Raw genomic sequence first — 72,089 nt, 5'->3', positions numbered from 1 at the left:
CTCTCTCCTTGTCTCTCTCTCTATCTAGCTTTCGCTCTCTCACTCTCACAGACACAATATGTGAGCGACCTCCTTGATTTGGTCTTATGTATCAAAATTGTAAATTGTATTTTTTACGTTGGATAAAAGTAGAGACTCAGAGCTGGAAAATGGTATATCATACACTGCAGTTGAGGAACAATGGGGAAGAAATTCAGCCTTGAAAGGTGATACACTTTTGAGAAACCCCACTTTTGAGAAAATGGTCCTTGAATATGCTGGTACAGCTACTATAATGCTCTTCTTTATCTCCGCCCATTCAGCATTGTTCACACCCTCTTAAGCCTTAGGCCCACCCATCTCCTTAAGGATTCACATGTGAGGCCATGTGGTAAACACACGCTATATCAAATGAAATCTACGTTTACTTATCACAAGCACAGCATACAGAAGGTGTAAACAGTACAGTGAAGTGGTTACTTACATAGAAGCAATATCAACAACAGAAAGTGTCCAGATAAAAAATACTTTATAAATATGTTATCATTATTGTCTAAATTGATGGGTCATGTGAAGAAAATGCTAAAAGCACCCCCCAGCCACATCTAGCTAAGTCAATGGGTCACTATTGTCGAGACATAGTCTAGACACTGTCACGTGTAAACATATTCATGAAATACAATAGATGGCCGCAATCCCCCCTCAGACACACCTGGCTAATTTGATGAGTCATGTAATAATCCGGCCGAAGTGGATTATTTTGTTTAGACATGTAGGTAGCTAGCTAAACAATGAACTGGCATAATCCCAATTCATACTACTACCAATACAAACATTGTCATAGATGTAGTATGAATCTGCAGGTAGCTAAAGCCAACAAACTAGGTTCAACGTTAGCTAGCTAACATTAGGCTATAACTAGCAATGCAAATGTTTATGTTTCGAACAATATTAGATAGAAAGCCAATAGTATGCAAGTATAAACACCATGGGACCACGCAGCCATCAAACCGCTGAGGAAGGAGACGCGTTCTGTCTCCTAGAGATGAACGTACATTGGTGCGAAAAGTGCAAATCAATCCCAGAACAACAGCAAAGGACCCTGTGAAGATGCTGGAGGAAACCTGTACAAAAGTATCTATATCCACAGTAAAACGAGTCCTATATCGACATAACCTGAAAGGCCACTCAGCAAGGAAGAAGCCACTGCTCCAAAACCGCCATAAAAAAGCCAGACTACAGTTTGCAACTGCACATGGGGACAGGATCATACTTTTTGGAGAAATGTTCTCTGGTCTGATGAAACAAAAATAGAACTGTTTGGCCATAATGACCATCGCTACATTTGGAGGAAAAAGGGGGAGGCTTGCAGGCTGAAGGACACCATCCCAAATGTGAAGCACGGGGGTGGCAGCATCATGTTGTGGGGGTGCTTTGCTGCAGGAGGGACTGGTGCACTTCACAAAATAGATGGCATCATGAGGAGGAAAATTATGTGGATAAATTGAAGCAAAATCTCAGCCAGGAAGTTAAAGCTTGGTCGCAAATGGGTCTTCTAAATGGACAATGACCCCAAGCATACTTCCAAAGTTGTGGCAAAATGGCTTAAGGACAACAAAGTCAAGGTATTGGAGTGGCCATCACAAAGCCATGACCTCAATCCTATAGAAAATGTGTGGGCAAAACTGAAAAAGCGTGTGCGAGCAAGAAGGCCTACAAACCTGACACCAGCTCTGTCAGGAGGAATGGGTCAAAATTCACCCAACTTATTGTGGGAAGCTTGTGGAAAGCTACCCAATATGTTTGACCCAAGTTAAAAATACTAATTGAGTGTACGTAAACGTCTGACCCACTGGGAATGTGATGAAAGAAATAAAAGCTGAAATAAATAATTCTCTCTACTATTATTCTGACATTCCACATTCTTAAAATAAAGTGGTGATCCAAACTGACCTTAGACAGGGAATTTTTACTAGGATTAAATGTCAGGAATTGTGAAAAACTGAGTTTAAATGTATTTGGCTAAGGTGTCTGTAAACCTCTGACTTCAACTGTATATGGATGAACACTTCACGACAGACTGGAACCTTTTAACTCTGTCTTGTTTGTAGCTGCATCTTTTTTTGGCTAGCGTTGTGTCAAATCACTCCGGTTCACACTGACCGTGGCTTCACTTTTTCCAACTGTACTGTCGATAATGCTTGCTAAATTCAGGTCATCAAGGTTGTTGAGAAAAGTAGCAAAACTTTTGTAGTTCTCATTGGCTAATGTTATACCTTTCAAAAATGTTGCAGTAGCAAAGGACTGTCAACACGTACTGAACAGCTCATATTATAGACAGAAACATGCTACATGGCAGACCAATTCAAACTCATCTCCCGGCATGTCCAGCCCATCCATTATCTCAGCCAATCACTCCTAGCGGGAAGTTTTCCTGACTTTTTCCATAGCTAAACCAACTAGGCTTGTGATTTAACAATTTATGGATGGAATGCAAGTTTGTTATTAAGGCACATGGAAGTTCACATGTTCCAGAAGGCGTTCTTGCCCAAAACAATTGTTCACATTCAAATACCGCTCCTGTGAAGTAGTGACGTGCGACATACGCCTAGTTTCCTGAAACGAGTCACGGTAGTGAGGTAAACAGGGCAGAAGACTGATCTCTGTGGAGCCTTTGAAGAAGAAGAGAAAAGTCCATTAATAAACACCTGATATACAGCTGCATGTGGAGAGAAAGGCTTGTTATCGCTGAACTCCACGTTTAGTGTCGAGACCTGAGCAACACACACACACACACACACACACACACACACACACACACACACACACACACACACACACACACACACACACACACACACACACACACACACACACACACACACACACACACACACACACACACACACACACTTCAGCCTATCTACAGTAAGATAAAAGGAATAATCCCACCAGGGTTTAAATTCCACTGTAAAACGAGCTAATTAAAATGATGACACACACACACACACACACTGCAGATTACAGGCGTCCACAGAGGCCCCGCTACTGTGATGGATCGGTCTACATGAGCCCCATAGAGAATTGGGGAGGAGGGAGGGAGCACAGTCCTCTCAGGGCAAACTAATCAAAATGTTTTTGATCACATTTTCAGTTAATTACCAGAGAACCCATGCATTTTATTGATGAGCAGTGTTGGGGTTGCGTTACTTTCAGAATCATATCTCTACTGGGCATGTGTTTCCATGATCTGATCTTAACCTGTTTCCTCATTTAGTTCTCGAGTGAGCGGAGAAAGGCTGTTTGGAGAAATGTCATGACAACTGCTGTCCATAGAAATGTATAAAGGGCGCACCTCTGATCTTTGACATTGACCGCTTCTGTGATAGCAAATCCCATAGAGGGCTTTCCCATCTAGTGGCACCTGTGCCCTCTATACATATCTATGGGTTCGCGTTAGGGGTTGAACGTTTAAATGTTAAAACATTCCAACGAAATTGGAATCCTTACTGATAAGAAAAATCCCTGACATATTTTTTGTTGTTGAGTTTTTCCCCCCCTCAAAATGTGAATCATAGTGCATCTGGCTCACCTGCTTTTTCTCTTTGTTGATGTATGTTCAGTCTGCTAAATACTATAGTTAGTCTGGGTGGCTATTGGATAACTATTTAACTATCTGTATGGACCCTTTTTGCACTAACTCTTTTGACTCTTTAGCTACTGATTAATATAGAACATTGCTAATGAAGCATCCCATATATAGCATAGCATTTGTAGTCTAGCACAGGAAAGTAGCGACACAGATGAAAGGAGAAACTCGTGATCAAACCTGAGTAAGTGGCCTATCTTTGGTAGAGCATGACAGTCAAACAAACGGGTGAGATTGAGATCTTTTTTCATGAAAGTAACTCAAAGTAATATACAGTGCATTTGGAAAGTATTCAGACCCCTTGATTTTTTTCAACATTTTGTTACGTTACAACCTTATTCTAAAATGGATCAAAATTTTTTTTATCCTCAGCAATCTACACACAATACCCCATAATGACAAAGCCAAAACAAACATTTCTAAAAAACTGTCACACCCTGATCTGTTTCACTTGTCCTTGTGATTGTCTCCACCTCCCTCCAGGAGTATTTATACCCACCTCCCCTGTGTATTTATACCTCTGTTTTCTGTCTGTCTGTGCCAGTTCGTCTTGTTTGTCAAGTCAACCAAATCAACTCAAAATCAAATCAAATGTATTTATATAGCCCTTCGTACATCAGCTGATATCTCAAAGTGCTGTACAGAAACCCAGCCTAAAACCCCAAACAGCAAGCAATGCAGGTGTAGAAGCACGGTGGCTAGGAAAAACTCCCTAGAAACGCCAAAACCTAGGAAGAAACCTAGAGAGGAACCAGGCTGTGTGGGGTGGCCAGTCCTCTTCTGGCTGTGCCGGGTGGAGATTATAACAGAACATGGCCAAGATGTTCAAATGTTCATACATGACCAGCATGGTCGAATAATAATAAGGCAGAACAGTTGAAACTGGAGCAGCAGCATGGTCAGGTGGACTGGGGACAGCAAGGAGTCATCATGTCAGGTAGTCCTGTGGCATGGTCCTAGGGCTCAGGTCCTCCGAGAGAGAGAAAGAAAGAGAGAATTAGAGAGAGCATATGTGGGGTGGCCAGTCCTCTTCTGGCTGTGCCGGGTGGAGATTATAACAGAACATGGCCAAGATGTTCAAATGTTCATAAATGACCAGCATGGTCGAATAATAATAAGGCAGAACAGTTGAAACTGGAGCAGCAGCACGGCCAGGTGGACTGGGGACAGCAAGGAGTCATCATGTCAGGTAGTCCAGCGTTTTTTCTCTCAGCTCCTTTTTTCCCCAGTCCCTTTTTTCCTCCTGGTTTTGACCCTTGCCTGTCCTGCCTCTGAGCCCGCCTGCCTGACCACTCAGCCTGCCCCTGACCTCGAACCTGCCTGCCGCCCTGTACCGTTTTGGACTCTGGCTATGAATGCTTGCCTGTCCCCGACTTGCCTTCTGTCTATCCCTTGGATTATAATAAATACCAGAGCTCAAACCATCTGCCTCCTGTGTCTGCATCTGGGTCTCACCTTGTGTTGTGGTAGTACGAACTGGCCTTGACTGACCCAGCAGACTTGGACCAGCTCCGTCACACTGTCTCTATGCAGGGAGCTAACATTAAGAGACAGGAGGAGCTACTTCAGAACCTGATGGAGGGGTTCTGATCTCTGGCAGAACGCCACGACCTGGGATTCAAGGCGATGACGGAACAATTCCGTGAATTAACTCGCAAGCAGCATGCCACATCTCAGACCTCCCAGTCACTCAGTAACTTCCCTACTAGTGGTGGGTTTGTTCAGCCTACCCCGACTCCCTGAGAACCCCGCTTACCTCCTCCAGAGCGATATGCTGGCAATCCTGGAACATGCCGGGTGTTTCTTTCCCAGTGCTCCCTAATTTTTGAGCTACAGCCATCTTTGTTCCATTCAGATCGATCAAAGATAGGGTATCTAATTACGCTAATGCCCGTAAGGGCGCTCACCTGCGCGACGGCCGTAAGGGAGCAACAATTCACCGTTTGCCATAACCTGGAAGATTTCATGGTGGAGGTGAGGAAGGTATTCGATTCTCTGGGGTCCGGGAGAGAGGCGGCCCGAAAACTACTGAAGGAACATCAGAACTCCTGAAGTGTGGCAGACAACGCGGTAGAGTTTCACACATTGGCCGCCGAGAGTGCCTGGAATCCGGAGGCTCTTTTCGATACCTTCCTTCACAGGCTGTCGGAGGAAATAAAAGAAGAGCTCGCAGAGTGGGAGTTACCATTGGACCTCGATTCCCTCATCGCCCTCATGATTAGGTTTGATTGGTGTCTATGAGAACGCCGGAGTGAGAGGAGGTCGGGTCTCGGGAACATTCATTCATCCGCTGCCGCCTGCTCACCTCCGAAGGTCAGTAAAGCGAGCAAACCAAGACCTGGAAACAACCTTAAGATGCCTTGTCTCTACCAACCCCACTACCTAGAGCCAACAACTGGTCTGGGTGGAGTATGCCCGGAACACTCATCCCTGTTCAGCCACGGGACTCTCCCCTTTCGAGTGCTCCATGGGATATCAGCCTCTGCTCTTCACGGAACAAGAGCAGGAAGTCAACATGCCCTCGACCCAGATGTTCGTCCCCCACTGTCGGAGTACCAGGAGAAGAGTCCAGGTGACGCTTCTCAGGAGCAACTCCAGGTATCATCGACATGGGGACCGCCGCCAGACTCCAGCTCCTCTCTATCATGTTGGGAAGAGGTTATTGCTATCCACACGGGACCTGCCCCTTCGGATGGAGTCCCGCAAACTTTCCCCTCGTTTCATTGGCCCTTTCCCCATCTCTAGAGTCCTTAGTTCCACTGCTGTTCATCTTTTGTTACCCCGTACCCTCCGTATTCACCCTACGTTCCATGTGGTCCACCCCTCCGACCCGAGTCATCAATGTCCACCCAGCGTACAGAGTGAGACGCCTCCTGAGTGTTCGACCGTGGGGCAGGAGTTTCCAATACCTGCTTGACTGGGAGGGTTATGGCCCGGAGTAGAGGTGCTGGGTCCCCGCTAGAGACATCCTGGACCCAGCCCTCATCGCCGACTTCCACCGCAGGGCACCCCGGTCAACCAGGTATGCACCCAGGTAGGATACCAGGTGGTGCCCCTAGAGGGGGGGAGGTACTGTCCCCGACCTGCCTTCTGTCTGTACCTTGGATTATAATAAATACCAGAGCTCAAACCATCTGCCTCCTGTGTCTGCATCTGGGTCTCTTGTGTTGTGATAAAATCATTTTTTCTTTGTCATTATGGGGTATTATGTGTAGTTTGATGAGGTTATTTAAAAATATATATATTTACAATTGAATACATTTTAGAATAAGGCTGTAACGTAACAAAATGTGGAAAAAGTAAAGGGGTCTGAATACTTTCCAAATTAACTGTAACTAGTAGTATATAACGTGTTGCTTTCCACACAAAGTAACTTTATCTCTCACCCCCATCTCTCTCGCTGTATCTCTCCCTCCTCTGTCCCTCCTCTGTTCCTCCCTCCCTCTCTCCATCACACACACTAGAAACCATATGTTTCAGACAGGAACATTCGTAATTAATCGCCCCCCTCTTTCTGTACTCACAGTTGATTGGACGCTGTGTCCCTTGGTGAGGCGATAGCCGACGCCCACGCTGCACCCGTCAATCTCCAGTGACGTCCCTTTGTCACATGCTCCGCCAGCCACCGCCCACCCGAGCCACACAGCCAATGAAAATACAGCTTAGGTGAGATGACAGGTAAGTCCCACACACACTTTCCCTCACACACATATAATGACACCACACCTACATACACACACACACACAGAACACATCCCACCCACTCTCACACAAATGCATCGCTATGGACCACTAACCAGTCGTCACCACCCACAGTCACCTGTCTAACATGCACACACGCGCACGCACACACACACTCACACATACACGCACACGCACACACTCAAGCTTCAGTCAGTTACTAGTCAGTTGATCTCCAAGAAACAGACATTTGAGGTTAGTTCTGTTCTTTAAAAGGCGGCCATTATGGTCTAATTAGAGGATAAATGCTGGAAATGTTGGCCTTTCTGCTCAGCTCTATTAGCCAGTAGAAAGAGTCTTCTACACCAAGAGAGGACTACGCACTCTGAGAAGAAGAAAGGTTTAGCTGGGGGAGTCTGGGAGAAAATAATATCTCTCTCTCTCTCTCTCTCTCTCTCTCTCTCTCTCTCTCTCTCTCTCTCTCTCTCTCTCTCTGTTATTCAGGAGGAAAACTATTGTCTTTCAGAGCGGTCTTATCTGAACTGTAACGGCAAGTCATTTAAAGAAAATTAACATTTTGACACTCCTCGGGGCAGGGAAAATGCAGGAAGCAGAGGATGAGGGGAGGAAAGGGAGAGGGGAGGGGAGAGGAGACGAGAGGAAACAGGGGGGAGGTGTTTATTTGCATGTAATTCAGTTTCAGTGAATGAATGGCTGCGTCTTGGTTCAGGGTTAAGTGTGGTTGTGTTAAACCATCCGGAGCCATCACATTGACCTTACCCCCAGCCTTCTAATGGGTGACATCACAATGGACTAAAGATGTTTGACAAACCTGCAGAATTCCACTACAGAACACTGACTAACTGTCAAATAAAACAGTGAAAGACCATAACGCCTGACTTTAGCTAGTTTGAGGACCATTGTCATTATGGTCTGCCCACCTGCTCTGCCCACCTGCCCCCGGTCGCTGAGAGTGTTGCCGTGGGTAACAGACAAGGGAGTGACGTGTGTGTGTGTGTGTGAGCGGTAGCGGGAGTATTTTTGGGGATGAGGCGGAGAGGAGTGTGAGAAGCTGTCAGGTAGCGATGGCTAGGCAGCTAGGCCGTTCCCGTTGGAACGAATTACATTCCGAGAGGAAGACAAGCATCTCAGTCCTTCTGCTTCTCTCTCTCTCTCTCTCGCGCTCTCTGCCAGAATGACACCACCTTTGTCTTTCTTTCTCTTTCTTACCTTCTACCCTATTCTACTAGGCAGCTCTCCTCCTTCCCTGTCTTTCACATTCCACCTCACCCTCCCTCCCTCCCTCCCTCCCTCCCTCCCTCCCTCCCTCCCTCCCTCCCTCCCTCCCTCCCTCCCTCCCTCCCTCCCTCCTTCCCTCCATACTGTCTCTCTCTCTCTCTCTCTCGCACGCTCTCGCTCTTGCTCCCTCTCTCTCTCCCTCTTTCTTTTTCTCTGCCTACCTCACTTTGTCCATTTCCCTCCCTCTTTCTTCCTCTCTCTCTCTGTCCCCTCTCTATTTACCTTGTTCCTTCTCTCTCCTTCTGTCTTTCTCTCCTTGTCTTTCTATCCTCTCTTCTTTCTATCCCTCCAGGACCAGGTGGATTAGCGGTGAAAGCTCATTACATGAAATGTAATTACCACCTGTGTCGATAAGAATCGATCGGCTTGGCCCCGCAGATCACTTCACATGAAGGCCCCTCAAGATAGGCCTCTGCAAAGACCACGGCTACCGTGGCACCAGCCCCGGCAACGCTTTATTTCCTGTCTGGTTGCCCTGAGCGATGGGAGATAGCATTGACACTGGTGTGTGAAGTGGAGTCAAACCTGTCGGAATGCTTTCAGTGTGGCCAGCAGAAATGAGATTCCTTATCAAATCAGCCGGATTAGGGAAAGTATCTGGGGAAAAAGTTTATCCGCAGGGTAGGAAGGAATGTGAGGGATAAGGTGTGTGTGGGGAGGGGGTTTGGGGGAGCCTGTGTGTGTGTGTGTGTGTGTGTGCATGCGCGGGCTCAGACAGCTGCTGTCTGTGGGGTTGAGTTTTTCTGTTGTCTGTTCTTTGTTGAACATGGCTTTGAAATGTCTTCCCTCTTCTCCTTCACTCCACTTTACCTGCTCTGATTGAGTAAATAATTGTGTTTTCTCCACTAGTTGTGTTGTACAGTCAGCAGGGTATGTTTGTATCCAGAGTGAGTGTCAGTGTCATTGCTTGCGGTAGTACTGTCTGGTGCACTGTGCATTGTGATGATAATGATGAACCTGTAAGGGACGGAATAACTCTGAATTTCATCACACACACTGACTCTCAGCATCCCCTCTGAAGTCTCCAGGAGTTTACTGTGTCGTGGGGGGGGGGCTGTAAAGAGAGGGAGAGAGCGATCGATAGAGCAGTGACAGAGTGTTGTAAACCATGAAAAGAGACAAAAGCCTCCTGGATCAGACTGGGGCTGTTAGCCTGGGAGGAACAGCCAGTACACACACACACATACACACACACACACACACCTATACAATGGCAACTCACTGTACATATGAAACATAAACCACGTAACAGATCAAATATATACTGTCCTCATATACAATAGATGATTCCCTTTGAAATATTACTAACCCCAGACACTCATGGCCTGCAGAGAATGTATCACTTACAGTAGGTTATTCTTTGATGTTTCATTTTTTTCAAATGCCCAGTGTTGATGTCTGATCACAAATTACTTCGGAAGTCCATCTGAGGATCTGAGTGTGTGTGTGTGTGTTGGGGGGGGGGTGTGTATGTGTGTGTGTCTCGTGTCATTCTTCATTCCATGGTTCTGATAGTTATTTGGGAGGACGTTCTGAATGTCACTCATTCTAAATGAACTCTCATCAAACTGACAGCTCCATCCGGTGACACACACACAAAAACACACACACACACACACACACATACAACGTTCGGCCCACTTCAGTACAGGAGTGACAAAAACACACACACTCTCTTCTGTAAACACACACAGGATCATAACAGCCAGCATGCTAATTCAGCTTATCAAACCATCAGACCCGCACTCATATCAAAGATAATCTAATAATATCATAAACAAATACCCCTAGACTCTGTTCAAGCACACGCAGAGTACTATTAATACTCACGCAAATAGCAGGCTATTTTCAGACTGTTGTTTTGCTCACAGGGATTTTTGCTACATCAGATGACTTCTGAGAAGTGTTAGAAATCATGGTTAATTTTATTGAACAGAGAGTTGAGAGAGACAGATTATTTTTTTGCCACTTTTTCTTTCCTCTCAACCACAGGAAACGCAAGGAGACAAGAGGGTAAAGTGAATACATTAGTAGGTTACACAAAGAAATGAGCAGACTTCTAGACACACACAAACAAGAAAGCGTGTTTGCGCCTGCGTACGTACAAACACACATGCACATACACCCCCCCCCACCCCCCTTAAACACTCACCCCCATTCTTCCCTCTCTCCTCTTGGTCCTCTTCTCAATCCTCTCCTGGTCCAGTCGTCTCATCCCGGCGCCCCTAAAACAACAACAACAGTGTGAATAGAGAACCTGTCTTCAGGAGTCTATAGAGAAATGGAATAATGTCTTTAGGAATAAGACCTGCGCTGGGATGAGGAGGAGAGAGGAGAAGAAAAGTGAGGAGAGGGGGGACCAGGGCTAAAGCCCTCCAATTAAGACAGCCTGCACCCGCGTCACCATGGCAACTGTCAGGTAGATTTCCTGGTGGCGTGTGGTGGCGGTGGAGACGGTTGGTTCGAGAGGCTGAAAGAGAGAGACCGAGCTCTTATTTCTCTGTATTGCGCTAGGTTTCTGTCTCGCTGTGTTCCTGTCTCTCACTGGCTTTCACTCTCTGCCTTGTTGTCACAAGCCCTGTCCCAATACCCATACTTGGGTTCTAAACGCTAGTCTTTTTGGGTATGTGAAAATAGAATGCTTGATATCATGGGAAATTGTTGTATGCTTTAAATGCCGGGAGGTCATACTCATTTCAGCTTTTCATCTAGTAGAATTCGCAAACTATTAAAGAAGAGAATCGTCCTTTCACGCCCATATATGCACAAAAACAGCTGACAACAAATGGCAGGGAACACGAGCAGTTGTTGATATTAATTGCATACCGCATATGTTTCTACAAAACAGTATGTTCTAAATAGTATGTAGTATGTTTAGTACACTGTACGCAGTTTAAGTAGGTAGTAGCTTTCGTTCCCTCTTTTCTCACTTTGTCTCCTCTCTCTTCACATCTCTATCTCCCTCCCTCTCTCTGCAGAGCTGAAATTCCTGGTGAGACAGGAGGACTGGCATTTAGAAAAAAATACATCTCCTGTGGCTGTCTCCACCAGGGTTAGACAAAATACATTTCAGTAATTAGATCTGTCTAACAGTTTTACTTTCTCCCTGTGTGTGTGTGTGTGCATGCCCGTGTGTGTGTGCGTACATTTGTTTATGTCTGTGTGTGTGTCAGGTATGGCTGTGTATGCATGCATTTGTGTGTGTGTGTGTGTGTGCACACCCGTGTGTGTGTGTTTGCGTGTATGCATGTGTGAGTGTGCATGTGTTTCACCATTCTAATCTATATTTAATGCTAGGAAGCAGGGCTTTAAAGAGCGCCACAGCTGGCCTGTTTGCTAATTAATGACATTTCCCCTTTAATCACCAATCACCAGTGGAAGCCTGATCTCTCCTCTCTCTAGTCTTTCTCTCTCCCCTTTGTCTAATGTTCTTTCTCTCTATTCATTCCCCTCTCTGTTTTCACATCCATTCTGTCAGACTTTTCTTTTTGTTATTTCATTATATCCTTCTTCTTTCACTTTCTCTCTATTTCTTTCTCTCTATCTCCTCTCTTTGTATTGTCCTCGTCACTCTCTCACTCCTCTCCCTCTCTATCTCTTCTCTTTGTATTGTCCTCGTCACTCTCTCACTCCTCTCCCTCTCTATCTCTTCTCTTTGTATTGTCCTCGTCACTCTCTCACTCCTCTCCCTCTCTATCTCTTCTCTTTGTATTGTCCTCGTCACTCTCTCACTCCTCTCCCTCTCTATCTCTTCTCTTTGTATTGTCCTCGTCACTCTCTCACTCCTCTCCCTCTCTATCTCTTCTCTTTGTATTGTCCTCGTCACTCTCTCACTCCTCTCCCTCTCTATCTCTTCTCTTTGTATTGTCCTCGTCACTCTCTCACTCCTCTCCCTCTCTATCTCTTCTCTTTGTATTGTCCTCGTCACTCTCTCACTCCTCTCCCTCTCTATCTCTTCTCTTTGTATTGTCCTCGTCACTCTCTCACTCCTCTCCCTCTCTCTCTCTTCTCTTTGTATTGTCCTCGTCACTCTCTCACTCCTCTCCCTCTCTCACTCCAATTCCCTCTCACTCTCTCACTCCTCTCCCTCCCTCTCTCACTCCTCTCCTCCCCTCTCTCACTCCTCTCCCTCTCTCACTCCTCTCCTCCCCCTCTCTCACTCCTCTCCCTCTCTATCTCTTCTCTTTGTATTGTCCTCGTCACTCTCTCACTCCTCTCCCTCTCTCACTCCAATTCCCTCTCACTCTCTCACTCCTCTCCCTCTCTCACTCCTCTCATCCCCCTCTCTCACTCCTCTCCTCCCCTCTCTCACTCCTCTCCCTCTCTCACTCCTCTCCTCCCCCTCTCTCACTCCTCTCCCTCTCTCACTCCTCTCCTCCCCCTCTCTCACTCCTCTCCCTCTCTCACTCCTCTCCTCCCCTCTCTCACTCCTCTCCCTCTCTCACTCCAATTCCCTCTCACTCTCTCACTCCTCTCCCTCTCTCACTCCTCTCCTCTCCTCCCCCTCTCTCACTCCTCTCCTCCCCTCTCTCACTCCTCTCCCTCTCTCACTCCTCTCCCTCTCTCACTCCTCTCCCTCTCTCACTCCTCTCCTCCCCCTCTCTCACTCCTCTCCCTCTCTCACTCCTCTCCTCCCCCTCTCTCACTCCTCTCCCTCTCTCACTCCTCTCCTCCCCCTCTCTCACTCCTCTCCCTCTCTCACTCCAATTCCCTCTCACTCTCTCTCCTCTTCCACTCATCCCCATTACTCTCTGTCTCTCTTTCACACCAGTCTTCATGATGCTCCATACCCTTTGGAATTGGCAGTCTCGCTCAGATCTCAGCTCTGCTGTGTTTCTCCCTGGGGAGAGAGAGAGCTGCGTCTCCATCTGCCTCTCAGACTCTTCCTCCTTCCATCCCTCCATCTCGCCATCCCTCCATCCCTCCATCCCTCCATCCCTCTATCCGCTCCTCTAATCCCCCCACAATCATGATCCGTCACCACATGTCAGATCCTGCTTCTTTTTTCGCTCTCCCTCTCTCTCTCTCTCCATTTCTCTCTCTCTCTATTCCCCTCTCCCTCACTCACTATATTTCTCTCACTCTCTATTGTCCCGTGCCGCCCTTAGTCACCCTCTCAATCTCTCCTACTCTATTTACCCGTCCCCCTCTCCATTTCCCATTTCTCTCCCCTTCCCCTCTCTCTCTCTTTTCCTTTATGAAAAGGATATTGCCAGAGGTCATTTCAGAAATGCAGCGGATCCTCTCCTCAAGCAATCTCCTCTTACAGTGTGTTCCTCATCCAGCCGTTCAGCTATTCTGCCCTGCAGCGTTGCACTTGTTCAAAGGGTGAATGTTCATGTCATGACTGCAATAGCAAGGGGGCGAGCCCTTTTTCCTACAGAGTAGCAGGTGCTTTTCGTTAATACCTGTAAGAGTTGACTTGAAGTCGAATAGTTTCTTAGAGAACAACTTGGCTTCAAAGAGAACAGCCTCTTCCACCACTTCCTACTCCTTACTGACAAAATACCCGTTGCTAAGATACCTATGAAAATGCGCGGCGCGTACCATGTCTGTAGACTATTTTAAGACGCTGACGATACAAAGGTTCACACCATTAAATATCATTGGACTGTGCAGTTCATATTGTACACCGGATGAATATTGTTTCCTGTAGAAGCGCTGCAACAAAGTGCCGTTAGGTTGGTAGTCGGTTTGGGAGATATAAACTGTAGTCTTGGGTTGAGAGGTGGGGAGATCAAATAATTAGCCACAAAGATGCAGCGACCTGGCTGAACAAGATCAAGAAAGGCAGCAGACCACTAAAGTTATTGCTATTATCAGTACTAGTTATAGTACATTAGTAGTAGCGGCAGCAGGAATAGCAGTAGTAGTTCTATCGGTTCTGAGCCAATGGAAAGACATGAAGCCTTTGCCTGCCGTGTTTCAGTGTTGTGTTGTGTACACAGAGCGGGGTGATGAATGTGCGGTAGTTCCCTGTGTCTAGCCTTGCCGTGCGTATTCACCCTGGATCAATACTTGTAATTGTGCGCTTGACTGGTGACGGATATCTGACAGATAGCATGTAGCTCACTGGGCCCGTAGCCTTCCACGTAACTAACGAACCCTGTGCCACTGACAACTTTATTCTCGCCGTCTGTCTGTCTGTCTGTGTGTCGGCCAGTCGGTCTGTCTGTGCGTCTGTCTACCTATTCCAATAAGAAAGATAAACAGACCAGCATATTGTTTTTAATAGCAAACCGTCACTATCCCCCCCTCACCTTCTGTCATTCCCTGTTCTATTGCATAGATAGCATTGTGTTGTTTATTTACCTAGCCAACTACTCCTTGGAGAGCAGTAATAGAGCACTTGAACAGAAGGATTGGATGTGCCATACTTCAACCTCCCCAACTAAATCAACCTCTCAAACCACTGAGCTCTTAGAGGACACACATATCTACACAAGCACACACACACATATGTCAACACAAGCACACACACACACACAGAGTGCAGTAGATTGTTATGTTTAGTTATTAACGTGTTTGAGCATTGGGATCACTGGGGCACATTTAGTATCCCTCTCACTATGTTGAGTGTTGAGGCTGTATTGTTCTGCCTGGTGTCTGACTCCTAACAGAGATGAAGATGTTCCTTAGCCTCCATAGAGGTGCTTTATGTGGTTAATAACCGTGATGGAATAGGGCTATGTTACTTTCCTCATTGACGGTTGGTTGAATGACTGTGCATGTGCAGCAGAGGTGATTTAGTGTAACAAGTAAACTTGTCTGAGGCCTGAAGAGTCCAGAGTGAAGCTGGCAGAGTGAATACCTAGACTTTAGCTTGGTGGGCTAACACAGGCTAGATCCGGTCCGTCACACACACACACAAATTCTGTTTTTAGTCCTAATTTCATTCATCTCTTTAAAAAGCACCATTGCCAGGTTATACGTATTTAATCTGTTGATTGTGCACAGACGGTGTAACGGTGGTTTTGGTCTCTAGTACTGCCTGTTCCTCTCCAGCTTTATTTACGCTCTCTGTCTCTGAATATAACCAATCAATATCCCTCGGCAACGAATGACATATCACCTCCCCCTCAAGCTTTTGTCCGTGACTAAATCCCTCCTCTCCACAATTCCATTCCAGGTAGATCGCCAGCCAGACAGACAGGGACCAGGGAACCATAACTACCCATCTGAACCCTGAGAAAATGGCCTCCTGCCTTGGATCAATGCCACTGCGTTTAAGTATCTGTAAATCAACTATATTGAGATTAAACCTGTCGGTGGAGGTTTATTCTATCCTGGTCCTTGATAGAGATCTAGTGGGTGGCTAAGACCCCTGTGAGCGCTAGTGTGAAGCGGTGTGTACAGAATGCACTGCTACATTTAAAAGCAGGAGGGAGACGAAAGAGAGAGGATGTTTGTAAAAAAGGAGCCAACAGGTCTGTGGAACTACAGGGATTAACGTGGTAAAGTGGATTAGGGAATGCTGTTCGGATATTCCTCCCTGGCTCCAGAGAAGGTCTTTAGAAAAGGAGAGAAACATCTGCTGGAGCTTAGCAAGGCGATGAAGGCTCCTGAAAAAGCCCGAAATCAAAACGGTGCCGGTGCGGGCGGACACACGTACACACACACCGGCGATTAGTTAGGAGCTCTTCTTCCTCTCATTATTACCCCTCACATACACATAACACGTAGCCTGTGTGTGTGTGTGTATACGTGCTATCAGTCTCTCTCTCTCTCTCTCTCTCTCTCTCTCTCTCTCTCTCTCTCTCTCTCTCTCTCTCTCTCTCTCTCTCTCTCTCTCTCTCTCTCTCTCTCTCTCTCTCTCTCTCTCTCTCTCTCTCTCTCTCTCTCTCTCTCTCTCTCTCTCTGTCTGTCTGTCTCTCTCTTCTGCTCTCTCACTCTCTCTCTGTCTGTCTGTCTGTCTCTTCCTCTCTCTCTCACTCTCTCTCTATGTCTCTTGTTCTTTTGTACCTTTCCTTTGCCATTTATTTACATCTTCATCAGTTCTCTGACATAACGAGGACATGTGTTTCAAATGAGATTAAATCAAATAAAACAAGTGTTCAGTCAGTGTGGTTTGCTTCTGGACAGATTTTGAAACAGCCGCACTGGGCCATTAACTATAAGTACGTCTTCCGAGAATGTCACTTTCGCTGAACAAATAGTCCAAGAGGAATAGTATTTGCATTTGTGTAAAGAGCTCAGATCAAATAGACAGACGGGAGTTGTTCGCTAATGTTACGTTCTAGGCACGTTGTATGAATGTATTTGAGAGTGGAAGTACGTGATGCATTGGGAACAGGATGGCCCAACCATATTTTATAAAGGTTATCGTGGGTCACGTTTCTTACATTAACATGCAGGGTCTCACCCTGACCTTTCACCTGTGTGTGTGTGTGTGTGTGTGTGTGTGTGTGTGTGTGTGTGTGTGTGTGTGTGTGTGTGTGTGTATGTATGTGTGTGTGTGTGTGTGTGTGTGTGTGTGTGTGTGTGTGTGTGTGTGTGTGTGTGCGTGCGTGCTTGCGTGCGTGCGAGTATGAAAATATATGCACTCACTACTGTAAGTCTGCTAAATGACTAAAATTTCAAGTGTAAATTGAATGAATGTGTGTGCGCACGCGTGTGTGTGTCTCACACTGGCCTTAACTCAAGTTAGGGCATTGTAGTAAATATTAATGGCTACAACACACAGAGCCCCATGGGAGAGCAATCTTAAAGGTTCAGGCTACAGTGCTTTAGGGAGCAATCGCTACGGATTCCCTGAGGCAAATTCAACACATTACACAACTCAGACATAAATGGGTTTTATGGCGTTCGTTATAGTCTCATGAACAGCAACGGTCATTCAATATCCACAGCACCACCATACAACATCATTACACTTTAAAAAGCATAAGTTTTAAGGAACAATTACTACTGCACCCACAAAATATGATGCTGTTCTGTTTGAATTTGTACATAAAGCATGTTTTTTCTAAGGCAATGTTCTGTGTTGCTGCCATAATAACCTTGCAGTATGTCTTCACTGCAGAGAGCAAATTGAATTCTCACTGCTGTACCTTATAGAACAATACATTATCATAGATTTCTTATGGATTTTTTTCATAGAGTTCTATGACAGTCTCAGTCAGGTACATGCACTGATAGGGGTCTACCTGTGCCTGAGCATCTGCCTCTTTCCCCTCCCATTCGTCAAGTGCCCTTTTGGCTGGCGGTATAATAAAAACATTTGTATACAGTTTTTGTAGTTGATGTTCGGAACCCACTGCTCGCGAGTGCCCAGTTGTGCATGTTTCCAGATGGTTACTTAAGACAACAATTAAAGTAGGACGGTTGGTCAGTTCAAATCTCATCACGGACAACTTTAGCATTTCAGCTAACTAGCAACTTTTCAACTACTTGTTACTTTTTAGTTACTTTGCAACTACTTAACATGTTAGCTAACCCTTCCCCTAACCCTTACCTTAACCCTTTAACCTAACTCCTAAACTTAATCCTAACCCCTAGCCTAGCTAACTTTATCCACCTAGCCATCTAGCTAGAATTCGAAACATATCATACGTTTTGAAAATTCAAAACATATTGTACATTTTGCAAATTCAAAACATAATTAACTTTTTTAAATTTGAGCACCTGCCCCCTGAAAGGCCCTGATCTCAGTCACGTCACACGTCTTCTCCATGGTTGTGTGTGTTACCAATGTGTTCATCGAATCAGAGGAGACAGACATGACAGGCTCTGATGAGGTCTGTACGTTACAGTAAGACAGGGCTCATGTTACACATTACTATGAGATGTGTTCCCTAGAGCAGTGGCAATGCCAGATGCTCCTCTCCTCTCTAACCATCACTTCCTTTCTGATTCTCTCTTCTCTATACTGTCCCTCCAGCCACACACACGCACGCACACACACAGTCCAGATGTCCATCTCTCCAGGGTCTTCCACTTTATTCAGACAGTTCTGGATGACAGCTTGTGTCTCCCCTCTAAAGCTGTGTGGCAAGGGGGAAAGTGTTGAATACACAACCCTGCAAACATGGCAATGTGTGTGTGTGTGCAGGTCCAGTCTGGCCTGGTCACTAAGCCTACCTTCCCTTTCTCTCTTCATCCCACACTTTCCCCCCCTTCCATGGCTTTGCCACTGTCTCTCCATCTCACATGAATACTGGGCTAGTGGTGTCTCTTTCTATCTCTCTCACATGAACACTGGGCTAGTGGTGTCTCTCTCTCTATCTCTCTCTCTCTCTCACACACACATGAACACTGGGCTAGTGGTGTCTCTCTCTTTCTATCTCTCTCACATGAACACTGGGCTAGTGGTGTCCCTCTCTCTATCTCTCTCACATGAACACTGGGCTAGTGGTCTCTATCTCTCTCTCTCTCTCACACACATGAACACTGGGCTAGTGGTGTCTCTCTCTCTCTCTCTCTTACACACATGAACACTGGGCTAGTGGTGTCTCTCTCTATCTCTCTCGCATGAACACTGGGCTAGTGGTGTCTCTCTCTATCTCTCTCACATGAACACTGGGCTAGTGGTGTCTCTCTCTATCTCTCTCACATGAACACTGGGTTAGTGGTGTCTCTCTCTATCTCTCTCACATGAACACTGGGCTAGTGGTGTCTCTCTCTATCTCTCTCACATGAACACTGGGCTAGTGGTGTCTCTCTCTATCTCTCTCTCACATGAACACTGGGCTAGTGGTGTCTCTCTCTCTATCTCTCTCTCACATGAACACTGGGCTAGTGGTGTCTCTCCATCTCTCTCTCACATGAAAACTGGGTTAGTGATGTCTCTCTCCATCTCTCTCTCTCACATGAAAACTGGGTTAGTGGTGTCTTGCTATCTCTCTCTCACATGAAAACTGGGTTAGTGGTGTCTCTCTCTCTCTCACATGAAAACTGGGCTAGTGGTGTCTCTCTCCATCTCTCTCTCACATGAAAACTGGGTTAGTGGTGTCTCTCTCTATCTCTCTCACGTGAAAACTGGGATTGTGGTGTCTATCTCTCTCACATGAAAACTGGGCTAGTGGTGTCTCTCTCTCTCTCTCTCTCACATGAAAACTGGGCTAGTGGTGTCTCTATCTCTCTCACATGAAAACTGGGCTAGTGGTGTCTCTCTATCTCTCACATGAAAACTGGGCTAGTGGTGTCTATCTCTCTATCATGTGAAAACTGGGATAGTGGTGTCTCTCTATCTCTCTCTCATGTGAAAACTGGGCTAGTGGTGTCTCTCTCTCTCTCTCTCTCTCTCACACACACATGAACACTGGGCTAGTGGTGTCTCTCTCTATCTTTCTCTCTCACATGAACACCGGGCTAGTGGTGTCTCTCTCTCTCTCTCTTACACACATGAACACTGGGCTAGTGGTGTCTCTCTCTATCTCTCTCGCATGAACACTGGGCTAGTGGTGTCTCTCTCTATCTCTCTCACATGAACACTGGGCTAGTGGTGTCTCTCTCTATCTCTCTCACATGAACACTGGGTTAGTGGTGTCTCTCTCTATCTCTCTCACATGAACACTGGGCTAGTGGTGTCTCTCTCTATCTCTCTCACATGAACACTGGGCTAGTGGTGTCTCTCTCTATCTCTCTCTCACATGAACACTGGGCTAGTGGTGTCTCTCTCTCTATCTCTCTCTCACATGAACACTGGGCTAGTGGTGTCTCTCCATCTCTCTCTCACATGAAAACTGGGTTAGTGATGTCTCTCTCCATCTCTCTCTCTCACATGAAAACTGGGTTAGTGGTGTCTTGCTATCTCTCTCTCACATGAAAACTGGGTTAGTGGTGTCTCTCTCTCTCTCACATGAAAACTGGGCTAGTGGTGTCTCTCTCCATCTCTCTCTCACATGAAAACTGGGTTAGTGGTGTCTCTCTCTATCTCTCTCACGTGAAAACTGGGATTGTGGTGTCTATCTCTCTCACATGAAAACTGGGCTAGTGGTGTCTCTCTCTCTCTCTCTCTCACATGAAAACTGGGCTGGTGGTGTCTCTATCTCTCTCACATGAAAACTGGGCTAGTGGTGTCTCTCTCTCTCTCTCTCTCTCACATGAAAACTGGGATAGTGGTGTCTCTCTATCTCTCTCTCTCATGTGAAAACTGGGCTAGTGGTGTCTATCTCTCTCTCATGTGAAAACTGGGATAGTGGTGTCTCTCTATCTCTCTCTCATGTGAAAACTGGGCTAGTGGTGTCTATCTATCTCTCTCTCATAAAAACTGGGCTAGTGGTGTCTCTCTATCTCTCAGGTGAAACTGGGCTAGTGGTGTCTCTCTCTCTCAGGTGAAAACTGGGCTAGTGGTGTCTCTCTATCACTCTCTCACGTGACAACTGGGCTAGTGGTGTCTCTCTATCGCTCTCTCATAAAAACTGGGCTAGTGGTGTCTCTCTATCTCTCAGGTGAAAACTGGTCTAGTGGTGTCTCTCTATCTCTCAGGTGAAAACTGGGCTAGTGGTGTCTCTCTATCTCTCTCTCATAAAAACTGGGCTAGTGGTGTCTCTCTATCTCTCTCTCATAAAAACTGGGCTAGTGGTGTCTCTCTATCTCTCAGGTGAAAACTGGGCTAGTGGTGTCTCTCTATCTCTCAGGTGAAAACTGGGCTAGTGGTGTGTGTGTTAGAGGTGTTTTGTCCTTCCCTGGTGGAACTGGGTGTAATGACATGACAGTCAGTAGCATTCACCACTCCACCCCCTTTTCCCTTCACTCTCACTTCTTTTTTAATCTACCTTTCTCTCTCTCTCCCTCCCCTCTGTCTGACAGCCTCTACAGGTCTGTTTTTCTTCCCTCTGCCCATCTTGTCACAACGCAGGTGAGACTCTCTCTCTCCATCTCTCACTCCCACTCCTACGTGTCTCGCTCTCCACCACCCATTCCCTCTCTCTGCATTTTCTGGTAAATTTCTCTCTATTTCTTTTAATTTCCAAACCTTTACTTTTCTCTCTCTCTTTAGATTGTTGTCCCTCCTCCTTTCTTCTGTGAGTATGTTATTATTATGTTTGACCTTTATTTAACCTGGCACGTCAGTTAAGAACAAATTCTTATTTACAATGACGGTCTACCGGGGAACAGTGGGTTAACTGCCTTGTTTAGGGGCAGAACGACAGATTTTTACCTCAGGGATTTGATCCAGCAACCTTTCAGTTACTGGCCGAAACACTCTAACCGCTAGGCTACCTACCTGTCACTATTCCACAGTGTGTGTCTTAATTGCTGTCGGTGAGTGTGTATATGAGAATTGATGTGTAAAGGTCCGGCTTAGTAAGTCTCATCTCAAGAGCAGCCAAATGGGAGACTGGACTTCCATTATAACACTGTTCCAAGACCTGCCAGTCTGTGGCCACTCTTCTGCTTCCCTGCTATCAATGAACCATTAGCTGATCACAAAACAGATCTGCAGCCTTTGTCCTCAATTTCCTGTCGATGGTTACGATGGCTATTGCTGTTTGGCTATTACAAAATGTCATCATTTGTCACATTCATAACTATAACCTTTGATATTCGTTTTTTTAATATGAATTTAAAAAAGTAATTTCACCGAAAGCAGAAAAATAATAGCCTCCATTATTAGCGGATCCAAAAAGAACTCAACATATTTAATTTTTTTATTTATTCTTTTACAAAACTAGAACACAGAGACGCAGTAATTTGGGTTTATGTTTTGCGTACGGCAGGGAAAGAAAAGACTGGTATAATATAATCATTGATGAATGGCTTGAATGTAGTTAGGGAAGCGTGGCAGAGTTGGAGAGGGGACTGAGATTAACATAGAACAAAGCAAATTGGGTTTGCCATTATTACACAATCCTGACTGCAGCAAGCCCCTAACCATGAGAGACAAATGGGGCTGCAGATTCATAAAAGCTTCATTAACCAGCCAGGTCGCTCAAGATATACTTCAAAATTTGACGTCCATCCATGTCCCGAGGACGTCGGGAGATGCCTTTAAAACCCGCCACTAGAGGCAAAGGTGAATGCTATTACCATCCAGTGGGCTTGGGTTTTGGTAGGGGCGTTGTGGACAGAAAGGAGGATAGGCATAAGCCGCAAGCTCCGGTTCCGAGGGTCCCGTTTTCAATGTATTTTGTTGTTTTAACCCTATTCCAACCCTTAACTCTTAACTTAACCAGAATGAGACACAGCAGTGGTGCAGCCCCAGATGCAGCTCCTGCAGGAGGAGCAACCCAGGATATCCAAAACACGTAGAAATTTGACGTTTGGAGCAACTTCGAAGCTTGACGAGTCAAGAAACATGGAAAAACATCAGAATCTGAAGTAAAATTTGTCAGACCATGAGATCTTGTTGCAATTAACACGAGCCAGGGAGAAAGATAGAGAAATAGAGAGAGAAAGAGAGACAAGGAGAGAGAAAGGGATAGAGATAAAGAGAGAGAGTAGGGGATGAGAGACAGATAGAGATAGCAAGAGAGAAAGGAGAGAGAAAAGGAGAAAGGGAGAGAGATATGGCAAACGATCAATGTGCTCGTGTAAACAGCATTTTGAGATTTCTGTCCCAAGTCTGACAGGGTTTTGAGAGGAATAACGGTGACCTCTATGAACTCAGGTGGATTGAAATGTAACCCATTATGAACTATCACTGCAGAGAAGCCATTTTGGTTGACACAATCGTCATTTCAAACACATCACAGTCCTAGTTTCCTTAATGACATCACCCATTCTGCCATTTCCACCAATCTCCATCTATTTTAACATGTTAGTGTTAGCCGGGGTTAGTCATTAGCAATTAGCAGGTGGGTCGGGGAGATCATGGATATCCTTGAAAGTCATTCCTGTCACCATTAAGTCATTCCCGTAACCATAACACCAGCTACTCACTCTGCTTAGCTGACTGAGGACGCATCATCACCATCACCCATTCAGGCAAATGGGCAAATACATCTTAATGTAATGTCATAATGTGATCATCGCAGCACCAGGACTCAATGGATGAAGCCCCCTGTACCACATACCAGATTACCCCAACTCCCTACCGCCCGTCTCTCTCACTCTCAAACGCCACCGCAGGGAAATAGGCGGTCGTCATTATCATCACACACTGATGGCAATCCACTAATCTCGAGTAAACGACGCCATAAGAGTGCCGCCATTATTAGCATAGCCGCGGTGCACTAAAGGCCACTACGCCAGCGGCTAGATTAGTGCATAAGTCTCGCGCTTATCCCAGGTAGGTGTCACTGCTAGGGGAGAGGAGAGGACATCCGTCAAAGATACGGTCACACGGATGGTGCTAAGTGTCAGGTTTCAGAGAGAGACAGAGAAGCAGTGAGAGAGAGGGGGGGAGACAGTCAGAGAAAAAGGGAGGAACAGAGAGGGAGAGGAAGAGAGAGAGAGTGAGGCAGTGAGAGAGAGGGGGGAGAAAGAGAGAGAAAAAGGGAAGAACTGAGAGGGAGAGGGAAGAACAGAGAGGGAGAGGAAAGAAGAGAGTGATGAATGGACCGATCAGGGAATAGAGGATTCTGGGATTGTTTATTGCTGCACTGTAATTGGATAAAGCAACCGACTAACCTCTTTAGGCCTGTCACTTTAGTTCATCCTCAGGAGGACCATCACAGACGGCTTGATTGAGTTTGCAGCCTATTGAAACTTTATCATTTTTTTAGAAGAGTGCTTGAACAAACGGTCTAAGTGTGATGTTTCACATGATTTATGAAGGCAGGGAACGTGGTGGTCTGGGGAGATATGTCATCACTAAAGATACACAGTATACTAACAGCTATGATTTAGGATCACAAAGCTATGTCAACAATGGACCCATACTTGAACCCCTCTCCCTCTCTTTGTCAGTTATTGTAGTTATCACACATATCACAGTACTCTTTCTGAATTCCTCCCTGTCAGATCTTTAACTTGGGCCTAGATACAATTCTATTTGTATCAAGGAAGAGATGCAATTGAAATATGAAGGCCATGTTCCCACGTTCACGGATTGCATTCCCGGTAAACGCTTCACATACCGGCTCAAGCAGAAGTTATCTTTACATTTCAATCAAGCTACAACACGGATTTTCTGCAATACGGACTAATTCTAGCCCTGACTCGTTGTCTATGACTGTTTACCACTAGTTTACAATTCAGACTGAATCTAGCCCTAGCTCTTTGTCTATGTCTGTTTACCACTAGTTAACAATTGAGACTGAATCTAGCCCTGCCTCTTTGTCTATGTCTGTTTACCACTAATTTACAATTCAGACTGAATCTAGCCCTGACTCTTTGTCTATGACTGTTTACCACTAGTTTACAATTCAGACTGAATCTAGCCCTGACTCTTTGTCTATGTCTGTTTACCACTAGTTTACAATTCAGACTGAATCTAGCCCTGACTCCTTGTCTGTGTCTGTTTACTAGTAGTTTACAATATGTACTGAATCTAGCCCTGACTCCTTGTCTGTGTCTGTTTACTAGTAGTTTACAATACGAACTGAATCTAGCCCTAACTCGTTATCTATGACTGTTTACCACTAGTTTACAATTCAGACTGAATCTAGCCCTGACTCTTTGTCTGTGTCTGTTTACCACTAGTTTACAATACGGACTGAATCTAGCCCTGACTCTTTGTCTGTGTCTGCATACAACTAGTTTACAATTCAGACTGAATCTAGCCCTGACTCTTTGTCTGTGTCTGCATACAACTAGTTTACAATTCAGACTGAATCTAGCCCTGACTCTTTGTCTGTGTCTGTTTACCACTAGTTTACAATACGGACTGAATCTAGCCCTGACTCTTTGTCTGTGTCTGCATACAACTAGTTTACAATTCAGACTGAATCTAGCCCTGACTCTTTGTCTGTGTCTGTTTACCACTAGTTTACAATTCAGACTGAATCTAGCCCTGACTCTTTGTCTGTGTCTGTTTACCACTAGTTTACAATTCAGACTGAATCTAGCCCTGACTCTTTGTCTGTGTCTGTTTACCACGAGTTTACAATTCAGACTGAATCTAGCCCTGACTCTTTGTCTGTGTCTGTTTACCACTAGTTTACAATTCAGACTGAATCTAGCCCTGACTCTTTGTCTGTGTCTGCATACAACTAGTTTACAATTCAGACTGAATCTAGCCCTGACTCTTTGTCTGTGTCTGTTTACCACGAGTTTACAATTCAGACTGAATCTAGCCCTGACTCTTTGTCTGTGTCTGCATACAACTAGTTTACAATTGAGACTGAATCTAGCCCTGACTCTTTGTCTGTGTCTGTTTACCACTAGTTTACAATTCAGACTGAATCTAGCCCTGACTCTTTTTCTATGTCTGTTTACCACTGGTTTACAATTCAGACTGAATCTAGCCCTGACTCTTTGTCTATGTCTGTTTACCACTAGTTTACAATTCAGACTGAATCTAGCCCTGACTCTTTGTCTGTGTCTGTATACAACTAGTTTACAATTCAGACTGAATCTAGCCCTGACTCTTTGTCTATGTCTGTTTACCACTAGTTTACAATATGGACTGAATCTAGACCTGACTCTTTGTCTATGTTTGTTTACTAGTAGTTTACAATACGAACTGAATCTAGCCCTGACTCTTTGTCTATGTCTGTTTATTAGTAGTTTACAATACGGACGGAATCTAGCCCTGACTCTTTGTCTGTGTCTTTGCTCTCTATTTTGTATTTGTCCTCATCTCTTTCTCTCTACTCCACACTTCTCTCTCCATCCGCCCTTCACTGTGAGTAATGTGTCTCTGTAGCCAGGTACTCAGTGCATCTGGAAGGCTAATTCCTACCTCTGGATTAATTCATCAAAGCTTTGAGAGTTGTCAAGAAGACCCTTCTGAGATCACTGGCCGTCTCTGCTAGCTAGCGGGAGGAGAACGAGACTCTCTTGATAATATACGAACGCACGCACACACACACGCACACACACACTCCTCCATACATCCACACCTCCAGGACCTTCACACCTTCTCCATGGCAACAGTGTTGTGATGGCGGTTGACAACATAACAGGCTTTTCATCTAAAGAACTTCTGCCACTAATGCACCCAACCTCTCAGATGTCTAAAGCCCTGGTCTCTGTATCTCAGAAAGTCACGCATTCAATCACACTTCCATACAGACTTTCATACAGACCTTTTCCTGCAACACTCACTCACAGACATTTCGCACACGCTTAACAGAAGTTGATTCTCTCAAGCTATTCAGCCATTCAGCCTCTTGGCTCTGGCCTGTGGCTATCCAACTGGAGAGCTTCTTCACGTTGGAAATAATAGTCTGAGGAAGTGCTATGGCCAATGTTAAGAAACATAAAATAAGTTACATTATCTCAAGTCTATTGCCATCAACATTATGTTTATTGTTTATAGGTAAATGAGTGTAAGCTTTACAAGAACACAAATGACAGCACTAAACGATAATGACGGATGTAAGGACCGTGACTGTAAATGTAATTGACAGGAGTCCGTTAATAACTGGAACGTCACAAAGGGTCTCGAAGAGACACAAAATATACCGTATGTAATAACCTCTCGATCGAAGCTACCCACGCTCTGTAAATTAATCAGTCTTTCTTTTCAATTTCCTCGCTCGTTGCTTGGATGACCATGCTAACATGTTGGCCCCTGTCTTCCCTCGTCTTCCCTGTAGATGAAGTCCTAATTGGGTTTTTCAAGAGGCTCCGGGCTGAGGCGAATCAAAAGGTCCTGATTCCTTTGTCTTCTCCTCGACCTGAGCCACCTGTGAGTATCTCTCTCTCTCTTCCTCTGTTCCTTTATGTTTCTCTCTCCATCTCCCTTTCTCTCCCTCTCTCGCTCCCTCCCAATCTCCCCCCACCCCCCCTCTCTCTGTCGCTCTCTCCATCTCCCTTTCTCTCCCTCTCTCGCTCCCTCCCAATCTCCCCCCACCCCCCCTCTCTCTGTCGCTCTCTCTCTCCATCTCCCTTTCTCTCCCTCTCTCGCTCCCTCCCAATCTCCCCCCACCCCCCCCCCTCTCTGTCGCTCTCTCCATCTCCCTTTCTCTCCCTCTCTCGCTCCCTCCCAATCTCCCCCCACCACCCCCCTCTCTCTGTCGCTCTCTCCATCTCCCTTTCTCTCCCTCTCTCGCTCCCTCCCAATCTCCCCCCACCCCCCCTCTCTCTGTCGCTCTCTCCATCTCCCTTTCTCTCCCTCTCTCGCTCCCTCCCAATCTCCCCCCACCCTCACTCTCTCTGTCGCTCTCTCTCTCCATCTCCCTTTCTCTCCCTCTCTCGCTCCCTCCCAATCTCCCCCCACCCTCACTCTCTCTGTTGCTCTCTCTCTCCATCTCCCTTTCTCTCCCTCTCTCGCTCCCTCCCAATCTCCCCCCACCCTCACTCTCTCTGTCGCTCTCTCTCTCCATCTCCCTTTCTCTCCCTCTCTCGCTCCCTCCCAATCTCCCCCCACCCCCCTCTCTCTGTCGCTCTCTCTCTCCATCTCCCTTTCTCTCCCTCTCTCGCTCCTCCCAATCTCCCCCACCCTCACTCTCTCTGTCGCTCTCTCTCTCCATCTCCCTTTCTCTCCCTCTCTCGCTCCCTCCCAATCTCCCCCCACCCCCCCTCTCTCTGTCGCTCTCTCCATCTCCCTTTCTCTCCCTCTCTCGCTCCCTCCCAATCTCCCCCCACCCCCCCCTCTCTCTGTCGCTCTCTCTATCCATCTCTCCCTTTCTCCGTCTCTCCGTAGAGACCCCATGGTGGTGCTCTAATCCTGGCTGGTCTCTCTTCATTACTAAAGGGAAATGGGGTGTTTGATGCGGCCCCAGACGATGCCTCAACCCGTCTATTCCTTCTGCCACTCGCCAGATTTCAAATCAAATTAGCTGACCTGCTCAGAATGAAAGCCCTTAAACCCTCTTCTCTCTCTCTCTCTCGCGCGCGCACACACACACACACACACACACACACACACACACACACACACACACACACACACACACACACACACACACACACACACACACACACACACCACACACCACACACCACACACCACACACCACACACCACACACACACACACACACACACACACACACACACACACACACACAGAGAGAGAGAAGGAGAGAAGGAGAGAGAGAGAGAGAAATAGAAAGGAAGGCCTTTGGTGCTCTCATCCTGAATGCTAGTATTTTATACTCATACACAGAACCACAACCTATGAAAATCATTAGCCTTTAACAAGGTGTGGTTGTAATATAACTATGCTGTTACCTCCTATACAGAAGCACTGGGGTGCTTGGTGTCTTTGTCAGTGCTGCATTGCTGTAAGGTTAAATAGACGTTCACTCAGCATTGTTGGTAGCAAGGGAAACAGCATGAGAAGGTTAATGAGAAAGTGACATAGGCAACACAGGAAGTCACTTAAACCTCTTCCCTGCTTCCTGCCCCCTACCACCACCAGTGCCCCTGTACCCCACTGTGTGCAATAATTACAGTCTCCAGTGCACCGGTGAAATCTGCCTCCCCTTTCCCTGTGGTGTGTGTTCAGTATGTGGGAGGTGAAGAAACCACAAACATTCACGCACACACACACACACACACACACACACACACACACACACACACACACGCACACACACACACACACTTTGTCTGTCCTCCTGTGTCTGTCCTCCTGTGTCTGTCCTCCTGTGTCTGTCCTCCTGTGTCTGTCCTCCTGTGTCTGTCCTCCTGTGTCTGTCCTCCTGTGTCTGTCCTCCTGTGTCTGGCGATAGGCTCTAATGTTTTGTTATCATTGTAGTTGTACTATGTAGTAACAATATCATTCTACAATCTACATTTCATGCCGTTACACTTTTGCCTTTTCAAGTAGTATCTTCTATCTGGAGAGCAATTTACCAATAACAGGAGATTTAAAACCCTGATCCATTGTCCTCCTTTAATAAAATGTCATCCTGGGAACCTCACAAACCCACACACAAATCATCTACTCTAAAGTGAATTGAGTTCCAGAATTACTGAGATGGATTTTGGACTGTAAAGCACCCTTGCGTAGCCATTACTGTAAGAATAATTGATTGCGTCAACCTGCCCTTTCACATGTCCGATCCATATTCCTAAGTGCCCGTGGAGCGAGGGGCTTTAACCTAAAAGGAAAGAGTGTAAGGATTTTGTCTGCCTGATATTGAACAGCACAGGGGTGTTAGTGTTAGTCATGCTGCGCTGCTTTCCACTGAGCAACACAAAAACGCAAATGTCACGTTGTCATACTTCATTGAAACACATACACACTCAACAACACATCCTGGAGCCCTCAGTCTTGTGTGTGTGTGTGTGTGTGTGTGTGTGTGTGTGTGTGTGTGTGTGTGTGTGTGTGTGTGTGTGTGTGTGTGTGTGTGTGTGTGTGTGTGTGTGTGTGTGTGTGTGTGTGTGTGTCGGTATTCTTGTACAGTGTGTTCCCGAGTTCATGCTTTTTTTATCACAAGTACAATTCCTTCAGGTGAGTTGAGAGGTGATAAAGTGAAAAGTGCATCACCTCTGATGATGTGGTGCAAAACCCCATTAAATTAATCCATTCCATAACCTCCAGCTGTCTGTCTCTATCTCTCTTTTTCCATTTTCTCTTTCTCTTCTCTCTCCCAAACACTCAATTTACTTTTTCTCTATCTCTCTTTCTCTCTCTCCTCTCTCCCTCTCTTTTCAATCTCTCTTTCTTTTCCTCTCTCCCTTCTCTCTCTCTCTTTCTCACCTCAGACACCATAGAAATCCCACGGCGACATTCAGACCAACATAGATTGGATCAGACGCTGTGTGAGCTGTAAGCTCCTCATCCAGGCAGAGAGAATGCATTTCTCCCCTGACAGAGGCACTCTCTTCTCTCTATCTCTCCTTTTGGGAAAGATTACCACGCGCCGTCAGAGAAACGAGGGCCAATCTGACTTTAGCATTTGTTTGCCTCGATTGGAACCCTTTTAAAGGACATTCATATTGGTTAGTTTGACAACGCTCCCACAACCTGCACAATCCATTCTGTCTGCCAGTGTCTCTGTATGATAGCGGGATTAATTCTTTCTTATGTATTTAGGAATATATTCCAGCGTAATGTACCTGGGCTCAGTGTTCTCTCTCGCTGTGATTCGTCTTACAGGAAACGGGTACATTGTCACTGGTTTTTATGCGAGGCATAACCCCTAGGATGCTTTGTATATTAAGACAATGATCGTGTATCGTAAATCACTGATACGCATGCAGTTTAAGGGAACATAATTATCAATCTATCACCCATTTAATGATGCAGAACCATAACATACTGTAAATCAAGTATCACACTTGTTTTTCTCCCCATTTACTAAATGTTCTCTCTCTGTTTTGTCTCTCTCTGCAGGTGTGGACTGTAGTCTAAACGGTCTTTTCCTAGGCCTGCGCTTCTCTTTTCTATTCCCTCTCTCTGGCTGAGCTTGTCTTTCATTACGTGGACCTGACACTGTCTGGAGGAGCCCACGTCTGTTTGTCATCGTCTAATAGGGCCTAGCAATCTACAAGGTGCACATACACCTCCGAGTCTGTGTCTCTCTCTGGCAGTGGAGGAAGAGACCAATAACGCTGTCTTACTTGCTTCAGTCTGGGGTACAATTTCACTTGGTGTCTATGTCAATGGTGGGGATTGAATCAGACACCTATGGACAAATTCTGCCTATGATTAACTGGACAGGAATTGACCAAAGCTCACTAGGGTCTAGGATGCTAGGTTGCTACCGCTAGCCCCTATTACTTACATTAGAAGCTAGTCATCAGGTATGGGTTAATCGGGGTTAATTGTTTCCCTGGTCTGCCTCTCCTGCTACAGATACCGCGAACGGCCGTTCTGCTGCTCAGAAATGCAAAGCGAGTTATTGAGAGACGGAGGAGGATTGTGTTGAGAGAAGGAAAACAGAAGGACAGAGAGATTGTTCAACCTTCCCAAGATCTCACATGCCCCCCCCCCCTTGCTACAGAGCAGCAAGAGGAACTTCTCCTCTCTACATTCAGGCTATACTCAAATCCTACAACCCAACCCGAGCACTGCGTTCTGCCACCTCTGCTCTCTTGGCCGTCATTTCGTAATTGACTGGGCTGAACTCAGCCAAGTCACAACTCTTCTCTGTCCTGGCACCCCAATGGTGGAACCAGCTTCCCCCTTGTTGTTTAACCTAGCTGTATGTGGTTGTTTTACCTAGCTGTATGTGGTTGTCTCACCTAGCTGTATGTGGTTATCTCACCTAGCTGTGTGGTTGTCTCAACTATTTGTAAGCGGTTGTCTCACCTAGCTGTATGTGGTTGTTTCACCTAGCTGTATGTAGTTGTTTCAACTAGCTGTATGTGGTTGTCTCGCCTAGCTGTATGTGGTTGTTTCACCTAGCTGTATGTGGTTGTCTCCCATAGCTGTATGTGGTTGTTTCACCTAGCTGTATGTGGTTGTCTCTCCTAGCTGTATGTGGTTGTCTCTCCTAGCTGTATGAGGTTGTTTAACCTAGCTGTTTGTGGTTGTTTCACCTAGCTGTATGTGGTTGTCTCACCTAGCTGTCTGTGGTTGTTTTACCTAGCTGTATGTGGTTGTTTCACCCAGCTGTATGTGGTTGTCTCACCTAGCTGTATGTGGTTGTGTCACCTAGCTGTATGTGGTTGTTTAACCTAGCTGTATTTAGTTGTTTCACCTAGCTGTATGTGGTTGTCTCTCCTAGTTGTATGTGGTTGTTTCACCTAGCTGTATTTAGTTGTTTCACCTAGCTGTATGTGGTTGTTTCTCCTAGCTGTATGTGGTTGTCTCACCAAGCTGTATGTGGTTGTTTCACCTAGCTGTATGTGGTTGTTTCACCTAGCTGTATGTGGTGGTCTCTCCTAGCTGTATGTGGTTGTTTCACCTAGCTGTATGTGGTTGTTTCACCTAGCTGTATGTGGTTGTCTCACCTAGCTGTATGTGGTTGTCTCACCTAGCTGTATGTGGTTGCTTCACCTAGCTGTATGTGGTTGTTTCACCTAGCTGTATGTGGTTGTCTCTCCTAGCTGTATGTGGTTGTTTAACCTAGCTGTATTTAGTTGTTTCACCTAGCTGTATGTGGTTGTTTCTCCTAGGTGTATGTGGTTGTCTCACCTAGCTGTATGTGGTTGTTTCACCTAGCTGTATGTGGTTGTTTCACCTAGCTGTATGTGGTGGTCTCTCCTAGCTGTATGTGGTTGTTTCACCTAGCTGTATGTGGTTGTTTCACCTAGCTGTATGTGGTTGTCTCTCCTAGCTGTATGTGGTTGTCTCTCTTAGCTGTATGTGGTTGTTTCACCTAGCTGTATGTGGTTGTCTCACCTAGCTGTATGTGGTTGTTTCACCTAGCTGTATGTGGTTGTCTCTCCTAGCTGTATGTGGTTGTTTCACCTAGCTGTATGTGGTTGTCTCTCCTAGCTGTATGTGGTTGTTTAACCTAGCTGTATTTAGTTGTTTCACCTAGCTGTATGTGGTTGTTTCTCCTAGCTGTATGTGGTTGTCTCACCTAGCTGTATGTGGTTGTTTCACCTAGCTGTATGTGGTTGTTTCACCTAGCTGTATGTGGTGGTCTCTCCTAGCTGTATGTGGTTGGTTCACCTAGCTGTATGTGGTTGTTTCAACTAGCTGTATGTGGTTGTCTCTCCTAGCTGTATGTGGTTGTTTCACCTAGCTGTATGTGGTTGTTTCACCTAGCTGTATGTGGTTGTCTCTCCTAGCTGTATGTGGTTGTTTCACCTAGCTGTATGTCGTTGTCTCACCTAGCTGTATGTGGTTGTCTCTCCTAGCTGTATGTGGTTGTTTAACCTAGCTGTATTTAGTTGTTTCACCTAGCTGTATGTGGTTGTTTCTCCTAGCTGTATGTGGTTGTCTCACCTAGCTGTCTGTGGTTGTTTCACCTAGCTGTATGTGGTTGTTTCACCTAGCTGTATGTGGTGGTCTCTCCTAGCTGTATGTGGTTGTTTCACCTAGCTGTATGTGGTTGTTTCACCTAGCTGTATGTGGTGGTCTCTCCTAGCTGTATGTGGTTGTTTCACCTAGCTGTATGTGGTTGTTTCACCTAGCTGTATGTGGTTGTCTCTCCTAGCTGTATGTGGTTGTTTCACCTAGCTGTATGTGGTTGTTTCACCTAGCTGTATGTGGTTGTCTCTCCTAGCTGTATGTGGTTGTTTCACCTAGCTGTATGTCGTTGTCTCACCTAGCTGTATGTGGTTGTCTCTCCTAGCTGTATGTGGTTGTTTAACCTAGCTGTATTTAGTTGTTTCACCTAGCTGTATGTGGTTGTTTCTCCTAGCTGTATGTGGTTGTCTCACCTAGCTGTCTGTGGTTGTTTCACCTAGCTGTATGTGGTTGTTTCACCTAGCTGTATGTGGTGGTCTCTCCTAGCTGTATGTGGTTGTTTCACCTAGCTGTATGTGGTTGTTTCACCTAGCTGTATGTGGTTGTTTCACCTAGCTGTATGTGGTTGTCTCTCCTAGCTGTATGTGGTTGTTTCACCTAGCTGTACGTGGTTGTCTCACCTAGCTGTATGTGGTTGTTTCACCTAGCTGTATGTGGTTGTCTCACCTAGCTGTATGTGGTTGTTTCACCTAGCTGTATGTGGTGGTCTCTCCTAGCTGTATGTGGTTGTCTCACCTAGCTGTATGTGGTTGTTTCACCTAGCTGTATGTGGTTGTTTCACCTAGCTGTATTTAGTTGTTTCACCTAGCTGTATGTGGTTGTTTCACCTAGCTGTATGTGGTTGTTTCACCTAGCTGTATTTAGTTGTTTCACCTAGCTGCATGTGGTTGTTTCACATAGCTGTATGTGGTTGTCTCACCTAGCTGTATGTGGTTGTTTCACCTAGCTGTATGTGGTGGTCTCTCCTAGCGGTATGTGGATGTTTCACCTAGCTGTATGTGGTTGTTTCACCTAGCTGTATGTGGTTGTCTCTCCTAGCTGTATGTGGTTGTTTCACCTAGCTGTATTTGGTTGTCTCACCTAGCTGTATGTGGTTGTCTCTCCTAGCTGTATGTGGTTGTTTAACCTAGCTGTATTTAGTTGTTTCACCTAGCTGTATGTGGTTGTTTCTCCTAGATGTATGTGGTTGTCTCACCTAGCTGTATGTGGTTGTTTCACCTAGCTGTATGTGGTTGTTTCACCTAGCTGTATGTGGTGGTCTCTCCTAGCTGTATGTGGTTGTTTCACCTAGCTGTATGTGGTTGTTTCACCTAGCTGTATGTGGTTGTCTCTCCTAGCTGTATGTGGTTGTTTCACCTAGCTGTATGTGGTTGTTTCACCTAGCTGTATGTGGTTGTCTCTCCTAGCTGTATGTGGTTGTTTCACCTAGCTGTATGTGGTTGTCTCACCTAGCTGTATGTGGTTGTCTCTCCTAGCTGTATGTGGTTGTTTAACCTAGCTGTATTTAGTTGTTTCACCTAGCTGTATGTGGTTGTTTCTCCTAGCTGTATGTGGTTGTCTCACCTAGCTGTCTGTGGTTGTTTCACCTAGCTGTATGTGGTTGTTTCACCTAGCTGTATGTGGTTGTCTCTCCTAGCTGTATGTGGTTGTTTCACCTAGCTGTATGTGGTTGTCTCACCTAGCTGTATGTGGTTGTTTCACCTAGCTGTATGTGGTTGTCTCTCCTAGCTGTATGTGGTTGTTTCACCTAGCTGTACGTGGTTGTCTCACCTAGCTGTATGTGGTTGTTTCACCTAGCTGTATGTGGTTGTCTCACCTAGCTGTATGTGGTTGTCTCTCCTAGCTGTATGTGGTTGTTTCACCTAGCTGTATGTGGTTGTCTCTCCTAGCTGTATGTGGTTGTTTCACCTAGCTGTATGTGGTGGTCTCTCCTAGCTGTATGTGGTTGTCTCACCTAGCTGTATGTGGTTGTTTCACCTAGCTGTATGTGGTTGTTTCACCTAGCTGTATTTAGTTGTTTCACCTAGCTGTATGTGGTTGTTTCACCTAGCTGTATGTGGTTGTTTCACCTAGCTGTATTTAGTTGTTTCACCTAGCTGCATGTGGTTGTTTCACCTAGCTGTATGTGGTTGTCTCACCTAGCTGTATGTGGTTGTTTCACCTAGCTGTATTTAGTTGTTTCACCTAGCTGCATGTGGTTGTTTCACCTAGCTGTATGTGGTTGTCTCACCTAGCTGTATGTGTTTGTCTCACCTAGCTGTATTTAGTTGTTTCACCTAGCTGTATTTAGTTGTTTCACCTAGCTGTATTTAGTTGTTTCACCTAGCTGTATTAGTTATTTCACCTAGCTGTATTGAGTTGTTTCACCTAGCTGTATTTAGTTGTTTCACCTAGCTGTATTTAGTTGTTTCACCTAGCTGTATTTAGTTGTTTCACCTAGCTGTATGTGGTTGTTTCACCTAGCTGTATTTAGTTGTTTCACCTAGCTGTATTTAGTTATTTCACCTAGCTGTATTGAGTTGTTTCACCTAGCTGTATTTAGTTGTTTCACCTAGCTGTATTTAGTTGTTTCACCTAGCTGTATTTAGTTGTTTCACCTAGCTGTATGTGGTTGTTTCACCTAGCTGTATTTAGTTGTCTCTCCTAGCTGTATGTGGTTGTTTCACCTAGCTGTATGTGGTGGTCTGTCCTAGCTGTATGTGGTTGTTTCACCTAGCTGTATGTGGTTGTTTCACCTAGCTGTATGTGTTGTCTCTCCTAGCTGTATGTGGTTTGTTTCACCTAGCTGTATGTGGTTGTTTCACCTAGCTGTATGTGGTGGTCTCTCCTAGCTGTATGTGTTGTTTCACCCTAGCTGTATGTGGTTGTTTCACCTAGCTGTATGTGGTTGTCTCTTCCTAGCTGTATGTGGTTGTTTCTCCTAGCTGTATGGTGGTTGTCTCACCTAGCTGTCTGTGGTTGTTTCACCTAGCTGTATGTGGTTGTTTCACCTAGCTGTATGTGGTTGTCTCTCCTAGCTGGTATGTGGTTGTTTTCACCTAGCTGTATGTGGTTGTCTCACTAGCTGTATTGGTTGTCTCTCCTAGCTGTATGTGGTTGTCTCTCCTAGCGTATGTGGTTGTTCTCCTAGCTGTATGTGGTTGTCTCTCCTAGCTGTATGTGGTTGTCTCTCCTAGCTGTATGTGGTTGTCTCTCCTAGCTGTATGTGGTTGTCTCTCCTAGCTGTATGTGGTTGTCTCTCCTAGCTGTATGTGGTTGTCTCTCCTAGCTGTATGTGGGTTGTCTCTCCTAGCTGTATGTGGTTGTCTCTCCTAGCTGTATGTGGTTGTCTCTCCTAGCTGTATGTGGTTGTTTCACCTAGCTGTATGTGGTTGTCTCACCTAGCTGTATGTGGTTGTCTCTCCTAGCTGTATGTGGTTGTTTCACCTAGCTGTATGTGGTTGTCTCACCTAGCTGTATGTGGTTGTCTCTCCTAGCTGTATGTGGTTGTTTCACCTAGCTGTATGTGGTTGTCTCTCCTAGCTGTATGTGGTTGTCTCACCTAGCTGTATGTGGTTGTCTCTCCTAGCTGTACGTGGTTGTCTCACCTAGCTGTATGTGGTTGTTTCACCTAGCTGTATGTGGTTGTCTCACCTAGCTGTATGTGGTTGTCTCTCCTAGCTGTATGTGGTTGTTTCATCTAGCTGTATGTGGTTGTCTCTCCTAGCTGTATGTGGTTGTTTCACCTAGCTGTATGTGGTGGTCTCTCCTAGCTGTATGTGGTTGTCTCACCTAGCTGTATGTGGTTGTTTCACCTAGCTGTATGTGGTTGTTTCACCTAGCTGCATGTGGTTGTTTCACCTAGCTGTATGTGGTTTGTCTCACCTAGCTGTATGTGGTTGTTTCACCTAGCTGTATTTAGTTGTTTCACCTAGCTGCATGTGGTTGTTTCACCTAGCTGTATGTGGTTGTCTCACCTAGCTGTATGTGTTTGTCTCACCTAGCTGTATTTAGTTGTTTCACCTAGCTGTATTTAGTTGTTTCACCTAGCTGTATTTAGTTGTTTCACCTAGCTGTATTTAGTTATTTCACCTAGCTGTATTGAGTTGTTTCACCTAGCTGTATTTAGTTGTTTCACCTAGCTGTATTTAGTGTTTCACCTAGCTGTATTTAGTTGTTTTAACCTAGCTGTATGTGGTTGTTTCACCTAGCTGTATTTAGTTGTTTCACCTAGCTGTATTGAGTTGTTTCACCTAGCTGTATTTATTGTTTCACCTAGCTGTATTTAGTTGTTTCACCTAGCTGTATTTAGTTGTTTCACCTAGCTGTATGTGGGTTGTTTCACCTAGCTGTATTTAGTTGTCTCTCCTAGCTGTATGTGGGTTGTTTCACCTAGCTGTATGTGGGTTGTTCACCTAGCTGTATGTGGTTGTCTCTCCTAGCTGTATGTGGTTGTTTCAACCTAGCTGTATTTAGTTGTTTCACCTAGCTGTATTTAGTTGTTTCACCTAGCTGTATGTGGTTGTTTCACCTAGCTGTATTAGTTGTCTCTCCATAGCTGTATGTGGTTGTTTCACCTAGCTGTATGTGGTTGTTTCACCTAGCTGTATGTGGTTGTCTCTCCTAGCTGTATGTGGTTGTTTCACCTAGCTGTATGTGGTTGTTTCACCTAGCTGTATGTGGTTGTCTCTCCTAGCTGTATGTGGTTGTTTCACCTAGCTGTATGTGGTTGTCTCACCTAGCTGTATGTGGTTGTCTCTCCTAGCTGTATGTGGTTGTTTAACCTAGCTGTATTTAGTTGTTTCACCTAGCTGTATGTGGTTGTTTCTCCTAGCTGTATGTGGTTGTCTCACCTAGCTGTCTGTGGTTGTTTCACCTAGCTGTATGTGGTTGTTTCACCTAGCTGTATGTGGTTGTCTCTCCTAGCTGTATGTGGTTGTTTCACCTAGCTGTATGTGGTTGTCTCACCTAGCTGTATGTGGTTGTCTCTCCTAGCTGTATGTGGTTGTTTCACCTAGCTGTATGTGGTTGTCTCACCTAGCTGTATGTGGGTGTTTCACCTAGCTGTATGTGGTTGTCTCTCCTAGCTGTATGTGGTTGTTTCACCTAGCTGTACGTGGTTGTCTCACCTAGCTGTATGTGGTTGTTTCACCTAGCTGTATGTGGTTGTCTCACCTAGCTGTATGTGGTTGTCTCTCCTAGCTGTATGTGGTTGTTTCACCTAGCTGTATGTGGTTGTCTCTCCTAGCTGTATGTGGTTGTTTCACCTAGCTGTATGTGGTGGTCTCTCCTAGCTGTATGTGGTTGTCTCACCTAGCTGTATGTGGTTGTTTCACCTAGCTGTATGTGGTTGTTTCACCTAGCTGTATTTAGTTGTTTCACCTAGCTGTATGTGGTTGTTTCACCTAGCTGTATGTGGTTGTTTCACCTAGCTGTATTTAGTTGTTTCACCTAGCTGCATGTGGTTGTTTCACCTAGCTGTATGTGGGTTGTCTCACCTAGCTGTATGTGGTTGTTTCACCTAGCTGTATTTAGTTGTTTCACCTAGCTGCATGTGGTTGTTTCACCTAGCTGTATGTGGTTGTCTCACCTAGCTGTATGTTTTGTCTCACCTAGCTGTATTTAGTTGTTTCACCTAGCTGTATTTAGTTGTTTCACCTAGCTGTATTTAGTTGTTTCACCTAGCTGTATTTATTATTTCACCTAGCTGTATTGAGTTGTTTCACCTAGCTGTATTTAGTTGTTTCACCTAGCTGTATTTAGTTGTTTCACCTAGCTGTATTTAGTTGTTTCACCTAGCTGTATGTGGTTGTTTCACCTAGCTGTATTTAGTTGTTTCACCTAGCTGTATTTAGTTGTTTCACCTAGCTGTATGTGGTTGTTTCACCTAGCTGTATTTAGTTGTTTCACCTAGCTGTATGTGGTTGTTTCACCTAGCTGTATGTGGATGTTTCTCCTAGCTGTATGTGGTTGTTTCTCCAAGCTGTATGTGTTTGTTTCACATAGCTGTATGTGGTTGTCTCTCCTAGCTGTATGTGGTTGTCTCACCTAGCTGTATGTGGTTGTCTCTCCTAGCTGTATGTGGTTGTCCTCTCCTAGCTGTATGTGGTTGTTTCTCCTAGCTGTATGTGGTTGTTTCAACTAGCTGTCTGTGGTTGTTTCTCCTAGCTGTATGTGGTTGTCTCACCTAGCTGTATGTGGTTGTCTCTCCTAGCTGTATGTGGTTGTTTAACCTAGCTGTATGTGGTTGTCTCACCTAGCTGTATGTGGTTGTTCACCTAGCTGTATGTGGTTTGTCTCACCTAGCTGTATGTGGTTGTCTCACCTAGCTGTATTTGGTTGTTTCACCTAGCTGTATGTGGTGGTCTCTCCTAGCTGTATGTCGTTGTTTCACCTAGCTGTATGTGGTTGTTTCACCAAGCTGTATGTGGTTGTCTCACCTAGCTGTATGTGGTTGTTTCACCTAGCTGTATGTGGTTGTCTCACCTAGCTGTATGTGGTTGTCTCTCCTAGCTGTATGTGGTTGTTTCACCTAGCTGTATGTGTTGGTCTCTCCTAGCTGTATGTGGTTGTTTCACCTAGCTGTATGTGGTTGTTTCACCAAGCTGTATGTGGTTGTCTCACCTAGCTGTATGTGGTTGTCTCACCTAGCTGTATGTGGTTGTTTAACCTAGCTGTATGTGGTTGTTTCACCTAGCTGTATGTGGTTGTCTCACCTAGCTGTATGTGGTTGTTTCACCTAGCTGTATATGGTTGTTTAACCTAGCTGTATGTGGTTGTTTCACCTAGCTGTATGTGGTTGTTTCACCTAGCTGTATGTGGTTGTCTCACCTAGCTGTATGTGGTTGTTTCACCTAGCTGTATGTGGATGTTTCACCTAGCTGTATGTGGTTGTTTAACCTAGCTGTATATGGTTGTTTAACCTAGCTGAATGTGGTTGTTTCACCTAGCTGTATGTGGTTGCTTCACCTAGCTGTATGTGGTTGTTTCACCTAGCTGTATGTGGTTGTCTCTCCTAGCTGTATGTGGTGGTTTCACCTAGCTGTATTTCGTTGTTTCACCTAGCTGTATTTAGTTGTTTCACCTAGCTGTATGTGGTTGTTTCACCTAGCTGTATTTAGTTGTTTCACCTAGCTGTATGTGGTTGTTTCACCTAGCTGTATGTGGTTGTTTCACCTAGCTGTATTTAGTTGTTTCACCTAGCTGCATGTGGTTGTTTCACCTAGCTGTATGTGGTTGTCTCACCTAGCTGTATGTGGTTGTCTCACCTAGCTGTATTTAGTTGTTTCACCTAGCTGTATTTAGTTGTTTCACCTAGCTGTATTTAGTTGTTTCACCTAGCTGTATGTGGTTGTTTCACCTAGCTGTATTTAGTTGTTTCACCTAGCTGTATTTAGTTGTTTCACCTAGCTGTATGTGGTTGTTTCACCTAGCTGTATTTAGTTGTTTCACCTAGCTGTATTTAGTTATTTCACCTAGCTGTATTGAGTTGTTTCACCTAGCTGTATTTAGTTGTTTCACCTAGGTGTATTTAGTTGTTTCACCTAGCTGTATGTGGTTGTTTCACCTAGCTGTATTTAGTTGTTTCACCTAGCTGTATTTAGTTGTTTCACCTAGCTGTATTTAGTTGTTTCACCTAGCTGTATGTGGTTGTTTCACCTAGCTGTATTTAGTTGTTTCACCTAGCTGTATTTAGTTGTTTCACCTAGCTGTATGTGGTTGTTTTACCTAGCTGCATGTGGTTGTCTCTCCTAGCTGTATGTGGTTGTTTTACCTAGCTGTATGTGGTTGTCTCACCTAGCTGTATGTGGTGGTCTCTCCTAGCTGTATGTGGTTGTTACACCTAGCTGTATGTGGTTGTTTCACCAAGCTGTATGTGGTTGTCTCACCTAGCTGTATGTGGTTGTTTCACCTAGCTGTATGTGGTTGTCTCACCTAGCTGTATGTGGTTGTTTCACCTAGCTGTATGTGGTTGTCTCACCTAGCTGTATGTGGTTGTTTCACCTAGCTGTATGTGGTTGTCTCACCTAGCTGTATGTGGTTGTTTCACTTAGCTGTATGTGGTTATCTCTCCTAGCTGTATGTAGTTGTTTTACCTAGCTGTATGTGGTTGTCTCTCCTAGCTGTATGTGGTTGTTTTACCTAGCTGCATGTGGTTGTCTCTCCTAGCTGTATGTGGTTGTTTTACCTAGCTGTATGTGGTTGTCTCACCTAGCTGTATGTGGTTGTCTCACCTAGCTGTATGTTGTTGTCTCTCCTAGCTGTATGTGGTTGTCTCACCTAGCTGTATGTGCTTGTCTCTCCTAGCTGTATGTGGTTGTTTCACCTAGCTGTATGTGGTTGTTTCACCTAGCTGTATGTGGTGGTCTCTCCTAGCTGTATGTGGTTGTTACACCTAGCTGTATGTGGTTGTTTCACCAAGCTGTATGTGGTTGTCTCACCTAGCTGTATGTGGTTGTTTCACCTAGCTGTATGTGGTTGTCTCACCTAGCTGTATGTGTTTGTTTCACCTAGCTGTATGTGGTTGACTCACCTAGCTGTATGTGGTTGTTTCACTTAGCTGTATGTGGTTATCTCTCCTAGCTGTATGTGGTTGTCTCTCCTAGCTGTATGTGGTTGTCTCTCCTAGCTGTATGTTTTGTTTCTCCTAGCTGTATGTGGTTGTCTCTCCTAGCTGTATGTGGTTGTTTCTCCTAGCTGTATGTGTTGTCTCTCCCTAGCTGTATGTGGTTGTCTCCCTAGCTGTATGTGGTTGTCTCTCCTAGCTGTATGTGTTGTCTCTCCTCCTAGCTGTTGTGTTGTTTTCTTTCACCTAGCTGTATGTGGTTGTCTCACCTAGCTGTATGTGGTTGTCTCTCCTAGCTGTATGTGGTTGTTTCACCTAGCTGTATGTGGTTGTCTCACCTAGCTGTATGTGGTTGTCTCACCTAGCTGTATGTGGTTGTTTCACCTAGCTGTATGTGGTTGTCTCACCTAGCTGTATTGTTTTGTCTCACCTAGCTGTATGTGGTTTTTTCACCTAGCTGTATGTGGTTGTCTCACCTAGCTGTATGTGTTTTTTTCACCTAGCTGTATGTGGTTGTCTCACCTAGCTGTATGTGGTTATCTCACCTAGCTGTATGTGGTTGTTTCACTAGCTGTATGTGGTTGTCTCACCTAGCTGTATTGGTTGTTTCTCACCTAGCTGTATGTGGTGGTCTCACCTAGCTGTATGTGGTTGTTTCACCTAGCTGTATGTGGTTGTTTCACCTAGCTGTATGTGGTTGTTTCACCTAGCTGTATTTAGTTGTTTCACCTAGCTGTATGTGGTTGTTTCACCTAGCTGTATTTAGTTGTTTCACCTAGCTGCATGTGGTTGTTTCACCTAGCTGTATGTGGTTGTCTCACCTAGCTGTATGTGGTTGTTTCACCTAGCTGTATTTAGTTGTTTCACCTAGCTGTATGTGGTTGTTTCACCTAGCTGTATGTGTTTTTCACCTAGCTGTATGTGTTTGTCTCACCTAGCTGTATTAGTTGTTTCACCTAGCTGTATTTAGTTTTTTCACCTAGCTGTATTTAGTTGTTTCACCTAGCTGTATTTAGTGGTTTTCACCTAGCTGTATTGAGTTGTTTCACCTAGCTGTATTTAGTTGTTTCACCTAGCTGTATTTAGTTGTTCACCTAGCTGTATTTATTGTTTTACCTAGCTGTATGTGTGGTTGTTTCACCTAGCTGTATTTAGTTGTTTCACCTAGCTGTATTGAGTTGTTTCACCTAGCTGTATTTAGTTGTTTCACCTAGCTGTATTTAGTTGTTTCACCTAGCTGTATTTAGTTGTTTCACCTAGCTGTATGTGGTTGTTTCACCTAGCTGTATTTAGTTGTCTCTCCTAGCTGTATGTGGTTGTTTCACCTAGCTGTATGTGGTTGTTTCACCTAGCTGTATGTGGTTGTTTCACCTAGCTGTATGTGGTTGTTTCACCTAGCTGTATTTAGTTGTTTCACCTAGCTGTATTTAGTTGTTTCACCTAGCTGTATGTGGTTGTTTCACCTAGCTGTATTTAGTTGTTCACCTAGCTGTATGTGGTTGTTTCACCTAGCTGTATGTGGTTGTTTCTCACCTAGCTGTATGTGGTTGTCTCTCCTAGCTGTATTGTGGTTGTTTCACCTAGCTGTATTGGTTGTTTCACCTAGCTGTATGTGGTTGTCTCACCTAGCTGTATGTGGTTGTTTCACCTAGCTGTATGTGGTTGTTTCACCTAGCTGTATGTGGTTGTTTCTCCTAGCTGTATGTGGTTGTTTCACCTAGCTGTATTTAGTTGTTTCACCTAGCTGTATGTGGTTGTTTCACCTAGCTGTATGTGGTTGTCTCACCTAGCTGTCTGTGGTTGTTTCACACCTAGCTGTATGTGGTTGTTTCACCTAGCTGTATGTGGTTGTTCACCTAGCTGTATGTGGTTGTTTCACCTAGCTGTATGTGGTTGTCTCACCTAGCTGTATTTGGTTTTCTCTCCTAGCTGTATGTGGTTGTTTCACCTAGCTGTATGTGGTTGTCTCACCTAGCTGTATGTGTTGTTTCACCTAGCTGTATGTGTTGTTTCACCTAGCTGTATGTGGTTGTTTCACCTAGCTGTATGTGGTTGTCTCACCTAGCTGTATGTGGTTGTTTTCACCTAGCTGTATGTGGTTGTTCACCTAGCTGTATGTGTTGTTCTCACCTAGCTGTATGTGGTTGTTTCACCTAGCTGTATGTGTTTGTCTTCACCTAGCTGTATGTGGTTGTTCACCTAGCTGTATGTGGTGGTCTCTCCTAGCTGTATGTGGTTGTTTCACCTAGCTGTATGTGGTTGTTTCACCTAGCTGTATGTGGTTGTTTCACCTAGCTGTATTTAGTTGTTTCACCTAGCTGTATGTGGTTGTTTCACCTAGCTGTATGTGGTTGTTTCACCTAGCTGTATTGTTTTTTTAGTTGTTTCACCTAGCTGTATGTGGTTGTTTCACCTAGCTGTATGTGGTTGTCTCACCTAGCTGTATGTGGTTGTTTCACCTAGCTGTATTTAGTTGTTTCACCTAGCTGTATGTGGTTGTTTCACCTAGCTGTATGTGGTTGTCTCACCTAGCTGTATGTGTTTGTCTCACCTAGCTGTATTTAGTTGTTTCACCTAGCTGTATTTAGTTGTTTCACCTAGCTGTATTAGTTGTTTCACCTAGCTGTATTTAGTTGTTTTCACCTAGCTGTATGAGTTGTTTCACCTAGCTGTATTTAGTTGTTTCACCCTAGCTGTATTTAGTTGTTTCACCTAGCTGTATTTAGTTGTTTCACCTAGCTGTATGTGGTTGTTTCACCTAGCTGTATTTAGTTGTTTCACCTAGCTGTATTTAGTTTTTCACCTAGCTGTTGTGTTGTTTCACCTAGCTGTATTTAGTTGTTTCACCTAGCTGTATGTGGTTGTTTTCACCTAGCTGTATGTGATGTTTCTCCTAGCTGTATGTGGTTGTTTTTCACCTAGCTGTATGTGTTTGTTTCACATAGCTGTATGTGGTTGTCTCACCTAGCTGTATGTGGTTGTTCTCACCTAGCTGTATGTGGTTGTTTCACCTAGCTGTATGTGGTTGTCTCACCTAGCTGTATGTTGTTGTTTCTCCTAGCGTATGTGGTTGTTTCACCTAGCTGTCTGTGGTTGTTTCTTCTCCTAGCTGTATTGTGGTTGTCTCACCTAGCTGTATGTGTTGTCTCTCCTAGCTGAGCTGTATGTGGTTGTTTTACCTAGCTGTATGTGGTTGTCTCACCTAGCTGTATGTGGTGTTTCGTTGTTTCACCTAGCTGTATTGGTTGTCTTCACCTAGCTGTATGTGGTTGTCTCACCTAGCTGTATTTGGTTGTTTCACCTAGCTGTATGTGGTGGTCTCTCCTAGCTGTATGTCGTTGTTTCACCTAGCTGTATGTGTTGTTGTTGTTTTCACCAAGCTGTATGTGGTTGTCTCACCTACCTAGCTGTATGTGGTTGTGTTCTCCCTAGCTGTATGTGGTTGTCTCACCTAGCTGTATGTTGTTGTTTCTCCTAGCTGTATGTGGTTGTTTTCACCTAGCTGTATGTGTGGTCTCTCCTAGCTGTATGTGGTTGTTTCACCCTAGCTGTATGTGGTTGTTCACCAAGCTGTATGTTGTTGTTCTCACCTAGCTGTATGTGGTTGTCTCACCTAGCTGTATGTGGTTGTTTAACCTAGCTGTATGTGGTTGTTTCACCTAGCGTATGTGGTTGTCTCACCTAGCTGTTATGGTTGTTTCACCTAGCTGTATATGTTGTTTAACCTAGCTGTATGTGGTTGTTTCACCTAGCTGTATGTGGGTTGTTTCACCTAGCTGTATGTGGTTGTCTCACCTAGCTGTATGTGGTGTGTTTCACCTAGCTGTATGTGGATGTTTCACCTAGCTGTATGTGGNACCTAGCTGTATGTGGTTGTCTCACCTAGCTGTATGTGGTTGTTTCACCTAGCTGTATGGTGGTTGTCTCACCTAGCTGTATGTGGTTGTTTCTCCTAGCTGTATGGTGGTTGTCTCTCCTAGCTGTTGTGGTTGTTTCACCTAGCTGTATGTGGTTGTCCCACCTAGCTGTATTGGTTGTTTTCCTAGCTGTATGTGGTTTGTTTCACCTAGCTGTATGTGGTTGTCTCACCTAGCTGTATGTGGTGTCTCTCCTAGCTGTATGTGGTTGTCTCACCTAGCTTATGTGGTTTGTCTCCTAGCTGTATTTGGTTGTTTCACCTAGCTGTATGTGGTTGTTTCACCTAGCTGTATGTGTTTGTCTCACCTAGCTGTATGTGGTTGTCTCACCTAGCTGTATTGGTTGTCTCACCTAGCTGTATGTGGTTGTCTCACCTAGCCGTATGTGGTTGTCTCACCTAGCTGTATGTGGTTGTCTCTCCTAGCTGTATGTGGTTGTTTCTCCTAGCTGTATGTGGTTGTTTCACCTAGCTGTATGTGGTTGTTTCACCTAGCTGTATGTGGTTGTCTCACCTAGCTGTATGTGGTTTTTTCACCTAGCTGTATGTGGTTGTCTCACCTAGCTGTATGTGGTTGTTTCACCTAGCTGTATGTGGTTGTTTCACCTAGCTGTATGTGTTGTCTACCTAGCTGTATGTGGTTTTTTCACCTAGCTGTATGTGGTTTTTTCTCCCTGCTGTATTCTGATCTGTTTTTTTCACCTAGCTGTATGTGGTTGTTTCACCTAGCTGTATGTGTTGTCTCACCTAGCTGTATGTGGTTGTCTCACCTAGCTGTATGTGGTGTTTCACCTAGCTTATTTTAGTTGTTTCACCTAGCTGTATTTAGTTGTTTCACCTAGCTGTATGTGGTTGTTTCACCTAGCTGTTTTAGTTGTTCACACCTAGCTGTATGTGGTTGTTTCACCTAGCTGTATGTGGTTGTTTCACCTAGCTGTATTTAGTTGTTTCACCTAGCTGTATGTGGTTGTTTTCACCTAGCTGTATGTGGTTGTTCTCACCTAGCTGTATGTGGTTGTTTCACCTAGCTGTATTTAGTTGTTTCACACCTAGCTGTATTTAGTTGTTTCACCTAGCTGTATTTAGTTGTTTCACCTAGCTGTATGTGGTGGTTGTTTCACCTAGCTGTATGTGGTTGTTTCACCTAGCTGTATTTTAGTTGTTTTGAGTTTCACCTAGCTGTATTTAGTTGTTTCACCTAGCTGTATGTGGTTGTTTCACCTAGCTGTATTTAGTTGTTTCACCTAGCTGTATTTGGTTGTTTCACCTAGCTGTATTTGGTTGTTTCACCTAGCTGTATGTGGTTGTTTCACCTAGCTGTATGTGGTTGTTTCACCTAGCTGTATGTGGTTGTTTCACCTAGCTGTATGTGTTGTTTCTCACCTAGCTGTAGTGGTTGTTTCTCCTAGCTGTATGTGGTTGTTTCACCTAGCTGTATGTGGTTGTTTCACCTAGCTGTAGTGGTTGTTTCACCTAGCTGTATGTGTTGTCTCACCTAGCTGTATGTGGTTGTTTCACCTAGCTGTATGTGGTTGTCTCACCTAGCTGTAGGGTTGGTTGTCTCACCTAGCTGTATGTGGTTGTCTCACCTAGCTGTATGTGGTTGTTTCACCTAGCTGTATGTGGTTGTCTCACCTAGCTGTATGTGGTTGTTTCACCTAGCTGTATGTGGTTGTTTCACCTAGCTGTATGTGGTTGTCTCACCTAGCTGTATGTGGTTTTTCACACTAGCTGTATGTGGTTGTCTCACCTAGCTGTATGTGGTTGTTTCACCTAGCTGTATGTGGTTGTCTCACCTAGCTGTATGTGGTTGTTTTCACCTAGCTGTATGTGGTTGTCTCTCCTAGCTGTATGTGGTGTTTTTACCTAGCTGTATGTGGTTGTCTCTCCTAGCTGTATTGGTTGTTTTCACCTAGCTGTATGTGGTTGTCTCTCCTAGCTGTATGTGGTTGTTTTACCTAGCTGTATGTGGTTGTCTCACCTAGCTGTATGTGGTTGTCTCACCTAGCTGTATGTGGTTGTCTCTCCTAGCTGTATGTGGTTGTCTCACCTAGCTGTATGTGGTTGTCTCTCCTAGCTGTATGTGGTTGTTTCACCTAGCTGTATGTGGTTGTTTCACCTAGCTGTATGTGTTGTCTCACCTAGCTGTATGTGGTTTTTTCACCTAGCTGTATGTGGTTGTCTCACCTAGCTGTATGTGGTTGTCTCACCTAGCTGTATGTGGTTGTCTCACCTAGCTGTATGTGGTTGTCTCTGCTAGCTGTATGTGGTTGTTTCTCCTTGCTGTATGTGGTTGTTTCACCTAGCTGTATGTGGTTGTCTCACCTAGCTGTATGTGGTTGTCTCACCTAGCTGTATGTGGTTGTCTCACCTAGCTGTATGTGGTTGTTTCACCTAGCTGTATGTGGTTGTTTCACCTAGCTGTATGTTTGTTTCACCTAGCTGTATGTGGTTGTTTCTCACTAGCTGTATGTGTTGTTTCACCTAGCTGTATTGTTGTTTCACCTAGCTGTATGTGGTTGTTTCACCTAGCTGTATGTGGTTGTCTTCACCTAGCTGTATGTGGTTGTTTCACCTAGCTGTATGTGGTTGTCTCTCCTAGCTGTATGTGGTTGTTTCACCTAGCTGTATTTAGTTGTCACCTAGCTGTATGTGGTTGTTTCTCCTAGCTGTATGTGGTTGTCTCACCTAGCTGTATGTGGTTGTTTCACCTAGCTGTATGTGGTTGTTTCACTAGCTGTATTTGTTGTTCTCACCTAGCTGTATGTGTTGTTTCACCCTAGCTGTATGTGGTTGTTTCACCTAGCTGTATGTGTTTTTTCACCTAGCTGTATTTGGTTGTTTCACCTAGCTGTATGTGGTTGTTTCACCTAGCTGTATGTGGTTGTTTCACCTAGCTGTATGTGGTTTGTTTCACCTAGCTGTATTTGGTTGTTTCACCTAGCTGTATGTGGTTGTTTCACCTAGCTGTATGTGGTTGTTTCACCTAGCTGTATGTGGTTGTCTCACCTAGCTGTATTTAGTTGTTTCACCTAGCTGTATGTGGTTGTTTCACCCTAGCTGTATTTGGTTGTTTCACCTAGCTGTATTTGGTTGTTTCACCTAGCTGTATGTGGTTGTTTCTCCTAGCTGTATGTGGTTGTTTCACCTAGCTGTATGTGGTTGTTTCACCTAGCTGTATGTGGTTGTCTCTCCTAGCTGTATGTGGTTGTTTCACCTAGCTGTATGTGGTTGTTTCACCTAGCTGTATGTGGTTGTTTCACCTAGCTGTATGTGGTTGTTTCACCTAGCTGTATGTGGTTGTTTCACCTAGCTGTATGTTAGTTGTTTCACCTAGCTGTATGTGGTTGTTTCACCTAGCTGTATTTGGTGTTTCACCTAGCTGTATGTGGTTGTTTCACCTAGCTGTATTGGTTGTTTCACCTAGCTGTATTTGGTTGTTTCACCTAGCTGTATGTGGTTGTTTCATACCTGCTTATGTGTTGTTGTTTCACCTAGCTGTATGTGGTTGTTTCACCTAGCTGTATTTGGTTGTTTCACCTAGCTGTATGTGGTTGTTTCACCTAGCTGTATTTGTTGTTTCACCTAGCTGTATGTAGTTGTTTCACCTAGCTGTATGTGGTTGTTTCACCTAGCTGTATTGGTTGTTTCACCTAGCTGTATTGGTTGTTTCACCTAGCTGTATGTGGTTGTTTCACCTAGCTGTATGTAGTTGTTTCACCTAGCTGTATGTGGTTGTTTCACCTAGCTGTATTGGTTGTTTTCACCTAGCTGTATGTGGTTGTTTCACCTAGCTGTATGTGGTTGTTTCACCTAGCTGTATTTAGTTGTTGTTCACCTAGCTGTATGTGGTTGTTTCACCTAGCTGTATTTGGTTGTTTCACCTAGCTGTATTTGGTTGTTTCACCTAGCTGTATTTGGTTGTTTCACCTAGCTGTATGTGGTTGTTTCACCTAGCTGTATTAGTTGTTTCACCTAGCTGTATTTAGTTGTTTCACCTAGCTGTATTTGGTTGTTTCACCTAGCTGTATGTGGTTGTTTCACCTAGCTGTATTTAGGTTGTTTCACCTAGCTGTATTGGTTGTTTCACCTAGCTGTATTTAGTTGTCTCTCCTAGCTGTATGTGGTTGTTTCACCTAGCTGTATTTAGGTTATTTCACCTAGCTGTATGTGGTTGTTTCACCTAGCTGTATTTGGTTGTTTCACCTAGCTGTATGTGGTTGTTTCACCTAGCTGTATTTAGTTGTTTTCTCACCTAGCTGTATGTGGTTGTTTCACCTAGCTGTATTTAGTTGTTTCACCTAGCTGTATGTGGTTGTTTCACCTAGCTGTATTTAGTTGTTTCACCTAGCTGTATTTAGTTGTTTCACCTAGCTGTATGTGGTTGTTTCACCTAGCTGTATTTAGTTGTTTCACCTAGCTGTATGTGGTTGTTTCACCTAGCTGTATTTAGTTGTTTCACATTTCACCTAGCTGTATGTGGTTGTTTCACCTAGCTGTATTTGGTTGTTTCACCTAGCTGTATTTAGTTGTTTCACACCTAGCTGTATGTGGTTGTTTCACCTAGCTGTATTGTTGTTGGTTCACCTAGCTGTATTTAGTTGTTTCACCTAGCTGTATGTGGTTGTTTCACCTAGCTGTATTTAGTTGTTTCACCTAGCTGCATGTGGTTGTTTCACCTAGCTGTATGTGGTTGTCTCACCTAGCTGTATGTGGTTGTTTCACCTAGCTGTATTTAGTTGTTTCACCTAGCTGCATGTGGTTGTTTCACCTAGCTGTATGTGGTTGTCTCACCTAGCTGTATGTGGTTGTTTCACCTAGCTGTATGTGGTTGTTTCACCTAGCTGTATGTGGTTGTCTCTCCTAGCTGTATGTGGTTGTTTCACCTAGCTGTATGTGGTTGTTTCACCTAGCTGTATGTGGTTGTTTAACCTAGCTGTATATGGTTGTTTAACCTAGCTGTATGAGGTTGTTTCACCTAGCTGTATGTGGTTGCTTCACCTAGCTGTATATGGTTGTTTCACCTAGCTGTATGTGGTTGTCTCTCCCAGCTGTATGTGGTTGTTTCACCTAGCTGTATTTAGTTGTTTCACCTAGCTGTATGTGGTTGTTTCTCCTAGCTGTATGTGGTTGTCTCACCTAGCTGTATGTGGTTGTTTCACCTAGCTGTATGTGGTTGTTTCACCTAGCTGTATGTGTTGGTCTCTCCTAGCTGTATGTGGTTGTTTCACCTAGCTGTATGTGGTTGTTTCACCTAGCTGTATGTGGTTGTTTCACCTAGCTGTATTTAGTTGTTTCACCTAGCTGTATGTGGTTGTTTCACCTAGCTGTTTGTGGTTGTTTCACCTAGCTGTATGTGGTTGTTTCACCTAGCTGTATTTAGTTGTTTCACCTAGCTGCATGTGGCTGTTTCACCTAGCTGTATGTGGTTGTTTCACCTAGCTGTATGTGGTTGTCTCACCTAGCTGTATTTAGTTGTTTCACCTAGCTGTATTTAGTTGTTTCACCTAGCTGTATTTAGTTGTTTCACCTAGCTGTATTTAGTTGTTTCACCTAGCTGTATGTGGTTGTTTCACCTAGCTGTATTTAGTTGTTTCACCTAGCTGTATTTAGTTGTTTCACCTAGCTGTATTTAGTTGTCTCTCCTAGCTGTATGTGGTTGTTTCACCTAGCTGTATTTAGTTATTTCACCTAGCTGTATGTGGTTGTTTCACCTAGCTGTATTTAGTTGTTTCACCTAGCTGTATGTGGTTGTTTCACCTAGCTGTATTTAGTTGTTTCACCTAGCTGTATGTGGTTGTTTCACCTAGCTGTATTTAGTTGGTTTCACCTAGCTGTATGTGGTTGTTTCACCTAGCTGTATTTAGTTGTTTCACTAGCTGTATTTAGTTGTTTCACCTAGCTGTATGTGGTTGTTTCACCTAGATGTATTTAGTTTGTTTCACCTAGCTTGATGTGTTGTTTCACCTAGCTGTATTTAGTTGTTTCACCTAGCTTATGTGGTTGTTTCACCTAGCTGTATTTAGTTGTTTCACCTAGCTGTATTTAGTTGTTTCACCTAGCTGTATGTGGTTGTTTCACCTAGCTGTATTGAGTTGTTTCCCTAGCTGTATTTAGTTGTTTCACCTAGCTGTATGTGGTTGTTTCACCTAGCTGTATTTAGTTGTTTCACCTAGCTGTATGTGGTTGTTTCACCTAGCTTGATTTAGTTGTTTCACCTGCTGTATGTGGTTGTTTCACCTAAGCTGTATTTAGTTGTTTCACCTAGCTGTATTTAGTTGTTTCACCCTAGCTGTATGTGGTTGTTTCACCTAGCTGTATTTGGTTGTTTCATACTAGCTGTATTTAGTTGTTTCACCTAGCTGTATTTAGTTGTTTTCACCCTAGCTGTATGTGGTTGTTCACCTAGCTGTATTTAGTTGTTTCACCTAGCTGTATTTAGTTGTTTCACCTAGCTGTATTTAGTTGTTTAACCTGCTGTATGTGGTTGTTTCACCTAGCTGTATTTAGTGTTTCACCTAGCTGTATTTAGTTGTTTCACCTAGCTGTATTTAGTTGTCTCTCCTAGCTGTATGTGGTTGTTTCACCTAGCTGTATTTAGTTATTTCACCTAGCTGTATGTGGTTGTTTTCACCCTAGCTGTATTTAGTTGTTTCACCTAGCTGTATGTGGTTGTTTCACCCTAGCTGTATTTAGTTGTTTCACCTAGCTGTATGTGGTTGTTTTCACACTAGCTGTATTTAGTTTGTTTCACTAGCTGTATGTGGTTGTGTTCACCTAGCTGTATTTAGTTGTTTCACCTAGCTGTATTTAGTTGTTTCACCTAGCTGTATGTGGTTGTTTCACCTAGATGTATTTAGTTGTTTCACCTAGCTGTATGTGGTTGTTTCACCTAGCTGTATTTAGTTGTTTCACCTAGCTGTATGTGGTTGTTTCACCTAGCTGTATTTAGTTGTTTCACCTAGCTGTATTTAGTTGTTTCACCTAGCTGTATGTGGTTGTTTCACCTAGCTGTATTGAGTTGTTTCACCTAGCTGTATTTAGTTTGTTTCACCTAGCTGTATGTGGTTGTTTCACCTAGCTGTATTTAGTTGTTTCACCTAGCAGCATGTGGTTTGTTTCACCTAGCTGTATGTGGTTGTCTCACCTAGCTGTATGTGGTTGTTTCACCTAGCTGTATTTAGTTGTTTCACCTAGCTGCATGTGGTTGTTTCACCTAGCTGTATGTGGTTGTCTCACCTAGCTGTATGTGGTTGTTTCACCTAGCTGTATGTGGTTGTTTCACCTAGCTGTATGTGGTGGTCTCTCCTAGCTGTATGTTGGTTGTTTCACCTAGCTGTATGTGGTTGTTTCACCTAGCTGTATGTGGTTTGTCTCTCCTAGCTGTATGTGTGTTTTTCACCTAGCTGTATGTGGTTGTCTCTCCTAGCTGTATGTGGTTGTTTCACCTAGCTGTATGTGGTTGTCTCACCTAGCTGTATGTGGTTTGTCTCTCCTAGCTGTATGTGGTTGTTTCACCTAGCTGTATTTAGTTGTTCACCTAGCTGTATTTAGTTGTTTCACCTAGCTGTATTTAGTTGTTTCACCTAGCTGTATGTGGTTGTTTCACCTAGCTGTATTTAGTTGTTTCACCTAGCTGTATTTAGTTGTTTCACCTAGCTGTATTTATAGTTGTCTCTCCTAGCTGTATGTGGTTGTTTCACCTAGCTGTATTTAGTTATTTCACCTAGCTGTATGTGGTTGTTTCACCTAGCTGTATTTAGTTGTTCACCTAGCTGTATGTGGTTGTTTCACCTAGCTGTATTTAGTTGTTTCACCTAGCTGTATGTGGTTGTTTCACCTAGCTGTATTTCGTTGTTTCACCTAGCTGTATGTGGTTGTTTCACCTAGCTGTATTTAGTTGTTTCACCTAGCTGTATTAGTGTTTCACCTAGCTGTATGTGGTTGTTTCACCTAGATGTAATTTAGTTGTTTCACCTAGCTGTATATGGTTGTTTCACCTAGTTGTATTTGTTGTTTCACCTCGCTGTATGTGGTTGTTTCACCTAGCTGTATGTGGTTGTTTCACCTAGCTGTATGTGGTTGTTTCACCTAGCTGTATTGAGTTGTTTCACCTAGCTGTATTTAGTTGTTTCACCTAGCTGTATTTAGTTGTTTCACCTAGCTGTATTAGTTGTTTCACCTAGCTGTATTTAGTTGTTCACCTAGCTGTATTTAGTTGTTCACCTAGCTGTATGTGGTTTGTTTCACCTAGCTGTATTGAGTTGTTTCACCTAGCTGTATTTAGTTGTTTCACCTAGCTATCTTAAGATAAACACACTAACTGTAAATCGTTTTGGATAAGAGCGTCTGCTTAATGACAAACATGTTCAACATATTAAATGGGGAATATAAAGATGCAGCAGAAGAGGGAGATGTTTGGAGAAAGAGGATGTCAACGGATGGAAGAGGGAAAGAAAAAGGGTTGAGAGAGAGACGAAGAGAATAAAGGAAGATAATAAATAGCCTGGCCTAAACCCTCTCATTTCTGTCTCTCTGTGTGCCTGTCTGTCAGCGTTCTCCAGATCGTCACAATGCCAGGCCTAGCCTGCCCACAACCAGCACAGAGAAAGAAATATTTTATGAATCTATCGCTGCCTTAATATGATCCCCCCCCCCCCATCTTTAACCCGTGGAGGAAATGAAAGATGGAGAGAATCAGAGGGAGGGAAGGGACGAAAGGAATCTGCAGAGGAGGTTTGAACAGGGAGTGGGAGTTGAGGAACCTGCTTCTGTGTGAGGATGATGAAAGGTGAAAAGTCTGATAGATCTTTCTACTTTAAATGCACCCGTGTGTGTGTGTGTGTGTGTGTGTGTGTGTGTGTGTGTGTGTGTGTGTGTGTGTGGTGTGTGTGTGTGTGTGTGTGTGTGTGTGTGTGTGTGTTGTGTGTGTGTGTGTGTGTGTGTGTGTGTGTGTGTGTGTGTGTGTGTGTGTGTGTGTGTTAGTGTATTGTTCACTTGCTACTAACAAGATGCTTCTTTGAAAGGCACGGAACATTCCTTCGCTGGTGCGTGTCTTTTGAGGGGGGAAGCGCAGGGAAATGTCAGCCATTAAAAAGATACAACCCTGGTCACGTGAACGACGCCTAGTGCCGAGAAAGACAACACTCATCCCATGAACAATACACAAGAGCGAAATGGAAAGAGAGAGTTTGCAACGAGAGAAAAGAAAAAGATTGGGAGAGCGCGATGGTGAGAGACGCGTGGAAGAAAGGAAAAGGACGGGGATGATAGCAGTTTTTTCTCCGCTATACCAGTGACTCAGCCTGCCAGTCCTCTGTCACAAAGCCTTTACTTCTCTCTCCCCCCCTCTCTTTCTTATTCTCTCTCTCTCTCTCTCTCTCTCTCTTTCTCTCCCTTTTCTATCTCGCTGTCTTTCTCTCTCTCTCCATCTTCTAGGGGGATTGTTTAATCATTCTTCTCCGACGGCGTGAAAGCCTCCCATCTCCTGCTCAGTAGAGCAGCTGCATTGTGAAACACATCATTAGGTGCAGAGGAACAGGCTCCCGGAGCTCCCTTTTTAATTCACTCCAATTCCATTCAAGACGCTGTGTTGGCATGAAGAGTGAATAGTGAAGATTGCCAAATCAATTCTTTTTTTGTGCAGTTAAGTACAAACAGTGGCACCATTACAACATAAAGGACTTGTAATGTTACTGATAATACATTTTCCTCTGTGGAATCTCTCTCACTCTGCTGTTGTTTTGTTGATCCTCTATGTTTGCGGCGAAGGTAAATTTCTCAGGAGGCCAAAAATCTCCTAATAATCCTCTTTGCTGCTTTAATAGTGGTCTGGGGAAATATCTAAACTAAGGACCTTTGAGTGTTGTAATGATGACCTTAATGCTACCAAGGTTCCAAGAAATGAGACCCTTGGCAGTTACACTGATTTCCAATTGTAACTAAGTGTTACTCACAAGGAGCTCAGCTCAGCCTGGAATGGATGGATGTCACCCTTCTCACTCTCCTTATTCTCTCAGTCTCTCTCCCCTCCTTCCCCTCCTTCCCCGCCCCTCTTCTCCTCCCTAGATGTCAGCCCTGATTGTTCCGATGTGACAAGAACAGATTTTACCATCCAGGTCTGAAGAGAAGACATCAGTCAAAGTGAACCGTCTCCCTCCTTCCCTCCCCCTCCATCTCTAGATTCTTCTAATCTATTATCTGCCTGTCTGGAAAAGGGACATGTTCTTCCCCTGTTATCTCTCACTCTTCTCCCTGATCTAGCACTCCTGAACAAGCACAAACAGGGTTTGTCTCTCTCTCTCCCTCTTCTCCCTGATCTAGCACTCCTGAACAAGCACAAACAGGGTTTGTCTCTCTCTCACTCTTCTCCCTGATCTAGCACTACTGAACAAGCACAAACAGGGTTTGTCTCTCTCTCTCACTCTTCTCCCTGATCTAGCACTCCTGAACAAGCACAAACAGGGTTTGTCTCTCTCTCTCACTCTTCTCCCTGATATAGCACTCCTGAACAAGCACAAACAGGGTTTGTCTCTCTCTCTCACTCTTCTCCCTGATCTAGCACTCCTGAACAAGCACAAACAGGGTTTGTCTCTCTCTCACTCTTCTCCCTGATCTAGCACTCCTGAACAAGCACAAACAGGGTTTGTCTCTCTCTCTCACTCTTCTCCCTGATCTAGCACTCCTGAACAAGCACAAACAGGGTTTGTCTCTCTCTCTCACTCTTCTCCCTGATCTAGCACTCCTGAACAAGCACAAACAGGGTTTGTCTCTCTCTCTCACTCTTCTTCCTGATCTAGCACTCCTGAACAAGCACAAACAGGGTTTGTCTCTCTCTCACTCTTCTACATGATCTAGCACTCCTGAACAAGCACAAACAGGGTTTGTCTCTCTCTCACTCTTCTCCCTGATCTAGCACTCCTGAACAAGCACAAACAGGGTTTGTCTCTCTCTCTCACTCTTCTCCCTGATCTAGCACTCCTGAACAAGCACAAACAGGGTTTGTCTCTCTCTCTCACTCTTCTCCCTGATCTAGCACTCCTGAACAAGCACAAACAGGGTTTGTCTCTCTCTCACTCTTCTCCCTGATCTAGCACTCCTGAACAAGCACAAACAGGGTTTGTCTCTCTCTCTCACTCTTCTCCCTGATCTAGCACTCCTGAACAAGCACAAACAGGGTTTGTCTCTCTCTCTCACTCTTCTTCCTGATCTAGCACTCCTGAACAAGCACAAACAGGGTTTGTCTCTCTCTCACTCTTCTCCCTGATCTAGCACTCCTGAACAAGCACAAACAGGGTTTGTCTCTCTCTCACTCTTCTCCCTGATCTAGCACTCCTGAACAAGCACAAACAGGGTTTGTCTCTCTCTCTCACTCTTCTCCCTGATCTAGCACTCCTGAACAAGCACAAACAGGGTTTGTCTCTCTCTCTCACTCTTCTCCCTGATCTAGCACTCCTGAACAAGCACAAACAGGGTTTGTCTCTCTCTCTCACTCTTCTCCCTGATCTAGGCACTCCTGAACAAGCACAAACAGGGTTTGTCTCTCTCTCACTCTTCTCCCTGATCTAGCACTACTGAACAAGCACAAACAGGGTTTGTCTCTCTCTCTCACTCTTCTTCCTGATCTAGCACTCCTGAACAAGCACAAACAGGGTTTGTCTCTCTCTCTCACTCTTCTCCCTGATATAGCACTCCTGAACAAGCACAAACAGGGTTTGTCTCTCTCTCTCACTCTTCTCCCTGATCTAGCACTCCTGAACAAGCACAAACAGGGTTTGTCTCTCTCTCACTCTTCTCCCTGATCTAGCACTCCTGAACAGCACAAACAGGGTTTGTCTCTCTCTCTCACTCTTCTCCCTGATCTAGCACTCCTGAACAAGCACAAACAGGGTTTGTCTCTCTCTCTCACTCTTCTCCCTGATCTAGCACTCCTGAACAAGCACAAACAGGGTTTGTCTCTCTCTCTCACTCTTCTTCCTGATCTAGCACTCCTGAACAAGCACAAACAGGGTTTGTCTCTCTCTCACTCTTCTCCCTGATCTAGCACTCCTGAACAAGCACAAACAGGGTTTGTCTCTCTCTCACTCTTCTCCCTGATCTAGCACTCCTGAACAAGCACAAACAGGGTTTGTCTCTCTCTCTCACTCTTCTCCCTGATCTAGCACTCCTGAACAAGCACAAACAGGGGTTGTCTCTCTCTCTCACTCTTCTCCCTGATCTAGCACTCCTGAACAAGCACAAACAGGGTTTGTCTCTCTCTCACTCTTCTCCCTGATCTAGCACTCCTGAACAAGCACAAACAGGGTTTGTCTCTCTCTCTCACTCTTCTCCCTGATCTAGCACTCCTGAACAAGCACAAACAGGGTTTGTCTCTCTCTCTCACTCTTCTTCCTGATCTAGCACTCCTGAACAAGCACAAACAGGGTTTGTCTCTCTCTCACTCTTCTCCCTGATCTAGCACTCCTGAACAAGCACAAACAGGGTTTGTCTCTCTCTCTCACTCTTCTCCCTGATCTAGCACTCCTGAACAAGCACAAACAGGGTTTGTCTCTCTCTCTCACTCTTCTCCCTGATCTAGCACTCCTGAACAAGCACAAACAGGGTTTGTCTCTCTCTCTCACTCTTCTCCCTGATCTAGCACTCCTGAACAAGCACAAACAGGGTTTGTCTCTCTCTCACTCTTCTCCCTGATCTAGCACTCCTGAACAAGCACAAACAGGGTTTGTCTCTCTCTCTCACTCTTCTCCCTGATCTAGCACTCCTGAACAAGCACAAACAGGGTTTGTCTCTCTCTCTCTCACTCTTCTCCCTGATCTAGCACTCCTGAACCAGCACAAACAGGGTTTGTCTCTCTCTCTCACTCTTCTCCCTGATCTAGCACTCCTGAACAAGCACAAACAGGGTTTGTCTCTCTCTCACTCTTCTCCCTGATCTAGCACTCCTGAACAAGCACAAACAGGGTTTGTCTCTCTCTCACTCTTCTCCCTGATCTAGCACTCCTGAACAAGCACAAACAGGGGTTGTCTCTCTCTCACTCTTCTCCCTGATCTAGCACTCCTGAACAAGCACAAACAGGGTGTGTCTCTCTCTCACTCTTCTCCCTGATCTAGCACTCCTGAACAAGCACAAACAGGGTTTGTCTCTCTCTCACTCTTCTTCCTGATCTAGCACTCCTGAACAAGCACAAACAGGGTTTGTCTCTCTCTCACTCTTCTCCCTTATCTAGCACTCCTGAACAAGCTCAAACAGGGTTTGTCTCTCTCTCTCACTCTTCTCCCTGATCTAGCACTCCTGAACAAGCACAAACAGGGTTTGTCTCTCTCTCACTCTTCTCCCTGATCTAGCACTCCTGAACAAGCACAAACAGGGTTGTCTCTCTCTCTCACTCTTCTCCCTGATCTAGCACTCCTGAACAAGCACAAACAGGATTTGTCTCTCTCTCTCACTCTTCTCCCTGATCTAGCACTCCTGAACAAGCACAAACAGGGTTTGTCTCTCTCTCTCACTCTTCTCCCTGATCTAGCACTCCTGAACAAGCACAAACAGGGTTTGTCTCTCTCTCTCACTCTTCTTCCTGATCTAGCACTCCTGAACAAGCACAAACAGGGTTTGTCTCTCTCTCTCACTCTTCTCCCTGATATAGCACTCCTGAACAAGCACAAACAGGGTTTGTCTCTCTCTCTCACTCTTCTCCCTGATCTAGCACTCCTGAACAAGCACAAACAGGGTTTGTCTCTCTCTCACTCTTCTCCCTGATCTAGCACTCCTGAACAAGCACAAACAGGGTTTGTCTCTCTCTCTCACTCTTCTCCCTGATCTAGCACTCCTGAACAAGCACAAACAGGGTTTGTCTCTCTCTCTCACTCTTCTCCCTGATCTAGCACTCCTGAACAAGCACAAACAGGGTTTGTCTCTCTCTCTCACTCTTCTTCCTGATATAGCACTCCTGAACAAGCACAAACAGGGTTTGTCTCTCTTTCACTCTTCTCCCTGATCTAGCACTCCTGAACAAGCACAAACAGGGTTTGTCTCTCTCTCACTCTTCTCCCTGATCTAGCACTCCTGAACAAGCACAAACAGGGTTTGTCTCTCTCTCTCACTCTTCTCCCTGATCTAGCACTCCTGAACAAGCACAAACAGGGTTTGTCTCTCTCTCTCACTCTTCTCCCTGATCTAGCACTCCTGAACAAGCACAAACAGGGTTTGTCTCTCTCTCACTCTTCTCCCTGATCTAGCACTCCTGAACAAGCACAAACAGGGTTTGTCTCTCTCTCTCACTCTTCTCCCTGATCTAGCACTCCTGAACAAGCACAAACAGGGTTTGTCTCTCTCTCTCACTCTTCTTCCTGATCTAGCACTCCTGAACAAGCACAAACAGGGTTTGTCTCTCTCTCACTCTTCTCCCTGATCTAGCACTCCTGAACAAGCACAAACAGGGTTTGTCTCTCTCTCACTCTTCTCCCTGATCTAGCACTCCTGAACAAGCACAAACAGGGTTTGTCTCTCTCTCTCACTCTTCTCCCTGATCTAGCACTCCTGAACAAGCACAAACAGGGTTTGTCTCTCTCTCTCACTCTTCTCCCTGATCTAGCACTCCTGAACAAGCACAAACAGGGTTTGTCTCTCTCTCACTCTTCTCCCTGATCTAGCACTCCTGAACAAGCACAAACAGGGTTTGTCTCTCTCTCTCACTCTTCTCCCTGATCTAGCACTCCTGAACAAGCACAAACAGGGTTTGTCTCTCTCTCTCTCACTCTTCTCCCTGATCTAGCACTCCTGAACCAGCACAAACAGGGTTTGTCTCTCTCTCTCACTCTTCTCCCTGATCTAGCACTCCTGAACAAGCACAAACAGGGTTTGTCTCTCTCTCACTCTTCTCCCTGATCTAGCACTCCTGAACAAGCACAAACAGGGTTTGTCTCTCTCTCACTCTTCTCCCTGATCTAGCACTCCTGAACAAGCACAAACAGGGGTTGTCTCTCTCTCACTCTTCTCCCTGATCTAGCACTCCTGAACAAGCACAAACAGGGTGTGTCTCTCTCTCACTCTTCTCCCTGATCTAGCACTCCTGAACAAGCACAAACAGGGTTTGTCTCTCTCTCACTCTTCTTCCTGATCTAGCACTCCTGAACAAGCACAAACAGGGTTTGTCTCTCTCTCACTCTTCTCCCTTATCTAGCACTCCTGAACAAGCTCAAACAGGGTTTGTCTCTCTCTCTCACTCTTCTCCCTGATCTAGCACTCCTGAACAAGCACAAACATGGTTTGTCTCTCTCTCACTCTTCTCCCTGATCTAGCACTCCTGAACAAGCACAAACAGGGTTTGTCTCTCTCTCTCACTCTTCTCCCTGATCTAGCACTCCTGAACAAGCACAAACAGGATTTGTCTCTCTCTCTCACTCTTCTCCCTGATCTAGCACTCCTGAACAAGCACAAACAGGGTTTGTCTCTCTCTCTCACTCTTCTCCCTGATCTAGCACTCCTGAACAAGCACAAACAGGGTTTGTCTCTCTCTCTCACTCTTCTCCCTGATCTAGCACTCCTGAACAAGCACAAACAGGGTTTGTCTCTCTCTCTCACTCTTCTCCCTTATCTAGCACTCCTGAACAAGCTCAAACAGGGTTTGTCTCTCTCTCTCACTCTTCTCCCTGATCTAGCACTCCTGAACAAGCACAAACAGGGTTTGTCTCTCTCTCACTCTTCTCCCTGATCTAGCACTCCTGAACAAGCACAAACAGGGTTTGTCTCTCTCTCTCACTCTTCTCCCTGATCTAGCACTCCTGAACAAGCACAAACAGGATTTGTCTCTCTCTCTCACTCTTCTCCCTGATCTAGCACTCCTGAACAAGCACAAACAGGGTTTGTCTCTCTCTCTCACTCTTCTCCCTGATCTAGCACTCCTGAACAAGCACAAACAGGGTTTGTCTCTCTCTCTCACTCTTCTCCCTGATCTAGCACTCCTGAACAAGCACAAACAGGGTTTGTCTCTCTCTCTCACTCTTCTCCCTGATCTAGCACTCCTGAACAAGCACAAACAGGGTTTGTCTCTCTCTCTCACTCTTCTCCCTGATCTAGCACTCCTGAACAAGCACAAACAGGGTTTGTCTCTCTCTCTCACTCTTCTTCCTGATCTAGCACTCCTGAACAAGCACAAACAGGGTTTGTCTCTCTCTCTCACTCTTCTTCCTGATCTAGCACTCCTGAACAAGCACAAACAGGGTTTGTCTCTCTCTCACTCTTCTTCCTGATCTAGCACTCCTGAACAAGCACAAACAGGGTTTGTCTCTCTCTCTCACTCTTCTCCCTGATCTAGCACTCCTGAACAAGCACAAACAGGGTTTGTCTCTCTCTCTCACTCTTCTCCCTGATCTAGCACTCCTGAACAAGCACAAACAGGGTTTGTCTCTCTCTCTCACTCTTCTCCCTGATCTAGCACTCCTGAACAAGCACAAACAGGGTGTGTCTCTCTCTCACTCTTCTCCCTGATCTAGCACTCCTGAACAAGCACAAACAGGGTTTGTCTCTCTCTCTCACTCTTCTCCCAGATCTAGCACTCCTGAACAAGCACAAACAGGGTTTGTCTCTCTCTCACTCTTCTCCCTGATCTAGCACTCCTGAACAAGCACAAACAGGGTTTGTCTCTCTCTCTCACTCTTCTCCCTGATCTAGCACTCCTGAACAAGCACGAACAGGGTTTGTCTCTCTCTCACTCTTCTCCCTGATCTAGCACTCCTGAACAAGCACAAACAGGGTTTGTCTCTCTCTCTCACTCTTCTCCCTGATCTAGCACTCCTGAACAAGCACAAACAGGGTTTGTCTCTCTCTCTCACTCTTCTCCCTGATCTAGCACTCCTGAACAAGCACAAACAGGGTTTGTCTCTCTCTCTCACTCTTCTCCCTGATCTAGCACTCCTGAACAAGCACAAACAGGGTTTGTCTCCCTCTCTCACTCTTCTCCCTGATCTAGCACTCCTGAACAAGCACAAACAGGGTTTGTCTCTCTCTCTCACTCTTCTCCCTGATCTAGCACTCCTGAACAAGCACAAACAGGGTTTGTCTCTCTCTCACTCTTCTCCCTGATCTAGCACTCCTGAACAAGCACAAACAGGGTTTGTCTCTCTCTCTCACTCTTCTCCCTGATCGAGCACTCCTGAACAAGCACAAACAGGGTTTGTCTCTCTCTCACTCTTCTCCCTGATCTAGCACTCCTGAACAAGCACAAACAGTGTGTGTCTCTCTCTCACTCTTCTCCCTGATCTAGCACTCCTGAACAAGCACAACCAGGGTTTGTCTCTCTCTCTCACTCTTCTCCCTGATCTAGCACTCCTGAACAAGCACAAACAGGGTTTGTCTCTCTCTCTCACTCTTCTCCCTGATCTAGCACTCCTGAACAAGCACAAACAGGGTTTGTCTCTCTCTCTCACTCTTCTCCCTGATCTAGCACTCCTGAACAAGCACAAACAGGGTTTGTCTCTCTCTCTCACTCTTCTCCCTGATCTAGCACTCCTGAACAAGCACAAACAGGGTTTGTCTCTCTCTCTCACTCTTCTCCCTGATCTAGCACTCCTGAACAAGCACAAACAGGGTTTGTCTCTCTCTCACTCTTCTCCCTGATCTAGCACTCCTGAACAAGCACAAACAGGGTTTGTCTCTCTCTCTCACTCTTCTCCCTGATCTAGCACTCCTGAACAAGCACAAACAGGGTTTGTCTCTCTCTCTCACTCTTCTCCCTGATCTAGCACTCCTGAACAAGCACAAACAGGGTTTGTCTCTCTCTCTCACTCTTCTTCCTGATCTAGCACTCCTGAACAAGCACAAACAGGGTTTGTCTCTCTCTCTCACTCTTCTCCCTGATCTAGCACTCCTGAACAAGCACAAACAGGGTTTGTCTCTCTCTCTCACTCTTCTCCCTGATCTAGCACTCCTGAACAAGCACAAACAGGGTTTGTCTCTCTCTCTCACTCTTCTCCCTGATCTAGCACTCCTGAACAAGCACAAACAGGGTTTGTCTCTCTCTCTCACTCTTCTTCCTGATCTAGCACTCCTGAACAAGCACAAACAGGATTTGTCTCTCTCTCTCACTCTTCTTCCTGATCTAGCACTCCTGAACAAGCACAAACAGGGTTTGTCTCTCTCTCACTCTTCTCCCTGATCTAGCACTCCTGAACAATCACAAACAGGGTTTGTCTCTCTCTCTCACTCTTCTCCCTGATCTAGCACTCCTGAACAAGCACAAACAGGGTTTGTCTCTCTCTCACTCTTCTCCCTGATCTAGCACTCCTGAACAAGCACAAACAGGGTTTGTCTCTCTCTCACTCTTCTCCCTGATCTAGCACTCCTGAACAAGCACAAACAGGGTTTGTCTCTCTCTCTCACTCTTCTTCCTGATCTAGCACTCCTGAACAAGCACAAACAGGGTTTGTCTCTCTCTCACTCTTCTCCCTGATCTAGCACTCCTGAACAAGCACAAACATGGTTTGTCTCTCTCTCACTCTTCTCCCTGATCTAGCACTCCTGAACAAGCACAAACAGGGTTTGTCTCTCTCTCTCACTCTTCTTCCTGATCTAGCACTCCTGAACAAGCACAAACAGGGTTTGTCTCTCTCTCTCACTCTTCTCCCTGATCTAGCACTCCTGAACAAGCACAAACAGGGTTTGTCTCTCTCTCTCACTCTTCTTCCTGATCTAGCACTCCTGAACAAGCACAAACAGGGTTTGTCTCTCTCTCACTCTTCTCCCTGATCTAGCACTCCTGAACAAGCACAAACAGGGTTTGTCTCTCTCTCACTCTTCTCCCTGATCTAGCACTCCTGAACAAGCACAAACAGGGTTTGTCTCTCTCTCTCACTCTTCTTCCTGATCTAGCACTCCTGAACAAGCACAAACAGGGTTTGTCTCTCTCTCACTCTTCTCCCTGATCTAGCACTCCTGAACAAGCACAAACATGGTTTGTCTCTCTCTCACTCTTCTCCCTGATCTAGCACTCCTGAACAAGCACAAACAGGGTTTGTCTCTCTCTCTCACTCTTCTTCCTGAATTAGCACTCCTGAACAAGCACAAACAGGGTTTGTCTCTCTCTCACTCTTCTCCCTGATCTAGCACTCCTGAACAAGCACAAACAGGGTTTGTCTCTCTCTCTCACTCTTCTCCCTGATCTAGCACTCCTGAACAAGCACAAACAGGGTGTGTCTCTCTCTCACTCTTCTCCCTGATCTAGCACTCCTGAACAAGCACAAACAGGGTTTGTCTCTCTCTCTCACTCTTCTCCCTGATCTAGCACTCCTGAACAAGCACAAACAGGGTTTGTCTCTCTCTCACTCTTCTCCCTGATCTAGCACTCCTGAACAAGCACAAACAGGGTTTGTCTCTCTCTCTCACTCTTCTCCCTGATCTAGCACTCCTGAACAAGCACGAACAGGGTTTGTCTCTCTCTCACTCTTCTCCCTGATCTAGCACTCCTGAACAAGCACAAACAGGGTTTGTCTCTCTCTCTCACTCTTCTCCCTGATCTAGCACTCCTGAACAAGCACAAACAGGGTTTGTCTCTCTCTCTCACTCTTCTCCCTGATCTAGCACTCCTGAACAAGCACAAACAGGGTTTGTCTCTCTCTCTCACTCTTCTCCCTGATCTAGCACTCCTGAACAAGCACAAACAGGGTTTGTCTCCCTCTCTCACTCTTCTCCCTGATCTAGCACTCCTGAACAAGCACAAACAGGGTTTGTCTCTCTCTCTCACTCTTCTCCCTGATCTAGCACTCCTGAACAAGCACAAACAGGGTTTGTCTCTCTCTCACTCTTCTCCCTGATCTAGCACTCCTGAACAAGCACAAACAGGGTTTGTCTCTCTCTCTCACTCTTCTCCCTGATCGAGCACTCCTGAACAAGCACAAACAGGGTTTGTCTCTCTCTCACTCTTCTCCCTGATCTAGCACTCCTGAACAAGCACAAACAGTGTGTGTCTCTCTCTCACTCTTCTCCCTGATCTAGCACTCCTGAACAAGCACAACCAGGGTTTGTCTCTCTCTCTCACTCTTCTCCCTGATCTAGCACTCCTGAACAAGCACAAACAGGGTTTGTCTCTCTCTCTCACTCTTCTCCCTGATCTAGCACTCCTGAACAAGCACAAACAGGGTTTGTCTCTCTCTCTCACTCTTCTCCCTGATCTAGCACTCCTGAACAAGCACAAACAGGGTTTGTCTCTCTCTCTCACTCTTCTCCCTGATCTAGCACTCCTGAACAAGCACAAACAGGGTTTGTCTCTCTCTCTCACTCTTCTCCCTGATCTAGCACTCCTGAACAAGCACAAACAGGGTTTGTCTCTCTCTCACTCTTCTCCCTGATCTAGCACTCCTGAACAAGCACAAACAGGGTTTGTCTCTCTCTCTCACTCTTCTCCCTGATCTAGCACTCCTGAACAAGCACAAACAGGGTTTGTCTCTCTCTCTCACTCTTCTCCCTGATCTAGCACTCCTGAACAAGCACAAACAGGGTTTGTCTCTCTCTCTCACTCTTCTTCCTGATCTAGCACTCCTGAACAAGCACAAACAGGGTTTGTCTCTCTCTCTCACTCTTCTCCCTGATCTAGCACTCCTGAACAAGCACAAACAGGGTTTGTCTCTCTCTCTCACTCTTCTCCCTGATCTAGCACTCCTGAACAAGCACAAACAGGGTTTGTCTCTCTCTCTCACTCTTCTCCCTGATCTAGCACTCCTGAACAAGCACAAACAGGGTTTGTCTCTCTCTCTCACTCTTCTTCCTGATCTAGCACTCCTGAACAAGCACAAACAGGATTTGTCTCTCTCTCTCACTCTTCTTCCTGATCTAGCACTCCTGAACAAGCACAAACAGGGTTTGTCTCTCTCTCACTCTTCTCCCTGATCTAGCACTCCTGAACAATCACAAACAGGGTTTGTCTCTCTCTCTCACTCTTCTCCCTGATCTAGCACTCCTGAACAAGCACAAACAGGGTTTGTCTCTCTCTCACTCTTCTCCCTGATCTAGCACTCCTGAACAAGCACAAACAGGGTTTGTCTCTCTCTCACTCTTCTCCCTGATCTAGCACTCCTGAACAAGCACAAACAGGGTTTGTCTCTCTCTCTCACTCTTCTTCCTGATCTAGCACTCCTGAACAAGCACAAACAGGGTTTGTCTCTCTCTCACTCTTCTCCCTGATCTAGCACTCCTGAACAAGCACAAACATGGTTTGTCTCTCTCTCACTCTTCTCCCTGATCTAGCACTCCTGAACAAGCACAAACAGGGTTTGTCTCTCTCTCTCACTCTTCTTCCTGATCTAGCACTCCTGAACAAGCACAAACAGGGTTTGTCTCTCTCTCTCACTCTTCTCCCTGATCTAGCACTCCTGAACAAGCACAAACAGGGTTTGTCTCTCTCTCTCACTCTTCTTCCTGATCTAGCACTCCTGAACAAGCACAAACAGGGTTTGTCTCTCTCTCACTCTTCTCCCTGATCTAGCACTCCTGAACAAGCACAAACAGGGTTTGTCTCTCTCTCACTCTTCTCCCTGATCTAGCACTCCTGAACAAGCACAAACAGGGTTTGTCTCTCTCTCTCACTCTTCTTCCTGATCTAGCACTCCTGAACAAGCACAAACAGGGTTTGTCTCTCTCTCACTCTTCTCCCTGATCTAGCACTCCTGAACAAGCACAAACATGGTTTGTCTCTCTCTCACTCTTCTCCCTGATCTAGCACTCCTGAACAAGCACAAACAGGGTTTGTCTCTCTCTCTCACTCTTCTTCCTGAATTAGCACTCCTGAACAAGCACAAACAGGGTTTGTCTCTCTCTCACTCTTCTCCCTGATCTAGCACTCCTGAACAAGCACAAACAGGGTTTGTCTCTCTCTCTCACTCTTCTTCCTGATCTAGCACTCCTGAACAAGCACAAACAGGGTTTGTCTCTCTCTCACTCTTCTCCCTGATCTAGCACTCCTGAACAAGCACAAACAGGGTTTGTCTCTTTCTCTCACTCTTCTTCCTGATCTAGCACTCCTGAACAAGCACAAACAGGGTTTGTCTCTCTCTCTCTCTCCTCATTCTACCTTTTTTCAATTGCAAGGAGAACGTTTCCAGTGACTGCATGGACTGAGAGACAGAGAAAGGGAGGGAGGGAGGGAGGGTAAAAGAAAGAGAAGGAGAAGGATAGAAGGAGAATTCCAGGGGAGATTTTGATTGGCCCACTCCACTCCAGGTATTAATCTGCCTGGAGCTGAAATTACCAGCAGCTGTGTCACAACCAGGGCCATACAGAAAGGGAGCACACACACACACACAAACTCAGAAAAGCAAGCACGCATACACACATACACACGCAACCACACACACACACGTGCACTCTCGCACACAAAAAAGCATAAAGAGAGAGAGAAATACACACACAGAAATACACATACTGTAGACAAATACCAACTTGAAGAACAAAATAAGTGTTGTTTAATGCACAGTGGGTGTGTGTAATTCTAAACTCTGTATCAGCTGCAGCAGAGGGGTTTAGCGGTGTAGTGCTGGGCACCCCTCCAGTGAGGAAAAATGCCAATTAAAGAACCAAGATTTAGAAAGGGACAAACTCCCATGTTATGCTTATATATATATATATATCGTCTCTACATTCAATGAACAACTAACCTCTCTCTCTCCCTCTCCCTCCATCTCTCTCTCTCTCTCCCTCCATCTCTCTACCTCCCTCCCTCTCTCTCCCTCTCCCTCTCTCTCTCTCTCTCTCTCCCCCTCCATCTCTGTTAGTAGATGTCATGGCTTCTAGCTATAGCCCGAGGCTACATGCTGTTTCTGATTACTACACTCCTGGACTAACAGAACATTAGAAGTGGCCCTCCTCGGGGATTGTGTGTGTTTGTGTGTGTGAAAGCAGGCTTAATGTATGCACAGATCACTGATTGTCTGGTGTGTGTGTGTGTGTGTGTGTGTGTGTGTGTGTGTGTGTGTGTGTGTGTGTGTGTGTGTGTGTGTGTGTGTGTGTGTGTGTGTGTGTGTGTGTGTGTGTGTGTGTGTGTGTGTGTGTGTGTGTGTGTTGTCATAGCGATGTTATAACAGTCACAAACTAACGTCCATATGATGTCACCTCAATGTTGCTGTAGTGTTTCCTTGACCCATGCAGAGTTCCATATATAGGACCCAAATAATGTGTATCTCTCTCTCTCTCCTTATCTCCCTCCCACCCAACAGATGTTGGACACACAAAGCCATGACCCCAATAATAGTAGATCAACACTGGGATATTGTCCCTCCATCAGGTCATAATGGTCTGGTACTCAGGGCTCTATTGTCCCTCCATCAGGTTCTAATGGTCTGGTACTCAGGGCTCTATTGTCCCTCCATCAGGTCCTAATGGTCTGGTACTCAGGGCTCGATTGTCCCTCCATCAGGTCCTAATGGTCTGGTACTCAGGGCTCTATTGTTCCTCCATCAGGTCCTAATGGTCTGGTACTCAAGGCTCTATTGTTCCTCCATCAGGTCCTAATGGTCTGGTACTCAGGGCTCTATTGTCCCTCCATCAGGTCCTAATGGTCTAGTACTCAGGGCTCTATTGTCACTCCATCAGGTTCTAATGGTCTGGTACTCAGGGCTCTATTGTCCCTCCATCAGGTCCTAATGGTCTGGTACTGAATGGCCCTTATGCTATGCTCCAAACTTTCTATCCATGAGTCTGGGAGAGAACGTATAGCCAGACTAGGCCATGCTGTTGGTTCATTGATTGTGCAGGGTGGGTTACAGTTATAGTGAATTTGGATATGATTTTGAATAGTCTAGTAATAAGGAACGTGGTATATTTTCATAATCAATAGGCTGACACGTTACCTTTAGCTACAGAATATCTCACTACCATGCGTTTCTATCTCCTCCAGTCTCTCCTTTATGCCTATCTCAAGCGCACAGGGGGGCTGGCAACAGTTTAGTGAAATACGTTTTTTTCGTTGGGAAAATGGAGCAATGGGTAGGTGAAGGAACAGGGTCGGAGAGCCCATGGCGTACGGACTTTGGGAGTAATGTCACCAGTTGGGCAATCAGAACTTCTTATATTTACTTCTCAGCTTCTCATATAAAACCGAAGCAGCCTGTCCTGCATCATAAAATAACAGACCGTCAGGAAGGCGCGTGGCCTCCATTCGCTATTCTAGTGCAAACAAATGACGTCATTTTTTGCAGACATTTTTCCCCTTCCCCTGCCCATTTGATAATGAGCCATTCTAAATCAAAACTCATTTCACATATTAGTAAAGACTAGATTCAATTGAGAATAGTCTGATGGGTGAAAATATGATCACTTGACGAGAGAACAGCTTGGCTGTTAGCCTATTGTCTATAGCCTGTTGTCACATCATAACAGTCCATATATGTTTTGATTTCTAAGACATTCTAAGGTTTATAGCATTCACAACTAAAGTTGCCAAGTAACTCTAAATCTAGTGTATAGGACCTGTTCCAAATGACTACTTTTACACTCAACATAGCCACTTCATATGCACACTTTTGCTCCGGAATGGGAAAAATATCCGTTCGATTTTATTCAGCGAAGTTCAATTATATTCTTCTTACTATAAAATCGTATAATATAAAAGTGACTTCTAAGCATATGTTGTCTGCTAAATGAACAAGCCTACAGCCTAGGCCATGGAGCATAGCCACATAACATACATTAGGCCAACTCATGTTCTGTTGTCTAAAATACATTTCATTCAAATCATAATGTTCTTTAGTCCTGACTCAAATAAATAATGGGTTTTTGTGACGTGTATATTAAATGAATTTATTCTACTTTTTAAATGTAGATGTTCCAAAAGCACACATCAGCGGCTTGAATGCAGCTTGTACGCTTGGAGGTCTGGAGATGCTGAACGTGTTTATGTTAATTACCTTGAGACCGGGAACTTTTGCATGACAATAACCAGCTGACAAATCGTTATGACCGCCACAGCCCTACCCCTTCCTAAGCCTTAACGAACAGTTGATAGTAGGAGACGACCCCCGTATGAGAAACAAACACCTCACTGTGTTACCCCTCAGCTATATTTACTTTCCCATCCTCATTGTTAACTCAAATGGAGACCAATAACCTTTTTCATGTTTCTGAACCAAACTGAGCCCAGCAAGCCAAGCTGTACTGGTACGTCACGCCGTGCTGATAAAGGACTATGTGAAACAAATTCTGGGACCCAGCACAGTTGGCCCCATAGCGTGGATCAGGTAGAAGAGCATGTACAGTAATGTATCTCTGACTGAGCCTGAGTGGTAAGGAAGACTGGTAGTCTAGTAGTAGTCACCAGATAGGCTGTGGTGTATTATTGTCATGTTGTTGCAGTCATGTGAGAAGAATGAAGTGTGAAGTTGTTTTACACACGTACACACTTCAGTTTTTTTCCTCAGGTGTAAAAATACACACACACACACACACACACACACACACACACACACACACACACACACACACACACACACACACACACACACACACACACACACACACACACACACACACACACACACACACACACACACACACACACACACACACACACACACACACACACACAGGTGTGTAGTCACACATGTTTGCAGTGTGTTTATTATCTCACGGTGCTGTGGTCATGCTGTGAGGGTGTGTTTCTGGGGAAGAGTGTGAACGTTGCACCTGTCGGCTCCTGATTGTCGGGGAGTGTTTTTAGTTGAAGATGCAGATCTCCTGCGTCTCTCTGGCACATGTTCGCGCACGCACACACACACAAACCAGAGACCAGACACCCATAATCAAAAACACTAAACTGTCTGAGATGGCAGATGAATTCATGCTAATTGCGTATGCTAATTTAGTTTAGAGAATTCCAGCAACTGTAGTGGGTTTTCTCTGTCTTTGGAGGTTTTTGTCTCCCAAAAATGTACATTGGAAAAGATTACCAATTGAAATGCCTGCAATCTGTTTTATTAAATCATTTCTGACCCTAATAATATTTATCAGATTAGTTTGAGGCCCTATAAAAAAAATTAAAAAATGTTTTTAAACATTTAGCTAAATTGTTCCTCTGTGACTTTGCATGACAAGTGGAAGGTGGGGTTTTGAAGACATTAGGAGTACAAGTATTTCTACAAACACACACACATACACGGGAGGTTATGCCATCAGCGGAGAACATTTGGTTATTTTCCCCATTCTGCACCAAATGTATGTCTCTGAGCGTTGTG

Source organism: Oncorhynchus kisutch, linkage group LG19, assembly GCF_002021735.2.
Source record: "Oncorhynchus kisutch isolate 150728-3 linkage group LG19, Okis_V2, whole genome shotgun sequence".
Lineage (NCBI taxonomy): Eukaryota > Metazoa > Chordata > Actinopteri > Salmoniformes > Salmonidae > Oncorhynchus > Oncorhynchus kisutch.
This window is presented reverse-complemented; position numbering follows the sequence as displayed.